Source organism: Hemitrygon akajei, chromosome 8 (genome assembly GCF_048418815.1).
Source record: "Hemitrygon akajei chromosome 8, sHemAka1.3, whole genome shotgun sequence".
Taxonomy (NCBI): domain Eukaryota; kingdom Metazoa; phylum Chordata; class Chondrichthyes; order Myliobatiformes; family Dasyatidae; genus Hemitrygon; species Hemitrygon akajei.
Window position 1 is genome coordinate 157,919,024 of NC_133131.1, and position 72,089 is coordinate 157,991,112.

The following is a 72,089-nucleotide window of genomic DNA, read 5'->3' on the forward strand; positions in this document are numbered from 1 at the left end:
TTGTATAATTTATAATGAGGCTGTGCAATGCCTCTCATCTGACACGATGATTCCGACAGCAATTAAGAGCAAGCTGCTGTGGAGAGGACATGGACTTCTCCCCAGAAATGTGTGGAGAGAGTCAGGGTAGGGTCAAGCTGGAAACATCCACATTCCACCTCTGTCTGTCGTTCCCCTTCTGGCAATGACTACTGCTAAAGATGATCTATTGGATTCACCGAAGTGAGGGAGTAACACGAAGGACGTTAACAGTTGCATCAATCAAGTGGGCTCTTGCTTCTGATCAAGATAGCCAATTTGTACAACATTGTCCTATCTTATTTGCCGAGAGTTCAACTCACTGACATCAAGCACTACCTCTTCCTAGTTTCTTTCACAGTAAGCTGCAAATTGGGATGCAGATTTGTGAACTCCTCTTTCAGTCTTCCTTTTCCCCTCTATTTCACATTTAGAACAAAGAACAGTACAGCGTAGGAATAGGCCCGTTGACCAACAATTTCTTTGCCGATCATACCATACACAAGAGACAGGAATTTACTGCTGGTACACCACTGACAGGCTAATGAAAGGCATCTTTGTTTTATCTCTTATTTTAGAACAGCACAGCACAGTACAATGAAAAGAGAAAATTTTACATCAAAGTACATATATGTCACCATATGCTATCCTGAAATTTATTTTCTTGCAGGCATTCACAGTAGATACAAAGAAATACAATAGAACCAATGAAAGGCGAGAAAGTCTGCAGATGCTGGGAATCACGCACAAAATGCTGGAGGAACTCAGCAGGCCAGGCAGCATCAATGGAAAAGAGCAAAGTCGATGTTTCAGGTCAAGACCCTTTGTCAGGACTGGAAAAAAAGATGAGATGTTCTCATCAGTGGAGCAGTCCACTTACTACTGAGATAACTCAAGCATTTAAGAGAAGAAAGACATGCATGAAATGGTCATTAGAAGTAAATACATTCATAATGAGTGTATGTTACTGAGTAACGGAACTTGCGACTGACATGACAGGATACAGGGAAAATTTCATCAACAGAATAGTCCGAAAGTTCCTAACAACTGACAAATGAGCATGCTTGGCTATGCCTGTACCTCTCATTTTAGCAGCTTGAGCTGAGTAAAAGATTAAAAATAAATAAATTAACAAACAAACAATAAATATTGAGAATATGAGGTGAAGAATCATTGAAAGTGAGCCCATAGGTTATAGGAACAGTTCAATGTTGGGGTAAGTGAATTTGAGTGAAATTATTCTCTCTGGTTCTAGAGTCTGATGGTTGACGGGTAATAACTGTTCCTGAACTGGCTGGTTCCTGAGGTTCCTCACCTCCTTCCTGATGGCAGCAGTGAGAAGAGAGCATGGCCTGGCTGGTGGTGTAGGCCCTTTGGCCCACAATGTTGTGCTGCCTTATAACCCTCTCTAAGATCAATCTATCCTTTCCCTCCTACATAGCCCTCATTTATTTAGTCATCCATGTGCCAATTTAAGAGTTTCTTAAATGTCCCTAATATACCTGCCTCTACCACCATCCTGATAAGACATTCAATGCATCCACCAATCTCTATAAAAAAAACTTACCTCTGATGTCCCCCCCATTCTTTCCTTCATCACCCTAAAATTATTCCCTGATGACCTAGGAGGAAATTATTTTGTCCTTTGAGTGTACGCCAACCCTCAAAGCAATCACATCAATCCCATACTGCACTTTTGCACATTGATTGTTTGTCAGTCTTTGTTATTTATAGTTTTCATAAATTCTATTGCATTTCTTTATTTTCCTGTAGTTATCTGCAAGAATATCAAACTACAGGTTTTAATATATATTTTGATAATAAATCTTCTTCGTATTTTGAACTTTGAATTTCCTAAGCTATTGTGCTTCTGTGTCCATTGACTCATCTCTAATCCCTCTGTCAAGTTAACTGGACTAAGTTATAGACATTTTACCAGCACATCTTTGGAACGTGAGATGAAATAGGAAAACCTGAAAGAATCTCATCATCTACTCCTCTGCTGTCTGACATCAAATGATGGTCTGGTGCATGGTTAGGTTACAACATGAGAATATAAGAAATAGGAGGAGGATTAGACCCCTTGTGCCTATTACACTATTTAGCAAGATGGGTTCCTCCAGTACCTCCATCTTCATCATATTAGATCCAATAATGAGACTTTCCACACAGGGCTACAGTCCTGAACTATGGCTTTCCCTTTACCACAGCAGAGTGAGTGTCTCTACTCCCGCCTCCGCCCAACCCCATCCCTTCTCCTGGAGTGAGGTAGAATATTCCCTGGTCCTTGCCTTCTACCCTCCCTCTATGCATTCCTTAAGACCATTTGATATATATATATAGCTTGGGTGCTTAAGACTTTTGCATAGTACTGAATTTGTCAATGTGGAGCAGTGAGCTAGTCTGTAAATCCAGCAGGAACAAAGCCTATTGGGAATGGCAAGGATAGAATACTACAGGAGGGGTGTGGGATAGGTGGCAGAGGAGGAGTGCCAGGGTGGGGGTGTTGGCGTGGGTGAGTGCACTCACATCCAGCCCTGAGACACCAGGCGAGGTCATTTGATTTGTTGATCATTACAGAATGTCTAATGTCTCTCTAGTGCTTCCCACGCCTCCTCTCTCCCTGCCCCTTTTCCCAACTATGATTCCTCTCTCCCTGCCCCCTTCGCACTCTCAGACCACAATAGAGACCGCATATTAGAATCAGGTTTATTATCGACCACTTACGTCATGAATTCTGCTTTTTGTTACAGCATCAATACAATGCAAAGCTTAAAATTAGTACAGTACTGTGCAAATGTCTTAGTTATACTGTATATATGTGCCTAAGAGTTTTGTACAATACTGTGGGAGCAGGATTAGACCATTTTCCATCAAGTCTCATTCATAGAGAAGTACAGCACAGAAACAGGCCATTCAGCCCATCTAGACCACACCAAAACAATTTCAGCTGCCTACCCATCAGCCTGTACTGGGACCATAGCCCACCAGATCTCCAATATCCATGTACCTTCCAAACTTCTCTTAAACATCAAAATTGAGCTTGCATGCATCACTTGTGCTGGCAGTTCATTCCACACTCTCACAACCCTCTGAGTGAAGAAGTTTCCCCTCATGTTCCTCTTAAACTTCTCACCTTTCACCCTTAACCCATGACCTCTGGTTGTAGTCCCACCCAACCTCAGTTGAAAAAGACTGCCTGCATTTACCTACTCTATACCCTTCATAATTATGTAAATATCTATCAAATCTTGCAATTTTCTATATTCTAAAGAATAAAGTCCTATCCTATTCAATCTTTCCTTTTAACTCAGGTCCTCCAGACCCAGCAACATCTTTGTAAATTTTCTCTGTGCTCTTTCAAACTTGTTTACATCTTTTCTGTAGGTAGGTGACCAGAAAATCACACATTACTCTAAAATTCACCTCACCAATGTCTTATACAATGTCAACATAACATCCCATCTTCTGTACTAAATATATTGATTTATGAAGGCCCACGTGTGAAAAGCTTTCTTTATGAGTCTACCTACCTATGACACCACGTTCAATGAATTATGTATCTGTATTTTCAGATTCCTTTGTTCCACCACACTCCTCAGTGCTCTACTGTTCACTGCGTAAGACTTATCCTGGTTGGTCCTACTGAAGTACAAAATGTCACATTTGTCTGCCATTTCTTCAGCCCATTTTTCCAGCTGATGCAGATCCCTCTGCAAGCCATAATAGCCTTCCTCACTGTCCACTACACCACCAACCCGTGGTATCATCCACAAACTTGCTGATCCACTTAACCACATTATCGGATAGGTCATTGACGAAGGACAAAGGCCACAGCACGATCGCTGTGACACATCACAAGTCACAGGCCTCCTCATCCTGAATGCGGGACCTTGTCAAGTGGCTTACTAATGTCCATGTAGACAATATCCACTCCTTTGCCTTCGTCCACTTTCCTGGTAACTTCCTCGAAAAACTCTTTACTATTGGTTGGACATGACCTACCACACATGAAGCCATGCTGACTATCCCTAATCAGTCCCTGTCTATCCCAAATACTTATATATCCAGCCCCTTAGAATATCTTCCAATAACCTTCCCACAACTGATGTAAGACTCACCAGCCTATAACTTCCTAGTTTCTGTTTAAGTGTTTTTTTTTTAACTGTGGAACAATATTGGCCATCCTCCAATCCTCTGCTACCTCTCCTGTCACTAACGGTGTATTAAGTATCTCCGCCAGCAACTTCAGCACTTGCCTTCCATAGGATCTGAGGGAACACCTTGTCAGGCCCGGGCAAGTTGTGCACGTTGATTTGCCTCAGGGTAGCAAACATCTTCTTCTCTCTAACCTGTAGCAGGTCCATGAAGTCGATGCTGTTCTGCTTCACTCATATAGACTCAGTATCTGTCTCCCGACTAAGTACAGATGCAGAAAATTCATTTAAGATCTCCCCCATTTGTTTTGTCTCCACACATAGATTCCCATTCTGGTCTTGCAGAGAACCGATTTTGTCCCTTGCAATCCTTTTCCTCTTAACATATCCGTAGAATCCCTTAGGATTCTCCTTCACCTTCTATGCTAGAGCAACTTCATGCCTTCTTCTAGGCTACGTCCACACTAGACCGGATAAATTTGTAACCAAAGCTTTTTCTCTTTGTTTTGACCATCTGTCCACACTGAAACGGCATTTTCCTCCCCCGAAAATGGAGCTTTTCTAAAACACCCACCAGAGTGTGTAAATTTGAAAATGCCACTTGGGCAGAGTAGTGTGGATGGGGTAACCGGAGATTTCTAGAAATGCAATCATGACGTGCTGGAACAGATGGCGGCATTTCATTGTTTTCCCGAGCACAACCGCCCACACAACCTAATAATTTCAGAACAGATGGCAACGAGACTGAAGCCAGAAGAGTTTGAAATGTACTCACCAAATACTTTGACCCATAACTTACTGAATAAATAAAGAACTCACTTTGCCCTGTTTTCTGTCCTTGCTTGTATGAAGGTGGTTTACCTATTTATGCAAGTACTTCTCTGACAATAGATGTGTAACAGCCTAATGTAACATTGTATGGAAAAACAAGATAACACTGATGCAGACATGTTTTATACATTTAACAAGGTGCTTCATTAATGCAACAGAGTTAGTTAGTTTTTCAATGTTCATCTTCGGCCGGGTCATACTGTCCATGAACTCCCTGTCGGTTGCCTCCATACGCTCCAGTATTTTTTTTTAGTTTTAAGTCCTCCTACATGAGAACTAACAGCTGTCCATCATTTGGCAATTTCCTTTTAAGTTTTTCTAGTCTGTAACTGCACAAACGTACACTTTCACTGCAAGATTCGACACTGAACATGTCGCTTGTTTCTGTAGATGTGTCCTGCGCATGCCCAGTAGGAGGAGATTCGCCCAAATACCCGTTTTAATGTGGACAGAGGTATTTTCAAAAACGCTTGGTGTGGACACCCATCGTTTTTACGCAAAACCGGTGTTTTCAAAATTATCCGGTCTAGTGTGGACATAGCCTTAGCCTTTCTGATAACTTTCTCTTACATTTCTTGTACTCCATTATCACTTCATTTGTTCCTACCTGCCGATACCTGCTATATACCTCATTTTTTCTCTTAACTAGGGCTTCAATATCTTTTGAAAGCCAAGGCTCCCTATACTTTTTATTCTGATAGTGTGGTGGTTCAGTCCGAAGTCCGTGGTCCAGTCCGCGGACTCCGGACTCCGGGTTTTCCGGCGGTCCCTTGCTGTGGTTGGACTTAACTAGAAACACCTGAGGCTCACATTGGCACTGGGAATATAAGTGGCCCTGGCATTGTGTGTGGTTGGGGGTTGTTGTCAAGACACAGATGGCTGGTGGAAGGCTAGAATGGGCTTTTGCCATCCTTGGGGCTGTGTTGGAGAACCATGGCTTCTGGGAGCCTTGCTGGTAGTAGTTGGAGTGGTCATTGTGGTATGGATTCAGCTGTTTCCTGGGCCAGCTGGGTGGCTGTCAGTGCCACTCTGAGCTAGGTGGGGATCTGGTTGCTTCTGTAGCCAGCCAAGGCTGCTGGCTGTAATGGCTACTTGGAGCTACCCTGGTGCAGAGATGGAACTGTCTGTTGTTCTTTGGTGTTTGTCTCTTCCTGTCCTTGCCTCTGTGGGGTAAATCAGGCTGTTCTGCTGTTGCCCTGTGGGGGGATCTGTCTTGTCCATGCCTCTGTGGGGTAAGTCAGGCTGTTCTGCCTTTTCCCTGTGGGGGAATTTGTCTTGTCTTTGCTTCTGTTGGGTAGGTCAGGCTGTTCTGCTGTTACCTGATGGATGGTCCTGCCCCACCTTGGTGTGGAGTTATAGATGAGTCCTGGCTCCATGTTGATGTAAAGTTCCTAGTCTGCCCCTAGCTCCAGCCACCGGGTTCCCCAAGCTCCAGGACTGCAGCCTCCAGCCAAGCCTTGACCCAAGCCTCAAGACCCCAAGTACCTAGCCAAGCCTTGTCATGTCCTCGCCTGGGTTTGGGGGTCTGAGCCTGAGGCAAGACCCAGGTTCTGGGTCCTTGTCCAGTCTCTGGCTTGGAGTCCACCCCAGGCTCTTTGCTCCCAATCCCTTGTCCTTGTCCTGCTTCCCTTGACTCGACTGCATCCCGTCCTGTCCTTGGGTTCTGTCTAGTCCTGTTTCCGGGACTCCAAAGTCTGTATCCTGCAGTTGGGTCCTGATTCAACACCTGACATGTGACAGACAGGCATGTAAAAGCTGCACATTCTCCAAATTTTATTTTGAAGGCCTCCCACTTGCCAACTACACCTTTGCCAGAAAACAGCCTGTCCCAATCCGTGCTTGCCAGATCATTTCTGGTACCATCAAAATTGGCCTTTCTCCAGTTTAGAATCTCAACCCATGGGCCAGGCCTATTTTTTTTTTTTAGCATACAGTATTTACTTTGAAACTAATGGCATGGTGGTGCTTGGATGCAAAATGTTCCCCTCACAAACTTCTTTCACCTGCCCTGTCTCATTCCCTAATAGCAGATTAAATATCACACACTCTGTCATTGGGAATTCTACGTACTGATGAAGGAAACTTTTCTGAACATATTTGACAAACTCTATCCTATCTATGAGAGGGCACAGTTTTAAGCTGGTACAGAAGAGACGTCAGGGGTAAGTTTTTTTTAATGCAGAGAGTGGTGAGTGCATGGAATGGGCTACCGGCAATGGTGAAGGTGGATACGACAGGGACTTTTAAGAGACTCCTGGGTAGGTACATACAACTTGGAAAAACAGAGGACTATGGGTAACCCTAGGTAATTTCTAAAGTAAATACAAGTTTGACACAGTGTTGTGGGCCAAAGGGCCTGCATTGTGTTCTAGGTTTTCTGTTTCTACCACTTTTACATGGAAACATGCAGTGAAATACGTTATTTGCATTAACAGCCAACGCACAGAAGGATGTTCTCTGGATAGCCCGTGCTTTCTGGTGCCAACATAGTATGCCCACAATTTCCTCCATAGATAATGTCTGACCCATTGAGTTCCTCCAGCATTTTGTGCGTGTTGAAGATCGACTATAAATTGTCCATCTGTTATGTTGAATAGATTTTCTCTCTCTTCGCACAGCCTGGCCTACAGGACGTGTCCTACAGCACTGCATTTTGCAGGTTTGTGAAGCTCCTTTGTCTGTATTCTGTTACGAACCCCGTAACTGGGTCACTTACCCACAAAGATGGAGATGTCCATTGAAGTCTGATGATACTATTTTTAACAGTACTTATTAGTAAAAATACACAAAAATAATATCAATGCAAATATACAGATAATATATGTCGTCAATACTAAATCTAAAAGTGCAGGTATAATAATAATCAATAAGAAATAAGCTCTATCGTTGTCTAGGGGATAATGTATTGTCCGATGGAAATATAAAGTTCACTCAGTTCAGGCAGGCTGCAGCCTTTGGGGACCGCTGGGTTGCAATGGTTGGAGAGAGAGATTTGGAGAAAAAACTTGCTGACTTTCCTTATGATTTCGATCCGTCAGGAGTCTCGTTGTCGTGGCCGTTCACTTGTGGCCTCTCCTTTAGCTAAACCGTTCTTCCGTGATGTGCCCGCCACCCTGGCAAGGGAGGACGCACACGAGCTCTCACCGGCGTTCGCTATAAAACGCTGTCACTGGATTTCTAGCGTTTCTCCTGGTGCATCTAAAGGGGTTGTTCCCCAGACCCTCTTTTATCCTTACTCATGGGGTCTCAGATGTCAATCAGGTTGGGATGATGCAATCCCTCAACCAGACCACTCTGGTTGTCCCCTGAGGGGTTTCAATGAATAGTACAGTACTCAATACACAATTCCGTCTCCAAGAGACAATAGCCATTATCAGTGGTTCCGTTCCGCTGAGGCCAGGACACATTCCAAACCTTGTGGATTCTGGACGTCTCTTTCTCATTTCCTGGGTCTCAGACCCGAAATAATAGCGATCTTGCGATTCTCAAAAAGGAGGGGGTGACTTTGTACCCTTCGGCCCCTCAGAGTTGCTTCACATTCATAACAATTCTCACTCATTAACTGTGCCCGCTAACCTGTCAATCAGACAAACTCAACAACCTGTCCTCACAGCAGCCCTGGCATCAACTTTTCCAGAGATGTTCAGTTTTTTCTATCCATTCCTTCACATCTTCTTTGGAACTTGTTTTTCTGTCTTTCCCTGTGCTGATGAAGGATTCAGGATCTGAAGCACTAACCATTTCTCTTCAATCAGACCTGCTGAATGTTTCAGCATTTTCTGTTTTCATGGCAAAGTTCCAGCATCTGCAATTTCTTTTCACTTACTGAAGGAGCTTGATCATATGTGCTTCACTCTTACTGAGATTACATTGTGTTCTGCAGAAATGGATTGGGCAAGGAATGGTAAGGTATAGTCGACATGGCTTTGTGTCTCGGAGATCCTGTCCGCAGATGGGTATGGCATCGGTGAATTGGGTTCAATTATCTCCACTGCTGACAGGAGTTTGTATGTTCTTCCTGTGACTGTGAGGATTCCTCTAGCTGCTCTGTTTTCATCCAAGGTTCCAGAGGCATACAAATTAGTAGGTTAATTGGTCATATGGGTGTAACTGGGTGACGTGGGCTCGTTCAGCTGGAATGGCCTGTTACTGGGCTGTATCTCTAAGAAGATTTTATTGAGTTATTTGAAGAGGAGACAAAAAGGACTGTGAACATTGTCAACATGGAGTATACCAAGGCTTTTAACATCTTCCAGAAGATGAGATCTCATGGGATCCGGGGTGAACCAACCCATTTCATACAAAATTGCCCCAGTGGAAGGAGTCAGAAGGTGGTTGTGGAGGATTGATTTTCAGGTTGGAGTCCTTTAACAAGTGGTGTGCTGTAGGGATTGGTGCTGAGTCTATTCTTGCTTGACAGAATCAGATTTATTTTGACTTGGGTGATATGAAAGGTGCTGTTTACAGCAGCAGTACAGTACAAAGTGTGGACGTGGAGAGGATGGGAGAGTCTATGACCAGAAGGCACAGCCTCAGTATACAATGATGTTCCTTTAGAACAGTTGAGGAGGAATTTCTTGGGCCAGAGGCTGGTGAATCTGTGGAATTCATTGTTACAGATTGCTTTTGAGGCCAAGACATTGGGTAGATAGATAGATAGATAGATAGATACTTTATTCATCCCCATGGGGAAATTCAACTTTTTTCCAATGTCCCATACACTTGTTGTAGCAAAACTAATTACATACAATACTTAACTCAGTAAAAAATATGATATGCATCTAAATCACTATCTCAAAAAGCATTAATAATAGCTTTTTAAAAGTTCTTAAGTCCTGGCGGTTGAATTGTAAAGCCTAATGGCATTGGGGAGTATTGACCTCTTCATCCTGTCTGAGGAGCATTGCATCGATAGTAACCTGTCGCTGAAACTGCTTCTCTGTCTCTGGATGGTGCTATGTAGAGGATGTTCAGAGTTTTCCATAATTGACCGTAGCCTACTCAGCGCCCTTCGCTCAGCTACCGATGTTAAACTCTCCAGTACTTTGCCCATGACAGAGCCCGCCTTCCTTACCAGCTTATTATGACGTGAGGCGTCCCTCTTCTTAATGCTTCCTCCCCAACACGCCACCACAAAGAAGAGGGCGCTCTCCACAACTGACCTATAGAACATCTTCAGCATCTCACTACAGACATTGAATGACGCCAACCTTCTAAGGAAGTACAGTCGACTCTGTGCCTTCCTGCACAAGGCATCTGTGTTGGCAGTCCAGTCTAGCTTCTCATCTAACTGTACTCCCAGATACTTGTAGGTCTTAACCTGCTCCACACATTCTCCATTAATGATCACTGGCTCCATATGAGGCCTAGATCTCCTAAAGTCCACCACCATCTCCTTGGTCTTGGTATGCTTAAAGTGGAGGCTGAGTGGTACTAAATTGGTAGGGGCATCAAATGTTGCAGGGAGAAGGCAGGAGAATGGGGTTGAGGGATAATAAATCAGCCATGATCGAATGGTGGAGCTAATTCTGCTCTTAAGTTTTCTGGTCTTATGGTGAAGTGTGTAAAATGACTACAAATTACAAAACCAAGTAAACGTGCAAAAATGAGGGATGACGGGGTCCTTGGCAGTTCAGAAATCTGACAGCAGAGGGCTGGACGAGTGCAGCTTCACTTTTCTCATGAAGTGTGACACCATTTAGGATGTGGCAGCCTGCTTGACACACCCCCCATCCACGACCATTCACTCTCTCCACCACCAATGAACAACAGCAGCAAGTTTGTATGATTTATCGGATGCACAGTAGCAACTCCACAAACCCATCGCCAATACCAACTGGGCAGCAAATGCATGGGGTTACCACCACATGAAAGTTGGCACCAAACCACACACCATCCCGACTTGGCCATTTTATTAGGTACCTCCTGTATCTAATAAAGCGATAACTCTGAGAGTACATTCGCAGTCATCTGCTGTTGCAGCCCATCCACTTCAAGGTTCAAGGCTTTATGGATTCAGAGATGCTCTTCTGCACATCCTTGCCTTTAATAAGTGCCGTGTGGAGTGGAATAAAGAAGGCCTCAGTGGCCACTTTATTAGATACCTCCTATACCTAATAAGTTCCCCACTGAGTGCATGTTCATGGTCTTCTGCTGCTGTAGTCCACCCACTTCAAGGTTCAACCTGTTCTTCACACGTAGGTGCTCCTCTGCACACCACTGTTGTAACGTGTAAATTTGAGTTACTGTCACCTTCCTGTCAGCTTGAACCAGTTCGGCCATTCTCCTCTGACCTCTCTCATTGACAAGGCATTTTTGCTTAGAGAACTGCTTCTCACTGGATAGTTTTTGCTTTTCCACAACATTCTCTATAAACTCTAGAGACGGTCGTGTGTAAATATCCCAGAAGATCAAACTACCGTGACTTGGCACCAACGGTTATTCCACCGGTTAAAGTCACCTAGATCACATTCCTTCCCCATTCTGATATTTGGTCTGAACAAGAAATGAACCTCTTGGCATGCTTGAGGTCTGCATGCTTTTATGCATTGATTTGCTGCTACATGATTGGCTGGTTAGATACTTGCATTAACGAGGTGTACCTAATGAAGTGGTCACTGAGTGTATATTGCTGTCCCTTCACCATAGCTGATTCAAAGTCCTGGAACTCCCTCCCAAACAATATTGCACCCAACCTCAAAGACTGCAGTGGCTCTAGGAAGTAGTACCACCACCTTCTCAAGGACAACTAACGATGGACGAGTAAATGCTGGCTCACCCCATGGAGCCCACGTGCCTTGGAGAAATATCATAGAAAAAGATTACACTGCTGTGAAAGATATGCGGATAAGGGAAGCTACGTTTATTGCGTTTGCTTTATTTGCATTAATTATTTAAAGATCTCTTGAGGGTATTTAGTGACTTTTTGATTATTTATGGGTTTATTTCATCTTTGATACTTCTTTTTGACAAATGAATACCAAGCAGTTGGAAGGATTGAATCTTCTTGATAGCTCTGACATAGAGCACAGAGCCTTAGGTCCCACACCCCAAGGTTCAGGAACCGTTATTACTCTTCAACAATCAGGCTCCTGAACCGGTGTGGATAACTTTACTCACCTCAACACTGAACTGATCACTGACCACAACCTTTGGACTTACCTTCAAGGATTCTACAACTCATGTTCTCAGTATTGTTTATTTTCTTACTTATTTATGATTGTTGGTATTTTGTTTTGTATTTGCATAGATTGTCTTCTTTTGCACATTGTTTTGTTCATTTATTGTGTGTATCTTTTTAAATTAATTCCATTGCATCTCTCTGTTGTACTAAAATGCCGACAAGAAAATGAATCTCATTTGGACGTTGATTATAAACTTAGTTTGAACTTTGAATATATTTGGGGATAGGGATTTTTGCCCCTCACAGATTTACGGTGGGGGTGACATTCGTCTGGACCCATCTGACATGGTGGTAGTGCAATGGCTAATTTTTTTAAAGATTGGCTTTATGTGTCATATGTACATCGAAGTGTTGAAACACAATGAAACACTGTCTGAGGATGTACTGGGTCCAGCCTACAACTGTTGCCCACTTGCGACACCAACATAGCATGCCCACAACTTACTAACCCGAACATGAACATCTTTGGAACGTGGGAGGAAAGTAGAGCTCCCAGAGGAAACACGCAGTCACGGAGAAAACCTACAAGCTCCTTTCAGACAGTGGTGGAAGTAGAATCCCAATGACTGTCGCTGTATAGCATTATGCTAACCACTACGCCTCTGCAACATACTAGTAGTTCAGTGGCTTAGACTGAAAATGAAGAGACTTGAGTTCAAGTATCACTAAGGCAGCTACGAAATTTACATTCGCTTAATCTCACTCATGTTACCCCTAAACTTTTGCCCCTTAACTCTTAACTTATGTCCTCTTGTTTGAATCTCCCCTACTCTCAATGGAAAAGGCCTATCCACGTCAACTCGATCTATCCCTCTCATTATTTTAAATACCTATATCAAGTCCCCCCTCAACCTTCTACACTCCAAAGAATAAAGACCTAACTTGTTCAGCCTTTCCATGTAACTTAGGGGCTGAAACCCAGGTAACATTCTAGTAAATCTTCTCTGTACTCTCTCTATTTTGTTGATAGCTTTCCTATAATTTGGTGACCAAAACTGTACATAATATTCCAAATTTGGCCTCACCAATGTCTTGCACAATTTTAACATTACATCCCAACTCCAATACTCAATGCTCTGATTTATAAAGGCCAGCATACCAAAAGCTTTCTTCACCACCCTATCCACAATGGGAAGTATGAGCATTGGGGTGTGTGAGCAACAATTAGAGTGGACGATGGGCAGTATGGACAATGAGCAATTTTTTAATACAAAATATGTTTATTACAAATTCAGTGCTATATATATACAAAACTGTGGCTAATACAATTACTTCACTACAAATAGACAATACACACTAAACCAAAATGTCTCCGCCTTTGTCAATGATGCTAATTACCCCCCGTGGAGCCCAACGGTCCTGGAATGCCTCTGTGGTCGCCGTGGACTGCGCGTGTTCCTTCTCAATATTTACCCGAGCACAAACATGCCCTCTAAACATGGCCAGGCAGTCTACCTGGGCAGATCCTTCTGCCATCTGTTTCCAAGACCCATGGATGGCTGATTTCACCAGCCCCAGGAGCAAATTGACAAGGACATGCTCATCTGTCCATGCCCCCCTGGACAATGAGCAATGGAATAAGTTGACAATGGGGAGTGTGGCAATTTGGAAAGTAGGCAATGGCGTGTATGGGCAAAGGGATGTGTGGGAAATTGGTCGTGTTAGCAATGGGGCATGAAGGGAATGGTGAGAATGGACAATGGGGTGTGTAGCTATGGAGACTTTTGGCAATGGGGAGTGGGGCAATTTGGAAAGTGGACAATGGAGTGCATGGACAATGGGGTAGAAACATAGAAAACCTACAGCACAATACAGGCCCTTCAGCCCACAAAGCTATGCTAAACATGTCCTTACCTTAGAAATTACCTAGAGTTACCCATAGCTCTCTATTTTTCTAAGCTCCATGTATCCATCCAGGAGTCTCTTAAAAGACCCTATCGTATCCACCTCCACCACCACCGGCAGCCCATTGCACACACTCACCACTCTCTGAGTAAAGAACTTACCCCTCACATCTCTGTACCTACTTCCAAGCAGTTTAAAACTATGCCCTCTCATGCTAGCCATTTCAGCCCTGGGAAAAAGCCTCTGACTATCCACATGATCAATGCCTCTCATTATCTTGTACACCTCTATCAGGTCGCCTCTCATCCTCCTTCACTCCAAAGGGAAAAGACCGAGTTCACTCAACCTGTTCTCATGAGGCATGCTCCCCAATCCAGGTAACATCCTTGTAAATCTCCTCTGCAGCCTTTCTATGGTTTCCACATCCTGAACCAGAACTGACAAAGTGGAGTGTGGACAGTGGGGAGTGTGGATATAACCATATAACAATTACAGCACGGAAACAGGCCATCTCGGCCCTTCTAGTCCGTGCTGAATGCTTACTTTGGGGTGTGTGGGCAACGGTATTATGATGCCCCCAACCGCACCACCTTCCAGGATTTAGACACTCAAACTGCCCAAAGTACGGATAGCTGACACTGCCCTTTTAAGGGTTCAGGACGGTCCCGCAAATGGATAAGCATATTTTGAGTGCCATGAATTGAGTCTTTCAGGAACACCTGAACTGTGTTTGATGCTCAATGGTAAGCCTACTCGTGATATCGTCTCGTGTTTGTGACGAGGTAGGGACGAGGGTGCTGGGAGAGGACCCACATGCAGGACACAAACACGTCTTTCTTAGGTACAATAAAATAGCGTTTATTACTCGCTACCCAGAAGATCGGGAAATCGAGGACAAAGAGAAACATGAACCTCGGACTAGGGGACTAGGGACTTGGATCACCACGGGCCTGGGACTTGGACGGGGGAGCATGGACAGCCGCGGACCTTGGACTTGGACAGGGGGGAGCAGGGACAGCCGCGGACCTTGGACTTGGACAGGGGGGAGCAGGGACAGCCGCGGACCTTGGACTTGGATGGGGGGGGGGAACATGGACAGCCGCGGACCTTGTACTTGGACAGGGGGGAACATGGACAGCCGCGGACCTTGGACTTGGACGGGGGAACATGGACAGCCGTGGCCCTTGGACTTGGACGGGGGAGCATGGACAGCCGCGGACCTTGGACTTGGACGGGGGGAACATGGACAGCCGCGGACCTTGGACTTGGACAGGGGGGAGCAGGGACAGCCGCGGACCTTGGACTTGGATGGGGGGGGGGAACATGGACAGCCGCGGACCTTGGACTTGGACAGGGGGGAGCAGGGACAGCCGCGGACCTTGTACTTGGACAGGGGGGAACATGGACAGCCGCGGACCTTGGACTTGGACGGGGGAACATGGACAGCCGTGGCCCTTGGACTTGGACGGGGGAGCATGGACAGCCGCGGACCTTGGACTTGGACAGGGGGGAACAGGGACAGCTGCGGACCTTGGACTTGGACAGGGGGGAACATGGACAGCCGCAGACCTTGGACTTGGACGGGGGAGCATGGACAGTCGCGGACCTTGGACTTGGACAGGGGGATCATGGACAGCCGCAGACCTTGGACTTGGACGGGGGAGCATGGACAGCCGCAGACCTTGGACTTGGACGGGGGAGCATGGACAGCCACAGACCTTGGACTTGGACAGGGGGAGCATGGACAGCCGCGGACCTTGGACTTGGACAGGGGGAGCATGGACAGCCGCAGACCTTGGACTTGGACGGGGGAGCATGGACAGCCGCAGACCTTGGACTTGGACGGGGGAGCATGGACAGCCACAGACCTTGGACTTGGACAGGGGGAGCATGGACAGCCACGGACCTAGGACTTGGACAGGGGGGAACATGGACAGCCACGGACCTTGGACTTGGACGGGGGGGAGCATGGACAGCCGCGGACCTTGGACTTGGACCCTGGAGACTGGGACCACCATGGCCCTTGGACTTGGAGACTGGGACCTTGATTCACCGCCGCCAGACACTTGGATACCATGGATCGCTGCAGCCAGGAACGTGGACACCAAAGCACAGGACAAGGAATCTTGAACCAGGACTCCTCCTTCAGATCAGGCATCGTGCCGGGACTCTTCGAGGGGTCAACACGGACAACGGGCAGGAACGTCGAGTCAGGACTCCGCCTTCAACTCACCCCTGGTAGATTGACCTTCCCCGGACCCACTCTGGTGACGGAAGGTGAATTGCTGGTACTCCGATGCGGGCTGGATCACTCTGGCGATGGAAGGTGAATTGCTGGTACTCCGATGCGGGCTGGATCACTCTGGCGACGGAAGGTGAATTGCTGGTACTCCGATACGGGCTGGATCACTCTGGCGACGGAAGGTGAATTGCTGGTACTCCGATGCGGGCTGGATCGCTCTGGCTTGTCGTAGTGGCAGCAGCGACTTGCAAAGGTTTCTTTTACACTCTCGCCCTAAATGGCTAAAGCCAAGGGCTTATAAGCTGCTGGTTTGGGTCGAGGGTAGATTACCTTGATTGCCAAGCTCAAGGGATGCGTGAAATGGAATTAGAAGGGAACAAATTGTCAATGGTCCGGATCACAACCTAACGAAATTTAAAGGGGAACCAATCCGGACCATGACGGTGTTTATTTTGAGCTCTGATCCAGTGTAATACCATGTATCGAATGTTGCTTAGGATATCCCAGCATTTGGGTACAATACATCTCATCAAGGATTTTCGTCACACAGTGGGGTGTGTGGCTGTGGGGAGAATGCTTGATACCCTCTCCTTGGGTAAATACAGTCCAGAGTAGGAGGAAGCAGCATAGGGTTAATTTAGCAATAATGACCCAGGTGTAATACTGCATAGACAAAAGCCTAAAATCATTTTGGCTTCTTCGTATATTTATGTAAAAAGCCTTTATTGAGTGTCTGTGTTCAACTCTGCCAAGTAATATTTGAATTCCTGTCAGTTATCTCATAATTATAATGCAGTGAAATAATTGAAAAGCAAAAATGATTACCACAGAACCATCAATACTGTCCATCATGGATTCATAATCCAAAGGCCTGTTTTCATATATTTCTTCCCTGTTGTATTATAAGTTCTGCATTTTAACAAAAGCTGAATTTCAAGGTGATGAGTAGTCCTTGCCAGTCAGACGTGATTCAGTTGTAAATCTTCACTAGAAGTTATGCATTTACCTTCATCGTATGTCTTTCAGATTGTGTTTTACATCCAAAGAAATAACTTGAAGATAGTGATAAAGCGGCAACCCGATTTCATATAGGAAGAGCAGGGAGGTCATGCTGCAACTGTACAGGGTACTGGTGAGGCCGCACCTGGAGTACTGTGTGCAGTTCTGTCTCCGTACTTGAGGAAGGATATACTGGCTTTGGAGGCAGTGCAGAGGAGTTTCACCAGATGACTCCAGAGATGAAGGGGTTGTCCTATGAGGAGAGATTGAGTCACCTGGGACTGTACTCTCTGGAGTTCAGAAGAATGAGAGGGGATCTTATAGAAACATATAAAATTTTGAAAGGGATAGATAAGACAGAAGTAGCAAAGTTGTTTCCTTTGGTAGGTGAGATTGGAACTAAGGGATATTGCCTCAAGATTCAGGGGAGAAGATTTAGGATGGAGATGAGGAGAAACTGTTTTTCCCAGAGAGTGGTGAATCTGTGGAATTCTCTGCCCAGGGAGGCAGTTGAGGTTTCTTCTCTAAATATATTTAAGAAACAGTTAGATAGGTTTTAACATAGTAGGGTAATTAAGGGTTATGGGGAAAAGGTAGGAGCTGGAGCTGAGTTTATGGACAGATCAGCCATGATCTTATTTAATGGCGAGGCAGGCTCGATGAGCCAAATGGCCTACTCCTGCTCCTAATTCTTATGTTCTTATGTAAGTGTCCAGGAGTATTAAAAAATTACCAGGAATGTCTGTTGTGGAATATTGGTCAGTACAAGTCAAAATAAAGTACATACAGTACTGTACAAATGTCTGAGCACGTATATGTAGCTAGATTGCCTAAGGTTTGCACAGTACTGTATATGTCTCCAAATACTAACTTGAGATTAATTTCTTGCAGACATTTATGATACAATAGAATTTATGAAAAACTACATAAAGGCTGGCAAGCAACAAATGTGTAAAAGACAAATTATACAAATAAAGAATAGATAATACTAAGAACACGAGTTGTAGAGTTCTTGAAAGTGAGTCTGTAGGTTGTGGGATCAATTCAGAATTTAGACGGGTTCAGGAGCTTGAAGGTTGTAGGGTAATAACTGTTCCTGAACTTGGTGGTGTGGGATCTAAGGCTCAATAATAGTAGTGAGCAGAGAGCATGGCCTGGATGGTGGGTTTTCTTGATGAGTAAATTCTTGATATAGAGTTATAGAGCACAAAAGCAGGCCTCTCAGCCTTACATTTTTGTTCCAGCCTATCCCAATTGCCCATTCTCATCAACTATATAAGCTAATTTCCTATTCCCATCAAGTACCTGCTCCATTGTTGAGCATCTGATTTGTTGCAATCATGTTGTAGCATTTCTAATACTCATTGAAAACGGTGTGAAAATGCCTGCCTCCATCTCACCTCGGCAGTGTGTTATCATTTTGAATCACCCTCTGGGTTGAAAAGAGTCCTTGGTAGCAAATTATATTCACCCAAAGAGCCCCCACCCAAGACATCTTCACTTCTCAAAAACTTGAAAGAATGTCCCACCAGGTTCAAGGACAGCTTCTATCCCATTATTATAAGGTCATGGATTCCTGCCCCCCCCCCACCTCCTAATATGAATAGATGGACCTCGCAATCTAGCTCATTAAGGCCTTGCCCTTATCGTCTGCCTGCACTGCGCTTTCTCTGCAATGACAACACAAAGTCCTGCATTATTATGATTTTCCCATGTATTGCCTCAATGCACTGTTGCAATGAAATGTCTGGCGTGGATAGTATACGAAACAAGTTTGCACTGTACTGTAGAAGTATATCTGTAAACCTGAAGTTTTTATGAATTTATAACTTTGCAAAATGTAATCTGACAAAATGGAACCTGTGTAATCCTAGAGTGCTTTGTTGTTTTGTTGATTTGTTTGGATGGAAGGCTTGCAAGAGGGGGTGTGATTTATAGTAGGATGGCGGGGAGTGTTTTGACAACAGAGAAAGACAGGAAATAGATGTTGAGGGGAGAAGTATCAAAAGACAAATTGGCTATTCAAAGACAAATATGACTTACTTAACACAAGTTCAGATAAGGAAGGAATGCAATTAAGGATGAATTACTGGATGTGTGTGTGTGTGTGTGTGTGTGTGTGTGTGTGTGTGTGTGTGTGTGTGTGTGTGTGTGTGTGTGTGTGTGTGTGTGTGTGTGTGTGTGTGTGTGTGTGTGTGTGTGTGTGTGTGTGTGTGTATAAAAATGATTTGTTTTGAGCTGTAATTTTGAAGCTACTTAACATATAGAAGTAGGCTTTCCCTTGTAAGTAATAAGCACACATATAATTCGATCCACTCTGAGTTGTTGTAGTCTGTTACTGTATACTTTGTGGACCTAGCTGAATGGCACACAACAGGAATATGTGACAGCAATAAATCAATTGTTGGTATATGTATATTTACCAATTCAATCCAAATAAAATGGATGTTTAAAACAGGACAGCACTCTGATATTCATGCTTCAGTTTCTGGAATGGACCTTAAATTCATGGAACATGTGCCCTCAGCTGAAAATAAAAACAGCTTATTTTCTGAACAGACAGCAGCTTCAGAAATCAGTGTTCCAAAGGGTGGAGCCCTCATGCAGGGCACCCGACACATTAGCTTGCAGGTTGAGTCGGTGGTAAGGAAGGCAAATGCAATGTCAGCATTAATTTGGAGAGGACTAGAATATAAAGGTGAGGATGTAATGCTGAGGCTTTATAAGGCGTTGGTCAGACCACACGGAGTATTGTGAGCAATGTTAGGCACCTTATATGAGAAAAAAAATGTGCTGGCATTGGAGATAGTCCAGTGGAAGTTTATGAAATTATTCTGGGAATGAAAAGATAAACTAATAAAGGGCATTTGAGGGCTCTGGGCATTAAACTCCAGCCTTATTACTTAACCCTTTCATTCCCAGAATTATTCTCATAAACCTCCTCTGGATGTTCTCTAATGACAATACATTAGGTGGGGGGGGGGGGATCTCATTAAAACTTATCAAATATTGGAAAGCCTGCTCTGCTCCTATATCTTATGGTCTTATGGTGGCATTGCTCTGTTGGTAAAAAGTGAAATTCAGTTAGTAGAAAGCAGTGACATGGGGTCAGGAGGTGTTGCATCTTTGTTTTCTGTATAAACCTTTCTCATTGTTCCTGAAGTAATAATTCTGTCTTCTTCATCTGGCACACTTCATGTATCTATTCAGTTTGGCTTTGTAAACACCAAGCTTTTGTTTTAGTGTATCTATCAGTTCGACAATATTTTTGTTAGGTTGCTCTTATCTTCTATGGACCTTATATTTCCTTAGTATTTCCTTCACTTTCTTTTTAACTTTTTTGCTTGGGTTATCCACTTTATACTACATTAGGTGACCTATTTCTGCTCTTAAGGTTTTAATGTTGTTTCTTAATCTCTTCTGCCATTTTCATGTTCTCATTTCATTACTCAGTTTTGGGTTTCTATTAATGAGTGCCTCTGTTCTGGAGCCATTGCACTGCACTGCTGTTAATGATGCGCAGCATACTATTGTATGTAGTTCTTCAAATGTTTCAAGTTTTCCTAAGCATTGTGATCATATAATATTATTGAGAGTATTAACAATTTTTGCAAATTTTGATAATGTATTTTGTTTTGGTATGTAAGGCATTTTCATTGGGTCAGTGCTCATGTATTCTGTTAGTGTAATATTGAATGTTAGGATAATTTTGTCTGTAAGCCCAACTTCTTCATCAGCATTCTGCAGAGGTTCTTCATCTGTGTTGGTGTTATTACAATCAGGTTCTTAGTTATTATTATTTGTTTGTGTGTTTTTTTGTATTTGCTGTGAATGACCTTAAGAAGATGAATCTCAGTGTTGTATATGGTGACATACGTGTATTCTGATAATAAACTTACTTTCGAATTTGAACTTTGATGCAGGGTTTTGACCCAAAACGTTGACTGTTCCTTTTTCCCCCACAGGTACTACTTGACCAGTTGAGTTCTTCCAGCAGGTTGCATGTTCCTCCAGATTCCACCGTCTGCAGTCCCTTGTGTCTCCGTTACATTTATCTATATCAGTGCAGTGAAGTTTCATCCAGGCATCGATGTACCGTATCTCTCCGTGGAGATTTCTGAACAATTTCCTGAATCATTATTATGTATTGCTGTTATAGAAGTTTGCTATGCACAAATTGGCAGTTTCATTTCTCACATGACACCACATTTGACATTTCGGAAGCATGCTAATACATTCTGGGAAGTTGTAAAATGGAAGTGAAGAGTGCTATAGAAATGCAATTTTATTTTCTAATACAATTTCACGTTTTGTAATAATGTTTTCGTCCAGCATTTAACTGGCCATTTTGATTGAACTAACTTTGGTGAGGGATCTTTCTTGACACAGGATACAGCTCATTGTGCAGACATTTGCCAGGCCTGCATACTGGCAAATGGCTGTACAATGCATTTGTGAGACATAGAATCATGGAATTATACAGCAGGGAAACAGGCTTCTCGACCCAAAAAATCCATGCTGACCAAGACGCCCACTTTAACTCATCTTATGTGCCCGTGTTTGAATTATACTCCTTCAACCTCCCCTATCCAAACACAAGAAATCCTGCAGGTTCTGCAGGAACTTGTCCTGATGAAGGGTCTCAGCCCAAAAAGCCGACTGTATATTCTCCTCCGGAGATGCTGCCTGACTTGCTGAGTTCCTCCAGCATTTTGTGTGTTAACTTTAAATGCTGTTACAGTACCTACCTCAGCCACTTCCTGCGGCAACGTGCAATAAAATGCAGATATCAATTTAGAAAACACTTAAAATGAGATCCCAGTGAAAACAAATGAACATTTCTGGTAACTGTGCCATGATCATGAGTCAGTGAACAGCTATGACTCAAGATTGGACTTCAGTATGCACATTTAGAGTGACCCACAGAATGGTTGTAATCCGTCAATTCGAGCCATTCATCAACCGCATTTGGCTCATTATTCATCGGGTTATCCATCACCTGTCAGTGAGTTGAACAGGGTCACCATCAAAGCTTGTAATTATAATTAGCATCCGTATTGTAGACTAATGACTCTCCACAGATCCGCATAAATCCCACGCAAATAAAGCATGCACATTATAAAATCTAAATCCATTGTTATACTCCTTATAATCCTGATCAAACAAAATGTAGAAGCAATAAGAATGGACACATGGAAAGCATGTAACTGGTTGTCACAGACAATATTATTCAGCATTACTTGTGTATTATAGGCTTTGCTTCATGATGAGAAAACCAGAGTCCAGTACTTGGAACGGCAGCATAATGGTTAAGGTGTTAAACATAAAGCTCGGATTCTGGATATTGATCCAGAGACATGAGGTCACATCCTCGCAAGTTAGCTGGGGAGTTTAAATTTAATTCATTAAATTAATCCAGACTTTTTTTCATATACCAAGCTTTAGCAACAGTAACCATTACCACACTATTGGATTGTCTAGTGTCTGTTCGTGTCCTCCAAGGAAGGAAATCTGCTATCCTTACCCACTATGTAGCTCTAGACCCACCAACGCGAGGTCAGAGACAATAAATGTTGGAAATGCTGTAACATCCACATCCCGTGACAGGTAGGTAGAGCACATTTAGGGAGCTCATTTGCCTGGGTCACTAAACTGTAAGATTAAGCTGCAAAATAAATTCAGAATAGCTAATTGATAAAGGAAGGTTAAACAATGAGTCATGAAATTGTACACAACCATAAGACCATAAGACATAGGAGCGGAATTAGGCCGTTTGGCCCATCAAGTCTGCTCCACCATTTCACCATGGCTGATCCATTTTCCAGTCAGCCCCAATCTCCTGCCTTCTGCCTGTATGCCCTGACCAATCAACATAGTATAATACAAACATGCCCTTCTGCCCATCACACCTATGCCAACCGTTATGCCTGTCTATACTCGTCCCTCATTCAAGTACCCGAGCACCTGTCCTGGTGTCTCTTAAATCACATTTCTGTCCATGCCTCCACCTACATCTCTGACAAATATCAATCACTCTTTGTGAGAAATATTGCCCCCCTCCCTTTCACTCTAAAGCTAGGCCTCTAGTTTTAGGCACCACTAACCATGGAAACAGATTGTGGCCTTTTCAGACCACATGGAGTATTATGAACAGCTTTGGGCCCCTTTTCTAAGAAAGGATGGGTTAGCATCAGAGAGAGTCCAGAGGAAGTTCACAAGGATAGTCCCAGGAATGACAGGATTGATGTATGAGGAGCATTTCACGCCTCTGGGACTGTACTCTCTGAGGTTTAGAAGATTCAGGGGAGACCTCCTTAAAACCTATCAAGTATTTTAAGGGAAAAGTACAAGCAGGAGAGAGTTGGTGAGCACACGATTGAGGGGTCAAAGAGCAGCAGAGACTACAGAGTAGGAGCAGTGACAGAGGGTCTCACTGAACTCCCATCGAAGGGAAGATTTAAAATTTCTCGGTGTAGACGTATCTCAAAGATACTTACTATTTGCTGCTCCACTGCAAAGCCTCTGAAATATGTTTACCCTGAAGAAGTTCAAACCTTCTCCTCAACGGGAGTTCAGTCAGATCCTCTCTCACTGCTCCCCCTCACCCAGCCTCACTCCAACTCCTCCCCCCAACCCCATTTTAATTCTGACTCCTTCCCCTTTATTTTGAAGCCCTGATGAAGGGTCTCGCTCGGAAACCTTGACTGTTTGCTCTTCTCCATAGATACCACCTGACCCACAGCATTTTGTCACACAAAGATGGGATCAAACTCAATAATGAAGGTTTACCTGCCAGGAAATATTGAGTGATACAGAGTCAAAGCACTAGTTAAGGATCTAAAATTAATAGAATGCTACAAGGATTAGACATATATGAGGAAGAAACTCTGTTTCTATCCACACAATTCTATCTGACTGGCGGGAGCTAAGACGCTGATCAGTCTTGACTTCAGTCAATGGGAATCAGACAACACAGGGTGAAGATGTGTTCTTGTTTGCATATTTCTACGATTATGGGAGAATCTCTGCTGTATAAACCCCACATCCTTCTCTTTGGAGGCAAGTCTAACATACAAATATTACCCCTCATACTATGGCTATGACCAGTAGCTTAAACATGTAGCAACAATGACGGTGCTTCAGAGAGAATAGGCCAAGGATTTGCTCAACAGAATTCCTGGCAACTACCAATGGGAATCAGGTTAACAGTGCTGCATTTTACTGACAAGACACTGTTGAGGGGAGGGGAGTCTTTTTACATAATGACAGCCTCAGAAGAACCCAGTCATGTCAAGCCCTCATGCCACGGGTTTGCCTGCTGCAGCTGTCCCGGGGAGGAGATGCCAGAGGCAGTGCAACGGGCATCTGTCCAGATACTGTCCAAGTTGCATGCCATCTTGGACAATGTCTCCCATCCACTCCATAATGTACTGGTTAGGCACAGGAGTACGTTCGGCCAGAGATTCATTCCACCGAGATGCAACACTGAGCGTCATAGGAAGTTATTCCTGCCTGTGGCCATCAAACTTTACAGCTCCTCCCTAGGAGTGTCAGACACCCTGAGCCAATAGGGGGGGTCCTGGACTTATTTCCACTTGGAATAATTAACTTTTATTATTTAATTATTTATGGTTTTATATTGCTATATTTCTACACTATTCTTGGTTGGTGCGACTGTAACAAAACCCAATTTCCCTCGGGATCAATAAAGTATGTCTGTCTGTCTGTCTATGCTCGATTGGGCACTGTCCCCTATCATCAGTGCTGCCCTCTAGTGTTCACTTCTAGGGAGGTGATGGGGAGGCATCACCCATCACCTGAGAGAGGGAAAATGGGATGGGAATTGGAGGGGGCATTACCAGAAGTTCAAGAAATCATGGTGAAGGGGTAGGGAATGCTTGCCTGCCCATCGTCTCCCTCTGGTGGTCCTCCCCCCTTTTCTTTCTTCTATGGATCTGTTCTCTCCTATCGGACTCCCCCTTCTCCAGCCCTGTATCTCTTTGGACAATCAGCTTCCCTGCTCTTTACTTTATCCTTACCCCTCCCTGTTTCACCTATCACCTTGTGTTTCTCTCTGCCCTCCCCAATCTTTTATACCTACTCCTCATCTTTTTTTCCCCCAGTCCCACCGAAGGGACTTTGCCCGAAACAGCAACTGTACTTCTTTCCATAGATGCTGCCTGACCTGCTGAGATTCCCCAGCATTTTGTGTGTGTGTTGCTTGGATTTCCAGCATCTGCAGATTGTCTCTTGTTTTGTGATTTGACCACTAAATGTTTACCCAGCTGCCATTTCAAAATAACAATTAGATGTACTTTCACCATCTGTGTTGACATCAGATACCTTAGTTTCCAGTCACTGATTAAGAAATAGACTCATATTCACTATTATCTTGAATCTGTATCTTTTGATTATCAATCATTTAAGCAGGTCCTGTTATTTTGTGCAATTGTCTATAATACTAACCAGCATCAAAGGAAATCTATTAAACTCATTTTGATTTGATATTTCTTGAATTTAAATTTGAATTTGAATTTCTGCTTGATACAAGTATCAGACAAACCACAACCTACCATTCAAGGCACTTTGCAAACCACAATGCTCCCTAGATGACCCAAAGCCACTCCTGGTTTACCAATTATAACCATATAACAATTACAGCATGGAAACAGGCCATCTCCGCCCTTCTAGTCCGTGCCAAACGCTTACTCTCACCTAGTCCCACCGAACTGCACTCAGCCCATAACCCTCCATTCCGTTCCTGTCCATATACCTATCCAATTTTTTTTTAATGACAAAATCGAACCTGCCTCACCACTTCTACTGGAAGCTCGTTCCACACAGCTACCACTCTCTGAGTAAAGAAGTTCCCCCTCGTGCTACCCCTAAACTTTTGCCCCTTAACTCTCAACTCATGTCCTCTTGTTTGAACCTCCCCTACTCTCAATGAAAAAAGCCTATCCACGTCAACTCTATCTATCCCCCTCATAATTTTAAATACCTCTATCAACTCCCCCCTCAACCTTCTATGCTCCAAAGAATAAAGACCTAACTTGTTCAACCTTTCTCTGTAACTTAGGTGCTGAAACCCAGGTAACATTCTAGTAAATCTCCTCTGTACTCTCTCTATTTTGTTGACATCTTTCCTATAATTCGGTGACCAGAACTGTACACAATACTCCAAATTTGGCCTCACCAATGCCTTGTACAATTTTAACATTACATCCCAACTCCTATACTTAATGCTCTGATTTATAAAGGCCAGCATACCAAAAGCTTTCTTCACCACCCTATCCACATAAGATTCCACCTTCAGGGAACTATGCACCATTATTCCTAGATCACTCTGTTCTACTGCATTCCTCAATGCCCTACCATTGACCATGTATGTCCTATTTTGATTAGTCCTACCAAAATGTAGCACCTCACACTCATCAGCATTAAACAGCATTGAAAGATACTTGAGATATATGCAGGGTGAACCAAGATGGGGACAAGAGTACCCAGTAATCATAAAGGTCATGCATGTTCTAAGTGCAATCTGTTTAATATTTTCCTGTCAAAAATAGATAAATTTAAACTGCTGCAAAGTTTGAGATATACAATGTCAAAACCCTTATGAAAAAGCAGGATCATCTGAAAATATGGTCATCAGCAGCATCCATTATCAATAACCCTCACCATCCAGATCATGCTCTCTTCTCACTGCTGCCATCGGGAAGAAGGTACAGGAGCCTTAGATCCCACACCACCAAGTTCAAGAACAGCTATTACCTTAAAATCAACAGGCTCCTGAAACGGTGTAGATAACCTTATTCACCTCAACTCTGAACTGATTCAGTTTCACTGACTCACTTTCAAAGACTTTATAACTGATGCACAGTATTATTTATTTAAGAGTGTGTGTGTGTGTGTGTGTAATTTTCTTTAAAGATTTGCACAGTTAGTCTTCTTTTGCACACTGGATTTTGTCAGTCTTTGTTTTTGATTGTTTCTATTGTATTTCTTTGTTCAACTGTGAATACCTGCAAGAAAATGAATCTCAGTTTAGTACATGGTGACCTAAATGTACTTTGATAACTAACATACTTTGAAGTTTGAAGATAGACAATAGACAATAGGTGCAGAAGTAGACCATTCAGCCCTTCGAGCCTGCACCGTCATTCTGAGATCATGGCTGATCATCTACTATCAATACCCGGTTCCTGCCTTGTCCCCATATCCCTTGATTCCCCTATCCATAAGATACATATCTAGCTCCTTCTTGAAAGCATCCAGAGAATTGGCCTCCACTGCCTTCTGAGGCAGTGCATTCCAGACCCCCACAACTCTCTGGGAGAAGAAGTTTTTCCTTAACTCTGTCCTAAATGACCTACCCCTTATTCTCAAACCATGCCCATTTGGACAAACCAAACCATGGACTCTCCCAGCATCTGGAACATATTTCCTGCCTCTATCTTGTCCAATCCCTTAATAATCTTATATGTTGCAATCAGATCCCCTCTCAATCTCCTTAATTCCAGCATGTACAAGCCCAGTCTCTCTAACCTCTCTGCGTAAGACAGTCCGAACATCCCAGGAATTAACCTCGTTATATAACCTCGTTAGATATATGTAGTCTTCTTTTGAAGAGGGCAAGCTAACCCTACAAATGGAGGTGTTGACGACCAAGGTTCCAAGTCAACGACAATGTCAAAGCATCTTAGTAGGCAGAGTCAGCAAATCTGGCGTATTGCTGTTTTACAAAGATTTCCTTAATCTTGCTCTGATTAAGAAAAAGGGGATTGAAGGCAGATCCGTGATCCTTTCTGTACAATTGTAGATTCTGAAAAATGGTAAGGCTAGTTAAAGTCCCAGATGCCCAAATTTATCTAAATACTTTTGAATTTATCTTATTGAGAGGTAAAGCATGATAACAGGCCCTTCCAGCTCAACACACTGCACAGTACACGTGTGTGACAAATTAACCTACTAACCTGGATATCTTTGGATTGCGGGAAGAAAACAGTACATCCAGAAGAAGTCCACAGGGTGAATGTACAAACCCCTTACAGACAGCAGTGGAACTGAACCTGGTCATTGGTGCAATAATAGCGTTACACTAATCTCGACACTACCATGCTGCCTTGCATACTCGACTAATAATCGCAAAGAGGTGCCCACTGAGGTACCCACAAGCAAAAGGAACTCAGCAGGTCTGCGGAGGTAAATGCTCAGTTGACATTTTTTGGTCAAGACCCTTCACCTGGTTCGGATCTGCTACGTTCCTCCAGGATTTTGTTTGTGGGTCTAGATTCCATAATCTGCAGTCTTCTGTTATCTCGTGCTTATCTTTCTTTTCAAAGTCTTTCAAATTGATCTACTGTACATCTAATAAGCAGACTGGAAATAGATGAGGGGATAGAACTATCTGGATATTGAAACATCCAACACATTAATGATGATCTCATTGAGTCCCTTGTGTGCAGTGAGATGCCATAATTCATTTTTTATTGCGGATACTGAGTGATCAATAAAGCTTCTAATGTATAATTGGCATTTAAGAGAAATGTAACCCATCCTTAAAATATCACCTGCATGTCAACTGCACAGTTAACTAAAAAGAGGAAAAGCTGGAAACACGCAGCAGGTCAAATAGCATCTGTAGAAGGAGAAACAGAGGGGGCAGCATGGTAGCATAGAGAGGGTGGCACCTTAGCATAGCAATCACCAGCATCTTGCAAGGAGTTTATGTGTTTTCCCCATGAACCGCTTGTGTTTCCCCTGGGGGTTCTGGTTTCCTCCCTCAATCCAAAGACATGCAAGTTAAGGGTAGTAAGTTGTGGGCATGCTATGTTGGCACTGAAAGTATGGTGCAGGTTCTCTATACCACATCCTTGGACTGTGTAGGTCATGGCACAAACAACACATTTCACTGTATGCTTCAATGTACATGGGACAAAATAAAGCTAATGTTATAATATTATCTTGAGTTAACTCTTCATCATAACACAGATTGAATGAGTGTTACCCAAAACATTGAACAAAGTTGCGGTTTTTAGGAGGAGATTTATTAAATTTAACCATTGACGAGTATGGATACTCCTGATAATACCAGCGTTTATTGTCGTCACTTCTCAGCCTTGAGAGGATAGTGGTAAGCTGCCTTCTTGAATCTTTGCTGTCAATCTAATAAGCATATTCCCAAACCATTCTTGGGTAGGGAGCTCCAGGATCTTGATTTGGCAATGATGAAGGATCAACAATATATTACAAGTCAGGATGGTGCACAACTTTAGTGGGAACTTGGTGATAACAGTATTTCTATGTGCCTGCAAATGGGAAAATTCTTCGCTTGGTGAAAAGCTGCAATATATCATGTAGAGTCAAAGAGTTGTAGAACACTACAGCACAATACAGGCCCTTTGGCCCATCTAATCCATCCTGAACTATTGTAGTTAATATATGCTGTATATAACCATGATAGAGCACTGATGGAGGAAATGAATATATAAAGTAGTGGACAGGAAGCCAATCAACCAAGTTGAATTGCCTTGGGAGGTGTAAAACTTCTTGAGTATTGTTGGAACAACGTTTACCCTGGCAAGTAGAGAACATTCCTTTCCACTTGTATAGATGGCGGGGATTAATGCAGCACGTCACTCACTACAGAACACGAAGGATTTGACAAGCTATGTTCCTAATTGGTAACAACATCCAGATCCATGGTAGTGTTGCTGAACGTCAAAGGGATAAGTTGAAACACCACTTGGAGGCAGTCATCTAATAGCCCTCGCATGATGCAAGAGCCATTTCTCATCCAGCAACTCTAAAACGTCGTTCATGTTGTGCTGCGTGCAGGCGTCGGCTGCTTCGAGTTCTGTAGAACTAAACATTCTGCAATCATCAGCGAACATCCCAATTTCTGATACTTTAGAAGAGAGTTCACAGATGCAGTAATATGACCAAAGAACCCAGATGCAAAGAATTTCAGCAAGGGGTGAAAATTACAGCCTCTACAGACAAAGCCGTTTTCCTTTACGTAAGTGCCTCCGTGTATTGATGAATCCACACAGTGAAGAATTTTTCCCAGATCTCCATTGACTCAGATTTTACCAGCACTACTTGGTGTCAAGGATCATCATAATCAACTTGTTCAGTTTTATCCAAGTGTGTTCAAAACTGCAATGAAGACCACTTATGTCCAGTCCTGGGAGAATCAGTGAGTTTGCTGTAGCGAGAGACAGTGTCTCGGGATGAAAACACGGAATGTATGTTACATTAACTGTTGATTCTTCAATCTAGATTCGTATGGCAGTAGTTAAATGGATTGGATTTATCCTGCTTTCTGCAGACGAGATATACCTGAGCAATTATATATACTATTGGTTAGATGTTGACATTGTAGTTATACAGAAACAGACTCAAAGCACAGCTAATTCAGGATTACAAGATGTCAGCAGCAAGCCTGGCAAACATTCCTGTGTGCATGTCGTTCAATGTACCTTGATATCAGGATAATGAATTAGCAGAAAAGTGGCTTTGCAGTTGCTGGTGCTCTCCACAGGATGGACTATCCACTCAACCTTTCTGGCAAAAGATGGTGCAAAACCTCCATAACTATTATCCAAGAGAAACTTCTTAGAGTCGGTGTTCTTAATATATTAAGAATTCAATATGATAGACTCGTCCGCACAATAGTAGACTGTCATTACTGAAAACCAGTTATAAAGTAGTATTTCCTTATATCTGGTCCAAGTATACATACTATCTGAAAAACGCACTAGGTGTATTACACTAAGAGATGCGCAAGTGAAATGTTTATATATATATCAAGTGGCCGGAATATTTCTTGACATCATGGGATGCAAACGAATTTTACAATAAACGGTCACTTAGCTCTACGAGATATGTTCGGGGTAAGAAGGATGCTACTTCCTGCCTTTAAGGCATCTTCGCTGCTTACCCCATTCCCTGTGCGTTCTAAATGTGTCCTGAATTTGAACACAGAGAGGAGGCAGTGGTTCACCGCTGCCTGGAGAAGAGGTTTCTGAAGGCGTTGTTATAGTTCTTGTTGAAGGCGGTGTATATCAGTGGGTTGAAGAAAGAATTGGAGTATCCGAGCCAGAGGAAAATACTCTTCCAGATCGGGGGGATGTCGCATGAGCAGAGGGGGTTGATGAGTTCTGTGATGAAGAACGGGATCCAACACAGCACAAAGACCCCAATGAGAATGCCGACCATCAGCGCGGCTTTCTTCTCTTTCTGCTCCCGCCAGGTATCGCCATCCGTCTGGAAGGTGACGGTCGCGTGGCGAACAGTGAAGACCATCTCAGGCTGATGAGAGGCTTCCTTCACCTGCAAGAAGACGGCAAGTGTAATTATAAAGTCCCAGGCACCCACTTTATGTGCAGAGTAAGCACGTTGCACAATGCATAGTTTCATCAGTCTTGCTAAAATTACCCGAAGTTTCCATAAAAACTTCTAAGTTGAGCATTGTTTTATTCTCAATTTTACCACTGTGAGAAAGTCTTCAAAAAGTGATGCCTCAGAAAGGCAGTATCACCACCCGGAACATGCCCTCTTCTCATTGCTACCATCAGGGAGGAGGTATAGGAGCCTGAAGAACAGCAGTCAATGTTTTAGGAACAGCTTCTTCCCCTACACCATCAGATTTCTGAACAGCCCATATACCCATGAACACGACCTCACTACTTTGCACTACATATTTATTTTTTGTCTGTTTCTTACTGCAACTTATAGTATGTTTCATGTATTGCACTGAATTGCTACCACAAAACAACAATTTTCATGACCTATGTCAATGATAATAAACCTGATTTTGATTATATTTCTCTCTTCATATATTATTTTTCCATTTGGTCTCCCTTCCTTATGTTCTTCCTCTCTCTATTCCTCTCAAATTTCACTTTATTGTTTTCTCATCTTCAGCGATCTGACAGCTCTCCTGCTCTTCCTCTTGGAGTTTCCTCATGGTATTGTTTTCATTTTATTTCCCTGCCCTTTGTTCTGATTTTGCTAATGTGTTAATGTGAAGTCACCCTCATTCTACTGATCTCACTTTTTCCCTGCCCTGTCCCTCAACTGCCGTCTTCTTATGACCCTTTGTACTATCTCTTTTTTTTTTTACGTAGTTCAGTCTAGTTTTTGTACTGTGTTATGTAACACCATGGTCCTGAAAAATGCTGTCTCATTTTCACTATGCACTGTACCAGCAGTTATGGTCGAAGTGACAATAAAAATGACTTGACTTGGTTCCTTTCTCACGCTTTCTGCTTTCTAAATGTCTCACAATCTATCAGTCAGACATTTAGAGTCATAGAGCATACAGCTCAGAATCAGACCATGAACTCTTCTCGCTACTACCTTCAGGCAGGAGGTACAGAAGCCTTAGGTCCCACACCACCAGGTTCAGGAACCGTTATTAACTAAAACCACCAGCTCCTGAACTGGTGTGGATAACTTCTTTTTCCTCAACACTGAACTGATTCCACAACCTTAAAAATTCACTTCCAAGGATTCGTGTTCTCAGTATTTATTTTATATATTTTCACAATGTATCTTCTTTTGCACATTAGTTGTTTTTTTCTATTTTTATGTATAGTTTTCAGAAATTCTACTGTATTTACTTATTTTCTGTTAATGTCTTCAAGAAAATAAATCTCAGGGTAATATATGGTGACGTTTATGTCTTTGATAATAAATTAATTTTGAGACATTTGACTTTGACAGCAGTTCTGTTCAGACAAATTGCCTAATTTGACAGGATGGGTTCACCTCCAACAACAACAGGGAAGCTTGAAAAGCTTAATATGCCGCCCGAACATTCATTTCCTCCAATAACAGCATACAAAAATGCATTTGGTTACTTGCTCAATTTTTCCCACGGCAGCTCCCACACCTGCAGCCTGATCTGAGACAGGATCTGCTGACATTGGAGAGGGTCCAGGGGAGGCTCACAGAAATAATCCTGAAATGGTGGTGCTCCCTACGCAAGAATGGCTTGGGAATACACTTACTACATTGACAACAAAGTTTGAAGAAGGCAGCTCACCTCTGTCCTCTCAAGGCTGAGAAGTTATTGATCAATTGGCATTATCAGAAATATCTACACCCATCAATTATTAAAATTAATTCTGCTCCTATGCCTTACTGTTTATGGTCTAACCTCTGCCACCAAGAGGGACAAGGGTAGCACTAGGCAGGGGATCACCACAGCCTGCAGGTTTCCTTCCAAGCTGCCCTCTGTGTTTGACTTGGAAGTATATCATCAGTCCTTAGTTGCATGTTCTAATTCCTGGCACTGAATAACCAGCAGTACCATGGGAGGACCATTGCCAGGACTGCAGTGCCTCAAGCCCCTTCTCAAGAGCAATTAGAGATGAGCAATAAATACAAGCCTTGTCGGTGGCATGCACCTTCAATAAAACAAGAAAATATTGGAAAATGTCGCCTTGCTACGTGACATAGGTTCACACCCTGAAACATACATTTTCGACCTGCTGTTACCAAATGATTTTGCTCTCTCTCTCTTTGTCTGTCTGTCAGTCTGTCTCCCTCTCTCTTTCTCTCTCTCTCTCTCTCTGTCTGTCAGTCTGTCTCCCTCTCTCCATTTCCCAGTCTCTGTCTGTCTGTCTCTCCCTCTCTCTCTGTCTGCTTGTCTCTTTCTCTCTCTCTCTCTTTGTCTGTCTGTCAGTCTGTCTCCCTCTCTCTCTCTCTCTCTCTCTCTGTCTGTCAGTCTGTCTCCCTCTCTCTCTCTCCATATCCCAGTCTCTGTCTGTCTGTCTCTCCCTCTCTCTCTGTCTGCTTGTCTCTTTCTCTCTCTCTCTCTCTTTGTCTGTCTGTCAGTCTGTCTCCCTCTCTCTCTCTCTCTCCATATCCCAGTCTCTGTCTGTCTCTCCCTCTATCTCTCTGCTTCTCTCTCTCTCTCTCTCTCTCTCTCTCTCTCTCTCTCTCTCTCTCTCTCTCTCTCTCTCTCTCTCTCTCTCTCTCTCTCTCTCCCTCTCTCCTCTCTCTCTCTCTCTCTCTCTCTCTCTCTCTCTCTCTCTCTCTCTCTCTCTCTCTCTCTCTCTCTCGGTTTTGCTCTGCTCCTCCACCACTCCCTTCCCCTGTGGTCTTTCTCTCCTAATTTTCTATTTCCCTTATCTTATCTGCTGTATTTATCTCTTTCCCTGCTGGGTTTCCCATGTTCAGTTACTTCCCACTTTCCCATCCGCCGCCCCTCATTCACTCTCACACCCCTTCTTTCATTCACATTCACTTTCCCCAGCTCACAGTCTCTCCCGTAGACTCACTTCACCCCACCCTCTCTATTCTCTCACTATCCTCTCGCCACTCATTCACTCCTCTCACTGACTCACAGTTGCTTTTTCTTTATCCCTCTCACTCATTTTATCTTCCTCATTCACTCCACCTTCCTTGCTCTAACTTTCCTTCACTCATTTCCCCTTCCTCGTTTATTTTCTCTCCCTCATTCATTCTTACTTTCTCGTTCTCTCTCCTCACTTCTCCCTGACCCATTTATTCACTCTCCCGTTCCCAATCAATATCACATCCTCACTCCTTTCCTTCACCCTACCCACTCTATCGCTTCACCTTACTCATTTATTCTCCCTATTACACTCTATCCCTCTCTTACTCGCCCTTGCACCCTATCCCTCCGTCACCCTTCTCCTCCCTGCATTATGCACTCTCTCTCCCGCCAACCTCTCCACCTATCTCCCCTTATCCCCCTTCGCAGTACCTTCCCCTTCAACCGTGCCCGCCCGCTTTCCCCGCCCTGCCGCCCGGTCTGCCGGCTCTGTCCGAGATATTGTACCTCCACAACCTCAGGCATCGGGGTGATGGTGTTGGTCCGGCGGGTTCCGATCCGAAATTTGGCAGCTTTGTAAATTTTCCAGTAGACGAACAGGACCACGCTGAGGGGCAGGTAGAACGCCCCGAAGGTGGAGAAGATGGTGTAGGAGGGCTCCTGACTCACTTGGCACTGCTCGTCCTGCTCCGAGTAAGTTTTGCCCCAGCCGAAGAGGGGCGAGAGGGAGATGACGGAGGACAGGACCCATGTCAGGACGATCATGATGTTGGAAATCTTCTTTCTCGTTTTCAGCGTGTACTCCAGGTGCCTAGTGATGGACCAGTAGCGGTCTAGGGCGATGGCCGTCACGTTCCAGATACTGGCCGTGCAACACAGGACATCGAAGGAGATCCAGACCTGACACAGGACCTTGCCCAGCCTCCAGCGCCGCCCGTCCAACTCGTGGACTAGGCTGAGGGGCATGACCAGCGCCGCCACCATCACGTCCGAGATGGCCATGGAGGCGACCAGGTTGTGCGGGACCCGGTGGAACGTCCTCACGCGCAGGATGGTGACCAGGACCAAGACGTTCCAGAGGAAGGTGGCGAGCATCAGCATCGCCAGTAAGGTCAGCACGAGGATGCTGAAGACCGAAGCCGGTTTCGGGGACAGGTCCGCCGGTCCCGCCGTCCAGTTAGCCCACGGCGTGTAGTTGGACGTGACCATGGTGTCCCGGGATCTCGAGAGGTTCGTGTTAAAGTACGGCGGCGCTATCGATAGCTCGAAGCCGTCTGCAGGTGGGACCCAGCGTACTCTCTCCCCATCTGTCGCTGCTCCGTGGCCCCAGACTTTCTCCGGACTTGAGAGAGGAAAGTGCAGATTAAAACCCCTGGCGATCTGCTTCGGATAAGAAGGATGCGAGGTTTAAACTCAGGTGGTCTGGTCTGGACTGGACAACCGCGCTGCATTAAATTTAAACAAAGCGTGCGTTACTTTGGGTTTGGATTCAGCAAACGCCCCGTGCAGAACAGAGGCAATTGACAGGAGGAAAGGGGGGGGGGGTGACATACCTCGCATTTCAGAGGTGCCCTCAACACCTCACAATCCACTCATCCCACCGCCAGCGGACTTTCCAGTGAGGTGCATGAGAGAAAGATCTGATTCCGAGTTGTTTTAAGGAGGAGTAACACTTGCGTCAAACACGGGCAACCAGCTGACCCCAGCGCTCGGTTTATAAAGAGGCGACCCTCCTCAGCCAGGTTCGGGCGATCCGGCGAGATGCTGCTTGTCGCCAGCTCGTTAGGTGGGAATGTGACACCAGCCTCCCTTCAGATCCTGTGTAGAAATGTTGTGTTTTAAGCAGCCAAGCAGGATGGACGGTCCTAACAAGCGTGTGAGGCAGACGCGTTAAATCAGACAATGAAATCATCTGTCTCTGATACACACACACACACACACACACACACACACACACACACACACACACACACACACACACACACACACACACACACACACACACACACACACACACACACACACACACACACACACACACAGTCCCCGCGCCGGCTCTGTGCAAAGGCATAAGTACTCTATCTTTCCCGACCTGTGTTTGGTTATAATCGCGGCGAGGGTGCACTGATAATCTGGAACGCACGGACCAAGACAGTCACATTAAAGGAGCATTTAGATGAGTCTCGAAACGCCCAGGTGTCGTGGGTGAGTGTTGTAAAGTGGGAATATTATGGATAAACATAGAGGCAGCTGAGGGAACTGAGTAGTTAAACTTCGTTAGTGTGGACAGGCCGGCACGGAGGGCCGAAGGTGCTCCGTTACTCATTGACCCTCTTGTGTGTACAACTGTGTAAGTGTTCGCTGTCGAGTCAGAGGCGTTGGTGGACGGGGTTCCGCTCGGCTTTTTCACTGATTTCTGAAGTGGGTACAATACATCTGCTGCCAGAGCGCAGCCTGAATGTGAGCCACTGAGAAGGCGTTCCAGGGGCCGGTCAAATCCCTCCCTGAACGTCACGTTTGAGGAAGCTTCTGCGGGGGACTTGGAGTCGGTAAGTGTCCAGGGTCTGGTCCACAACCGTGCAGGCGCTTCAGTGCAGTGGCACCTTTAACTAAGCAGCGCGCAAACAGCTGCAGGAACTCAGGACTGTCTGGCAGCCTCTATGGAGGGACACGGGCAGTCGACGTTCGGAGCGGAGACCTTCTGTAGTTCCAGCATCTGCAGCCTTCTGTGTCTCCGGCTCTTTAAATGAGGGCGTCAAAGGTTACGGGGCGAAGGCGGGAGAATGGTGTTGAGAGGGATAATAAATCAGCCATGATGGGATGGCAGAGCAGATTCGATGGGCCGAATGCCGTAAGTTTGCGCTCCTAAGTCTTAAGAAAATCGGCAGGTGGTGGGGTGGATGATAACGAGTTGATGTGGGGGCTTGTAGATGACCTGAATGTTCTGTATCCCTGCTATAAGGTTCTTCTCACAGAATAAAATAAACCCAAGGAAACGCAATGGTCAGGTAGCATCCGCGAAGGCAACGAGAGGATGAATGCTGTAACAAGGACTGAGAACGGAGAGAGTGTAAGTGGTCTGGCCTGGCGGGCGCTGGGTGGATGATGGACAAGTGGAGGAGAGAAGAGTGGATACGGTGCAAGGAGGTGATTGGTGGAGACGGCAAAAGGCTGCCGATGACTGAGCCTGACAGGAGAAGTTGGTGATTAATGTAAGCGAGGGAAGGGATGGACAATGGGAGGATGCGAAGGGTAGGGAAGAAGATGGGAGACCCAGTGGGTCGAGTATGTGAGTGGAAGACAGATGGAATCAGGCGGGAAAGATGAAAAAGTAGGCAGCAGGGGGCTGGGGTGGGGGGCAGTTGGAATGAAGAGAGAAGCGAGAGAGCCCGGGTGGACCAGAAGCAAAGCGAAGGGGAAAACTGGAGAAGTCACAGTCATGCCGTTGGGTTGTAGACTACCCAGGAACAACCTTTGGGAACAGGATCAGTGTACCCCTGAGGCGGCGAGCTGAAACCATCTCCATGTGCTCATGGCTCGGGAACAGCGGCTTGGAGGCAGCTCGGAGCCGAAGGCTTTTGACTCGATTGGGTCAAGGAATGCCCGGGAAATTGCAGTGTGCGCGTAACTCACTGGCTAGGAAGCGTTGCATATAAACACACCGGTACTCCAAGGATATAACTACACCATTACTTGTCCTGTGCGAGGCCATGTGCTCTTCCCCTCTCTTTATTATTGGAAGCCTACAGTAGAAAATCTTAAAAGCTTGTCTTGCTCTCCAGTATTCCAGCGTCTTTTGAAAAAGAAATATTGGTTTTTCACGGATACACTTAAATCATTTACAAAATTCGTATCATTTTCCAAATTCAAACATTCCACAGATGCGGGATCTCGACCCGAAACGTCGACCGTCCGTTTTTCTCCACGGACGCTGTTGGACCCGCTGAGTTCCTCCAGTCTGTGGTTCCAGATTCCAGAATCATGAGTCTTTTGTGTCTCTCATTTTTTTTTTGCCCCGGTGTAGGGTACCGGGGCGCCTCCAGCGAGCCCAAGGACACCAGGACGCACATGGAGGGAGGGTGGCAGAGCGGCGACTGGGGCGGACTTTAGGGCGGCTCGACTCGGCTTGCTGGCCTGGGCAAGCCGGTCGGTGGCTCAGCCGCCACCGCATTCGGGGCTCTCGTCCGTCCCACAGCTCAGCGGCGACCGCAGACTGAGCGATTCCACGGGGACACGGAAAACCTTTTGTCAGTCGGACCCTGCCCACTTAGGCTTACGTTTGACTGCTTTCGGCTTGAACCTAAAACGGCAGGGAGGATAGCTTTCAATTAATGACGCGTAGCTGTGTCTGCCAGTGCTGCTTCTTGGCTTTGAGGGAATAAATCCCGCTGAAGGGCAAGTGCTGGGGTTCCACATCGGATTCATGACATTCCAGGTATCCCGGGTAACGCGAGGGTGGTGTAAAACTATCACCAGAATCAAACACTTAACATTTGCTGACAGGAAATCGCCCGTTTTGTTTTACCTTTTAGAAATATCTGTCCCCCTCCTCCGCCAGCCCTGCATGTTGGTATTTTATCCCACCTACGTGTCTCCTCGTCGAGTCTTTTAACAGCGACCTTGCAATAATTAGACGGGTAAAAGGTTTTGCTTGTTCGAAATACGAAGCTTCATCTGGCGAAACAGCGCTACTGGTCAGAATTCTGACGGCGAGTACCTTTTACTTCATTGTCTCGGAGATATTTTATAGTGTGGACACCGAGTTCGGCAACTTTGATTCATAATGACCGCAAAGATTCCATAAGACCGGGAAACGTAGGAGCAGAACTGGACCGTTCGGCCCATCGAGTCTGCCCTGCTATTCGATCATGACTGATTTTTTGTTCCTCTCAACCCATTCTCCTGCCTTCTTCCCGCAACCTTTGACGCACTCCGCTTTAAATATGCCCTATCACTTGGCCTCCACAGCCGTCTGTGGCAATGAATTCCCCAGATTCACCACCCTCTGGCTAACGGAATTGCTCCTCATCTTTCCTCTAAAGGGGCGCCCTTGTATTCTGAGGCTGTGCCCTCTGGTTCCACAACTGGAAAAATCCTCCACATCCACTCTACCTAGGCCTTTCAATATCTGATCGGGTTCAATGAGATCACTCCTCATTCTTCTAACTCCAGCGAGCACAGGCCCAGAACCACCGAACTTTTAACGGCGTTATTGCAAATAATCATTCGAGTAAAAGGTTATGAATATTTGGAAGACAAAGATTCATCTGGCGAAACGGTGTTATCGTACAGAATTCTGACAGCGAATCCCTTTCTCTTCGTTATCTCTAAGAGAATTTACACAGTTGACACCGAGTTAAAAGCTCCTCATACGTTAACCCTTCCATTCCCGGAATCATTCTGGTAAATCTCTGGACCCTCTCTAATCCAGATCTGGAAGGAAGCCAGATGCTCACTACCGCTTTCATCCTTTTAATACCAAGTGCTGGGAATGCTGTGCTGTTTCCATTTAAACCGCCCTTATACCCATTCGTATCACATTATAACTTCTTTTCTAACCCTAAATGTCTCTAATGATACTATTTCCTTCAAAAAAACCTTTTTGTTTTCTTTTTTTGCTGCCTGGCCTAGTAAGTTTGCCCAGTAAATTCTGTTTGTTCTATTTGCCAGAAGCTTTCTTTTGAATTTCCTTCCGTTGTTCGTGGCTACGCGATTTCACTCAGGTAAAAACACTCTGCGGTGGAGGCAGCATCTGCTGTGAATATTTCATGTCAGGGTCTCTTCATCAGAAAGCTGAGCATCTTTCGGATTTATTTCAGATTTCCAGCATTTGCAGTGCTGTTTTCTTAATATTTATTTACTACTATATATGTTTATGGTGTGTGTGTGTGTGTGTGTGTGTGTGTGTGTGTGTGTGTGTGTGTGTGTGTGTGTGTGTGTGTGTGTGTGTGTGTGTGTGTGTGTGTAAAAGCTAAGTCTATACCAAAGGCCCTTTGCTATTGGACCAAGACCTTGTTCTGTGATAGTTACATCGTGATGTTGGTCACCCTTTTAAATCACACACATACACACACACACACACACACACACACACACACACACACACACACACACACACACACACACACACACACACACACACACACACACACACACACACACACACACACACACACACCTCTCTAAGCAGGTCCAGATGGTGGACCAGTTCCTCTTTTACTCAGAGATTGCTTCAGTACATGAAGTTTACCCTTTAAGCTCCACCCTTCACAGAACTTGCCTCTGCACTTTCCCCACTTGCACGTTCTGTGCTTGGTTAAAATCTGTTCCATCTTTGCCCCTTTGCAAAGGTGAAAGAACTAAAATGTTTGCCTAACAGTATTTCCAGCGTTTTCCGTTTAAATCGTCACCACATTATTTTGGGTATTCTTCAATCATTCACACTTCCCAGGGCCTACACAGTCTTTCTATATCTGTCTTTTCTCCTCAGCCAGAGTGATGGCATCACTGTGCAGGTGACAAGTGGGAGGAGTGAGTCTTTGAGGGAAATTTACATCAAGCTGAGCCTGCTTCCTTTCCGGACTTCCCACAAGGGATACGGAGGAGATACTCCGAAGGTCCACAATAGATTCTGGGATGAAATCAGAAATTAGCTTTACTTACCAGGAAAGACTGGAAATGCTGCAGCATTCTATTTGAAGAGTGTTTCAAGGCCTTCCCCCTTCGAGAGCATTTGGTGGGGTGGACAATGAAGAGTTGTTTTAAAAGATTAGCCTTATATGTCACATGTACATCAAAACATACAGTCAAATGCGTCATCTGCATCAAATCAAACCAGCAAGTAGCACCATGCTTCCAGCACTAGCATAGCAAACTCATAACCCACTAATCCTTAACGTATGTCTTCAGAATGCGGGAGGAAACCAGAGAACCTGGAGGAAACCCATGTGGTTCCTGAGAGAGTATATAAACTCCTTACATACAGCGATGGAAACTGAACCCCAATCGTACTGCTGACACAGTAGGAGCATTAGGCTAACTACTGTGCTACTGTGATTCCACTCATTGGGGTGTCCATACTTAGGTGCCAAATGTTTATGACCACTGGAGAGAAAGCTCTTTACCCATAGACAGTTAGGAAAGCAAAATTAGCTACAAATAGAAATTATTGTATAAAAGCTTAAAATGATATATTGATGGTAATGATCTATATATTGATATATATGAAGATACACAGTAAGGCACTGTGGACCTCAGGCTGAATACATTTTCCATGCACCATAAACACTACGTAATTGAGTGAAATTATAGTAACGTCATACAACAAATTCAGGATGACTGAATGCCTGCTTAATATAGATTATTTGTGTAATGTCTATTCTAGTTGATTAAAACAGTGTGAATTCCTGCTATTTTGATTAGCTCAGTTGTGATAAAATGTAATTGGCCTAAAAACTTAACTCTGTTCCTCTTTCCATAGCTTCACAGTATTTTCAGATTCCCTGCTTTGGTAGAGTTTGTTCCAGGAGTTTTGTATTTGATGAGGAATTACCCAAGCATCTGCTCTGCAGCAATCATTTTCAGAACCTAACATGTAATCTTTGATCTAAATAACAAAACAGCTGCAGGTGCTAAAGGTCAGAACTATAAAGGAAATTTTTTGAAATAGTGTTTGATTTATTCTCTTTTTGCAGATGCTGCCTGGCTTATGGTTTTATTTTGGGAAAAAAATCTATGGATTGGGAAACAAGGTTTATGTTTTTGATCAATAACCTTGCACTGATGAAAGATTGTAACTTTACTTTTTCTCTCCACAGATGTACCTGACCAGTTAACGTGGGCAGAATTTTACATTTTTTTACCGTTTACTGGCAGGAGTGGCAGTGGAGGTAAAGACAATAGAGACATTGAAGAGGCTCTTAGATGAACACATAAATGTGCAGAGAATGGAGGGATATGAGCATTGTGCAGGCAAAAGAGATTAGCTTGATTAGTTTAATTCTCTCGCTGCTCTCGAAGGAAGGTCCCTGTATTCGAATGGTCTCCCTTTCCCTCGATGCTGTTGGAGGATGGTGCCAGAGTTTGGATCTTGAGCAAGGTTTAATCAACACAGTTGGTGGATTAGACTCCGTAGTTCATGATATGATCCGTCTCTGGTTTCTGGGTGCTCCATTTGTCGTTGCCACTTTGGGCGATTTTGAATCGGGGTGGCCTGCAGAGAACGAATGCTAAGCTGAACCAGATATGCCTGGACTGTTTCGATTTTATGTTTTATATTGGGTTTTTTTTTAGCTCTTTTTGTTGCCGTTTGTGTGATTATTTTTGTGCATGGGGTGGTTTGATGTTTCTCCTTGGACAGATACCATGTTTTTCTTTGTTTTGAGGCTGTCTGTGGGGAAGAAAAATCTCAGGGTTGTATACTGCATACACACTTTGATAAGTGTACTTTGATTACTTGAGTCTTTGAATTAGTTCAGAACAACATCATTGCCTGCTCCTATTCTGTGTTGCTCTATGTTCTAAACTGCCTAGACATAGAGAGTCACAGGCTGGTGCAGGGAGATGTGATTTACATGCATGCGTGCCTGCTGCTTAATGTAGGATGCAGTGAACCAAATTCCAGTTCCTTTCCTATTGTGTATGACTCTATAAATATAATCACAAAGGAGAAATCTCTTGCAATGTAGCTCACCTTCACTGTCAGTCTACAGATCTGAGGGTAAAGTTTTCCACACAGAGCGACGTTACTCTCAGTTATACATTGGCAGAGGAGGTGGTGGAATCAGATATAATTATCATCTTTCAGAGACATTTAGATGGACACTTTCAGTCATTCATTGATTCTATTATGGTTTTTGGATTTAGTGACTATACCCGCCAGAAAATGACTTTCAGGGTTGTGGAGGGTGACATATATGTATGATGATGATAATAAACAAATAGAGCGAGGGGTTTAGATGGGGTGGTGTTTGTTAGGAGTGTTCAGGAAGTTTTCCTGACACAGTATGTAGATAAGCCTCCAAGAGGAGAGGCTGTACTTGATCTGGTATTGGAAAATGAAGCTAGTCAGGTGTCAGATCTCTCAGTGGGAGAGCATTTTGGAGATAGTGATGACAATTCTATCTCCCTTACCATAGCATTGGAGAGGGATAGGAACAGATAAATTAGGAACGCTTTTAATTGGAGTAAGGGGAAATATGAGGCTATCAGGCAGGAACCTGGAAGCATAAATTGGGAACAGATATTCTCAGGGAAATGTACAGTAGAAATGTGGCAAATGTTCAGGGGATATTTGCGTGGAGTTCTGCACAGGTACGTTCCAATGAGGCAGGGAAAGGACGGTAGGGTTCAGGAACCATGGTGTACAAAGGCTGTTGAAAATCTAGTTAAGAAGAAAAGAAAAGCTTCCAAAAGATTCAAAAAAACTAGGTAATGATAGAGATCTAGAAGATTATAAACCTAGCTGGAAGGAGCTTAAGACTGAAATTACGAGACCCAGAAGGGGCCATGAGAAGGCCTTGGTAGGCAGGATGAAGGAAAACCCCAAGTATGTGAAGAATGAGAGGATAAGATGTGAGAGAATAGGACCAATCAAGTGTGACAGTGGGAAAGTGTGTATGGAACCGGAGGAGATAGCAAAGGTACTTAATGAATACTTTGCTTCTGTATTCACCATGATAAAGGATCTTGGCGATTGTAGGGATGATGTACAGTGTGGCTTTGTCAAAGGCAGGTCATGCCTTACAAGCCTGATTGAATTTTTTGAGAATGTGACTAAACACATTGATGAAGGAAGAGCAGTAGATGTAGTGTATATGGATTTCAGCAAGGCATTTGATAAGGTACCCCATGCTTTGTGGATCCAGAATTGGCTTGCCCACAGAAGGCAAAGAGTGGTTGTAGACGGGTCATATTCTGCATGGAGGTTGGTCACCAGTGGTGTGCCTCAGTAATCTATTCTGGGACCACTGATCTTTGTGATTTTTATAAATCACCTGGATGAGGAAGTGGGTTAGTAAATTTGCTGATGACACAAAGGTTGGGGGTGTTATGGATAGTGTGGAGGTCTGTCAGAGGTTACAGCGGGACATTGATTGGATGCAAAACTGGGCTGAGAAGTGGCAGATGGACTTCAACCCAGATAAGTGTGAAGTGGTTCATTTTGGTAGGTCAAATATGATGGCAGAATATAATATTAATGGTAAGACTCTTGGCAGTGTGGAGGATCAGAAGGATCTTGGGGTCTGAGTCCATAGGACAGTCAAAACTGCTATGCAGGTTGACTCTGTGGTTAACAAAGCGTACAGTGCATTGGCTTTCATCAACCATAGGATTGAGTTTAGGAGCTGAGAGGTAATGTTGCAACTATATGGGACCCTGGTCAGACCCCAGTTGGTGTACTGTGCTCAGTTCTGGTCACCTCACTACAGGAAAGATGTGGAAACCATAGAAAGGGTGTAGAGGAGATTTACAAGGATGGTGCCTGGATTGGGGTGCATGCCTTATGATAATAGGCTGAGTGAACTCGGCCTTTTCACCTTGGAGCAATGGAGGATGAGAGGTGACCTGACAGAGGTGTATAAGATGATGAGAAGCATTGATCATGTGGATAGTCAGAGGCTTTTTTCCCAGGGCTGAAATGGTTAACACGAGAGGGCATAGTTTTAAGGTACTTGGAAGTATATACAGAGGAAATGTTAGAGATAAGTTTTTTACTCAGAGTGCATGGAATGGGCTACTGGCAATGGTGGTGGAGGTGGATACGATAGGATCTTTTATGAGACTCTAGATAGGTACATGGAACTTAGAAGAATAGAGGGCTATGGGTAACCCTGGGTAATTTCTAAAGTAAGTACATGTTTGGCACAGTGTTGTGGGCCAAAGGGCCTGTATTGCGCTGTAGGTTTTCTATGTAAATTTACTTTGAATTTAAATAGGCAAGGAATAGAAGGATGCAGTAAATGGGATTTGTGTAGGTGAGCAAAGCAGTCAGCCTTGAAGTGAAGGGCCACTCTTAGGATTAACGATTCTCTGACTCATTGATTTTATTACAGGTTTTCATCACAGCATCCCTGGCATCTTATATTTTCCTTTTATTCTATCAATTTTCTCCCCCCCCCCCCCCATCTTACTTCCGCAGTCTGAGGTACCCACCTGCTTCAAGCAGGCCTCAATCATACATGGTAACCTGCCTCAATGACTATCACCCAGTAGTACTTACATCTACAGTGATGAAGTGATTTGAGAGGTTGGTGATGAAACATATCAACTCCTGCCTGAGAAGTGACTTGGATCTGCTCCAATTTGCCCGCTGTTACAACAGGTCCACAGCAGATGCCATTTCATTGGCTCTTCAATCAACCTGGAACATTTGGACAGCAAAGGTACATACATCAGGGTGCTCTTTATTGACTACAGCTTGACATTCAATATTATTATCCCTTCAAAGCTAAACAAAGAGTTTCAAGACCTTGGCCTCAATAGCTCCTTGTGCAATTGGATCTCTGATTCCCTCAGCTGCAGAGCCCAGTTAGTTTGGATTGGCAGCAAAATCTCCTCCAGAATGTCCGTTAGCAAAACTGCACCGCTAGGCTGTGTGCATAGACCTCTGCTTTACTCGCTTTCCGCTTGCCCGGCCCCAGTGCCATTTTTAAGTTTACAGATGACATCACTGTCATGGGCTGAATCAAAGAAAGATTTTAAAATCTGTCTGAGTGGTGCCACAACAACCACCTCTCACTCAACGTCAGCAAGACCAAGGAGGTTATTTTTGACTTCAGGAGGCGGAGATTGGAGATCCATGAGCCAGTCCTCATCATGGGATCAAAGGTGGAGAAGGTCATCAACTTTAAATTCAACAGCTTATCATTTCAGGGGACCTGTCCTGGGCCCAGCATGTAAGTACAATTACAGAGAAAGCACAGCATCGTTTCCACTTCCTTAGACGTTTGTGAAAATTCGGCATGACGTCTGAAACTTTGACAAACTTCTATAGATGTGTGGTGGAGAGTATATTGACTGGTTGCATCACAGCCTGGTATGGAAACACCAATGCTCTTGAGCAAAAACAAAACGTACAAAAGGTAGTAGTTCTCGATATTTATTGCTCATCTATTTGTTATATTTTTCTCTTTTGTATTTACACAGTTGGTTTTCTTTTGCACATTGGTTGGTTTTCCATCCTGTTTGGTATGGTCTTTCATTGATTTCATCGTGTTTCTTTGAAGTATTGAGTATGCCTACAAGAAAATGAATTTCAGGGTTGTATATAGCAGCATATATGTACTTTGATAATGAAGTTACTTTGAACTTAAAACCAACTTGATTTTTCTCTCCGGTTCCGACAAGAGGATTTCAACTTCAAACATTAACTCTGCTTCTCTCTCCATAGACGCTGCCTGACCTGCTGAATGAATCCAGAATTTTCTGGGGGTTTTTTTTCTTCTCATGTAAAGGATGGAGTTCTCCTCATGGAGTCATAGAGCCATGAAGAGAAGCAGCATGGAAACAGGCCATTAGGCCCACTGGATCCCTGCAATCAGCGTCCACTTACATCAATCCGGCATTAATCTAATTAGTTTCGCTCTCTCCATAAGTCCTGTTATTCAGAGGCTGAAGCTAACAAGTTCCAGTTGTGATCGTCATTTTTTTCTTGGTGCTCTGCTCTGATTATTCAGCTTATTACTCTGTTGTGGGAAGGAAATCAAGATCGGTAGGTACACTGTTGGGAAAGCTCCTCTACACTGCCTTGACTTACTAAGTGTATTCGGCAAAGGCCACATGATACCTTGATCCACATTGTTTTTGATTTTCTTGATATATTGGTTTGGACAGAGCATTAAAATATAATTTGTTAGATACGGGAATCACTAACTAATAAGCATTTAATTCCCTTTCCTCGCAACAAAGTGAGGGAGGATGGGCAGGTTCAATTCTCTTTCATTTAGAGAGTTTCTTCACGGCCAATGTCATACAGAACTGAAAAAGGCCCTTTGGTCCAACTCGTCCATACTGACCAAGATGCCTGTCAAAGATCGTCCCACTTGCTGCCATTTGATCTATATTCCTTTAAACTTTGCTTATCCTTACACCTGTCCAAATGCTTTTCTTAATGTCATTATTGTACCTGCCTCTGGCAACTAGTTCCATATACAGGCCAAACTCTGAGTGAAAAAGTTGTCTCTCAGTTTCCTCTCTCAAGTTAAATCTATGCCCTCTTATTCGTCATTCCCTAACCTGGGTAAAGAACTGAGTCCATTCACCCTGCCTGTGCCCTAAGTCCTACCCTGCTCAATACTGTGTGGTCAGATACTTTTTGTATTGGACTTTAACACAACTGAGTCAGTTTATAGAAATGTTTGACTGTCCTTGGGTTGGAGAACTGCCTGTGTGTGTGAAGGGGGGGGGGGGGGAGTGCGGTGGGAAGGAGGGAGTACTGTTGTTATTTTGTTGTGTTGTTCTACTGAGCGTGGTGGGCATGCTATACTGGTGCAGGAATGTGTGGTGACATTTTGCCGGCTGGCCCTTCTTGCCGCTGCCTGTGAGGAGTGTGTATGTTCTCTCCGTGGCTGCGTGGGTTTCCTCCTGCTGCTCCAGTTTCCTCCCATAGTCCAAAGACGTACCAGTTGGCAGATTAATTGGTCTTTGTAAATTGTCCCGTGATTAGGCTAAGGTTACATAGGGGGGTTGCTGGGCATTCCGGCTCGAAGGGCGTATTCCACGCTGTACCTCTCTAAATAAAATAAAGCACATCCTTGGGTGCGTTGGTTGTTAGCGCCAATTATGCATTTCACTGTACGTTTTGATACACACGTGATAAATAAATTTGAACCTTCAATCTTAGACGGGGTCTGAAGGTGCATGTAAGCCAGTTAGTTAGGGGCAGCAGGTCTTGCCTCATAAATTGAGTTCATGAATGAGATGAGTTCTTACTACCATCTGGTCACTTTCACTGACAACAGCTTTCCCATTATCAGATTATTATGCCTTTCCATCAGACAGCCCGAAGCAAGTGCTGAAACTTACACGTTTCTCTTAGAGCAGATGTGATTTTACCTTTCTTTAGCAACACAGCTAAACTATTTTGGTGGTTTCACTGGAATGATACACGGTGTGAGAACCTCTCTAAATATAAAGGATTCCCACACATGATGTTCTTCAAATACATGGATTTTGCATTCGACTAGTTATTGGAGTCATTGAATGGTTAAGTTGAGTTTATTGTCATGATCACAAGCAAGGTGAGGGTGCAAGTACAATGATAAACTCTGCTTGCAGATCAGAGATTTAGACAACACACAGAACATCAATTATTCATTTTTTACATAAATGATACAAGACTGTGAGGAAAAGATTTGGCAAAACAAGGCAGTAACGCAAAATACAACCAGAAACAAGTCCATGATTGTGTAAGAGGTGTAATTCATATTGTGCATGTCAGTTCAAGAACCAAAAGGACCTTGAGTCATAGAGCACTACATCACAAAAACAGGCCATTTGGCCCATCTAGTCTATTATGCTCTGAACTATTATTCTACTTAGTTCCATTAACCTGATCCTAGACTACAGTCACCTATACATACCCCTTTCATCCAGATACTTACCCCAATTTCTCAAAACTGCATCCACCATTTCTACTGGCAGCTCATTCCACCCCCTGAGTGAAGAAGTTCTCCTCATGTTAACCTTAAACATGTTATCTTTCACCTTTAACCTATGACTATTTATTTCACCACGCTCCCCTGATTTTAATTGTTAATTTACAATGGACTTACTGGCGGCAGCGGGGATTGAATCCGGGTCTTTGGCACTGTAAAGCGCTGTGCTAACACTACGCCACCATGCCACCTGTAGTTCGAGTCTCACACAGCCTCAGTGGAAAAAGCCTGCTTACTCGTGCCTCATTATACCTCTATCAAATTTCCCCTCATTCTCCAATGCTCCAGGAAATAAAGTCCTAACCTATTCAACCCTTCCCCATAACTCAGTAGCTCAGCTCAGGGCAAATTCCTTGTAAATTCTCTCTGTAGTTTTTCAATCTTACAGCTGTGGGATATTAGCCTTCTGCGCCTCTTCCCCAAAGATAGTCGGGAGAAGAGTACAGGGCCCAGAAAGTGAGGATTCTTTATAATACATGCTGGCATCCAGAATATTTTCACTGGCAGTCCCTACAAAAGACCATGAGAACAGCTGAGAGGATCATAGGAGTCTCCCTACTATACATCGGGGACACTTATCAAGAGTGCTATGTACACAGGGCCCTTATTAAGGATCCATCCAGCATTCTTTTTGACTTTCTACCATCAGGTAAGAGACTCCGATACATTAAAAAACAAGAATGGTCAGGATGGGAACAGTCCCTCAGGCCATTTGGATCCTGAACTCCCTGCCACATGGCATTCAAAGTATCATTGGTTAATCTCTTCTGTACCTTACAATAGTTAACTTATGCACTATGGTTTGTTACTTATGCGTGATTCATCTGTGGATTTTATCCTTACGTTCATAAGTTATCGCGTGTTAGGTGTGCTAAGGTCTCCCCCGCTTTACGAAAGTTCACTTTACACCACTTCGCTTTTATGGAAGGCCTACATTAGTACCTGTTTTCGCTAGCCGAAAGAAATCCAAAGAGGATTTTCGCTTTTACGAAAAAAGGCGAAAAGCGAAAGTAGCATTACAGTGTTTGTTTTGCTGCGAGCTGTTATAGAGGCAGCGCGCACCCCGAGCAGCAGCGCCAAGCTCCTTCCCCGGGAACTGCGCTCAGCATCAAGCCGCCATAGCTTAGAAAAGTGCCAGTGAGCATCTGTGCTTTATCTTGATTTCTTTCGCGCATCCGTGAGCAAGATGTGTCCTAAGTTATCAGAAAAGCCTAAGAGAGCTCGTAAGGGTGTAACGCTTAGTGTAAAACTGAACGTAATTAAGCGTTTTGATCGTGGTGAACAAAATAAAGACATCTGTACATCGTCCCGAAACGACAGACATAACTCTGGGCAAATTTTCTTAGTTCTGGATATAACGACTGATATAACTCTGGAAAATCCTTTTCCAGCAGATTCCTGTCCCTTAGACGCAGTGCCTCATTCCCTTCCACCATTAGCGCCTATCTCTGTGAAGTGAGGTCCGAGAAACGGTGGAAGGGCCCGCTTTAATTTTATGTTTACCCCGAGAAAGACTACCATGACCGTGAAGCCTTGCACGGGCAGGTGTGTGTGCATGCGTGTACGTGCCGATTTTTTTCGGTTTTGGCTAAACCTTCCTGATTCTGGTAAGTGAAACTACACTGTACATACATTATTTCTACTTTATATAGGCTACATATTTATCATATCATTCCTGCTTTTACTATACGTTAGTGTTATTTTAGATTTTATGTACTATTTGGTATGATTTGGTAGGTTATTTTTTGGGTCTGGGAATGCTCAAAAATTTTTCCCATATAAATTAATGGTAATTGCTTCTTCGCTTTACTCTATTTCGGCTTACAAAAGTTTTCATAGGAACGCTCTATTTTAGGATAGTGGGGGAAACCTGTACTGTGCTGTACTCCCCGGTTTGGAGAAACGTTGCTTCCTTTCTAATACATTATATGATTATATACATTACGTACAGTATATAGTTAGGTGACAATAATCTTGACGTGACTTGACCAAAATAGAAACGTCCACAGGGAAGACATACAGAACAGCGCTGGAATTGAACTCTGAATTCCCGCCCTGACCTGTGACAGTGTTGCACTGACCGCTACCCTACCGCGGTGTTTTTAAGGTGAGAGGGGTAAAGTTTAAAGGAGATGCAATGAATGTAGATGCCTGGAATAGGGGTGGAAACAGATTTAATAGTGATTTTTAAGAAGCTGTTGGATATACAGTACACATGGAAATACAAGCATTGAAGAGATATGGACCGTACAGATAGATGAATTTACTTTAATTTGTTACCAAGTTAGGCACAGACATTATGAGCTAATGGCCCTGTTCCTGTGCTGTTCTATGTTCTGTTTTGCTTTTTACCTCCCCACCGATTCCTATTAAATCAGCCTGTTTCTCCTTGGTAAATACAACCTGGCACTTGTGATATGCAGCCTTTTTTAAATTTAGTTATTGCTATGGGAGGTTTCTCACCATGTAGTCAAGAGACAACAGATGTCAAAGTTCAGGAGCATTAAATTGACTGTAGCTTTCAGTTGGGAAAAAAGAGACTAATCTTGGCAGAAGTCTCAAAATAGGTCAGTTGTAAATCCCAAAGACAGATTCAACCCCCATTGCAACAAAGCAACAAAACCGCAGGCGACCAGGGACCTGAACCAAAAATAGCGACGTTTACTTTTGATGAAGTGTTTTCAAGTGAAGTATTAGATCACTGCACGGAAGCTCACTCAGAGCTGACTTGTTGCCGTTCATCAGCAGCAATTACTTCAGCAAAATCTGAATTGTATTTTGTTCACTTGCAATTGCTCGCTGTTTTTGTAGTTGTTGCCAATTAGCAGCCCACCTTTGGTTATTTTTTGACAACTCTGTTGATGTTGCTCGTAAGACTTTTTTTAAAGCATAAGGGGCTCTCAGCATGGTACAGTCTCAGGGAAACTGCCAACGTGTAGGCTTGCTTGTCTCATCTAGTTGGTTCAATGGGGGACGGCCTCATCTGCAGGAGGAGTACCAGCTCACCCACTCGTCTACGTCCAATCCCAGCAAGACGATTCATCTGGTCACGGTGTCTCCACCAATTCTGCGCCCGTTTGCGCATCACCTGACATCAAGGACATATATGCAGAAAGACGCCAGAGAAAGAACAGCAATATCATGAAAGATCCCACCCCTCCTGCTTGTGCATTGTTTGTCCCACTCCACAGGGAAGTGGCCACGCAGCGTCCAGGCCAGGGCCACTAGACTCAGAAACTGCTACTTCCCCCAAGCCATCAAGCTGATCAACATCTCCACCGATTAACCCACCCCACCACCACCATTTACACATCACCCAGTGTCACTCTATGTACACACAATCAGTCTATGTATATAAAAGTTACTTGTACATTGTGTTTCAGAGGATTGCCTTTATATTTAAAATTTATTGTGGGTTTTTATACTGCATCGGATCCAGAGTAACAATTATTTCCATGAAATCATAAGATATTTGATTAGAATTAGGCCATTCAGCCCATCAAATCTGCCACTATTCCATTGTGGCTGATATATTATTCCTCTCAACCTTATCCTTCTACCTTTTCCCTGTGACTATTGACACCTAAATAATACTAATTAAGAACCTATCAAACTCCACATAAATATATGCAATGATTTGGTTTCCACAGCCATCAGTGGCAATGAATTCCACAGATTCATCACTCTCTGGCTAAAGAAATTCCTCCTTGTCTCTGTTCTAAAGGGACGTTTTTCTATTCTGAGTCTGTGCTCTGTGGTCCTAGATTCCTATTAAATCAGCCTGTTTCTCCTTGGTAAATACAACCTGGCACTTGTGATATGCAGCCTTTTTATTATTTAGTTATTGCTATGGGAGGTTTCTCACCATGTAGTCAGGAGACAACAGATGTCAAAGTTCAGGAGTGTTAAATTGACTGTAGCTTTTCAATATTAGACCATAAGACGTAGGAGCAGAATTAGGCCATTCTGCCCATCGTGTCTGTTCCACTATTCTATCATGGCTGATCCTGGATCCCACCCAACCCCATATACCTACCTTCTCACCATATCCTTTGATGCCCTGATCGATCAGGAAATGATCAACTTCCTCCTTAAGTATATCCAGAGACTTGACCTCCACTGCAGTCTGTGGCAGAGCATTCCACAGATTAAATACTCTCTGGCTAAAAAAATTCCTCCTTACCTCTGTTCTAAAAGTCACCCCTCAATTTTGAGGCTGTGCCCACTAGTTCCGGATACCCCCACCATAAAAAAACACCCTCTCCACATCTGCCCTATCTAGTCCTTTCAACATTCGGTAGGTTTCAATGAGATTCCCCCCCTCATTCTTCTAAATTCCAGTGAGAACAGGAACAAAGCTGCCAAGCACTCCTCATTTGTTATCCCTTTTATTCCTGCAAACATTCATGTGAACCTCCTCTGGACTCTCTCCAATGACAACACAGCCTTTCTGAGATATGGGGCTAAAAACTGTTGACAATACTCCAAGTGTGGCCTGACTAGTGTCCTATAAAGGCTCAGCATGGTCTCCTTGCTTTATATTAATTTCCAATTGAAACAAATGCCAATATTGCATTTGCCTTATTTACCACAGACTCAACCTATAAATTAACTTTCTGGGAGTCTTGCACGAGGACTCATACATCCCTCTGCACCTCTGATGTTCGAACCTTCTCCCCATTTATTTAGATAATAGTCCACACTATTGCTCCTTTCACCAAAATGTATTATTGTACATTTCCCAACACTGTATTCCATCTGCCACTTTTTTGCCCATTCTTTCAATTTGCCTAAGTCCTGCTGCAATGGCATTGCTTCCTCAGCACTACCTACCCTCCACCTATCATCCACAACTTTGCCACAGAGCCATTAATTCCATTAACCAAATCATTAACAAACAATATGAAAAGTAGCGGTCCCAATACAAACCCCTGAGGAACACCACTAGTCACTGGCAGCCAACCAAAAAGACTCCCATTATTCCCACTCACTCCCTCCTGCCTGTCAGCCATTCCTCTATCCATGCCAGTATAGTTCCTGTAATGCCACGGGATTTTATCTTGTTAAGCAGCCTCATGTGTGGCATCTTATCAAATGCCTTCTGAAAATTCAATAGGTTTTAATGAGATCCCCTCTCATTCTTCTAAACTCCAGCAAGTACCCGTCCAAATCCATCAAACACTCCTCCAGTTTTCCAACTATCAACATTAGAACAATTTCACTTTTGTATCCTTTATCTGGACCCTTCATGAAATCCCTTCTCAGCACTCTCCAGTCTAAGGACAATATCCCTACCTCCAATCAGTCACAAACTGAAGGGTTTCATCCCTGGATATGTTGTAGTCAATCATCTCAGTACCCTCAGAACTTTAGATGTGATATCCCCAGCCTTCTGTAGGTGTTGATTTTAGTTTCCTAGCTTTTGTATTCTTTGACTAAGAATGATAGAAACTATCTTCTGGAGTTGAGATAGGGAAGACTGAGGATTCTGCAACATGAAGAAAAAGACAAACTACTGGAGAAACTCAGCAGCTTGAGCAGCATTTGTAGAGGAAAAGGGATGATAACAGTTCAGGGTCTGATGCAGGTTCCTGACCCAACATGAAGACCATCTCTAGATGCTGAGTTCTTCCTGCAGTTCATTTTCCTTGCATATTAAACTCCTTGCATGTTTCTTCTGGGTGATGGTTCCTCTCCCTTTCCAAACCTGGAGAAGCTGTTGGTAATTTTTTCTCTCTTTAGGATTCCTGCTAACTGTCTGATGCTCCCCATCCTGCTGTCAGCTCTTACATTCTTTCTTACATCTCTTTGTAAAAATCATGCTCCTTCTGTAATGGAAGTGGGGTAGCGATTAACACAACACTCTACAGCACCGGTTGTAAAATGGGGGTTCAATTCTCACCGCTGCCCACAAGGAGTTTGTATATTCTCCTCATGGCCCTGTGAGTTTTCCTGTGGCTTCTCTGTTCCCCTCCCACGCTTTCCAAAGACGTACAGGTTAGAGTTAGTCTGCTGTTGGTTCCTGAAGCGTGGTGACATTTGCGAGCAGCCCCCAACACGATCCTTGCTGATTTGATTTGATACAAACGACACATTTCACCGTATGTTTCGATGCACACATGGCAAATAAAGCCAGTCTTTTCTTCTCCTCTCCTCAATATTTGCATTTGTCTCTTCCCACGATTGACATGTTCCTCGTCCCACCACCCTATCTTAAAACCACTCCTGTGACAAGTCTCCACTAATATTGTTCTTTCCCCCCGTCCCTTCGCCCCCCTCCCCACCCGACACTGCTCTCTCCAGCCTTGTTCTTCACATCCCTTCCTCCTTCCTGTGCAGCTACCTCACTGCTGCCATCTAGGGGCAAGAAAAAACCCTTGGCTCAAGCATCAGTCCGCAGTTAACTCAATATTACGAAAGAACCACCAAAGGAAGTGACTATCATTACTGTCTGTAATCCAATGTGTACTGAGATTAAACATGAATTAATCATTTGTATCTACATATATCCTTGTCTACAAACATATGCTTTGCACATTAGTATCAGAATCAGGTTGAACTTCACTGGCAGGTGTTGTGAAATTTGTGGCAGCAGTATATTGCAATACATAATTAAATGAAAAGTATAAAATACAATAAGATGTATTTATTAATTTTTTTAATTAAATAAGAAGTGCAGAAAGAGGGGAAAATACTGAGGTAGTGTTCACGGGTTCTCTGTCCACTGTAAATAATCTGGTAGCAGAGGGAAGAAGCAGTTCCTGAAACATTGAGTGTGTGATTTCAGGCTCGTGCACTTCCTTGATGATTGCAGTGGGAAGAGGGCATGTCTTGCGTGATGGGGATCCTTAATGCTGAATGTCGCCTTTTTGAGGAATCACCTTTTGAAGATGTCCTTGATGCCGGGGAGGCTTCTGCCCATGACAGAGTTGGCAACCTGCTGCAACTTTTCCCAGTCCTGTGTTGTGGCCCCTCCATAGCAGCTAGTGATGTAGGCAGTTAGAATGTTCTCCACACTACGTCTGTCACATACCATTTCTCCTCAAACCTCTAATGCATTACAGCCACTGTCGTGCCTTCTTTGTAATAGCAATGATATGTTGATCGATTCTCAGATATGGTGACACTCAGAAAGTTGAAACTGCTCACTCTTTCAATCTCTCACTCTTTCCACTTCTGTTCCTTGATGCCAACTGGTGTGTGTTCCCTCAGTTTACCCTTTCTGAAGTCCACAATCAATTCCTCGGTCTTACTGACATTGAGTGCAAGATTGTTGCTGTGACATCACTCAACCAGCTGATCTATCTCGCTCCTGTACGCCTTCTCGCTTCTGTGCACCTCCTTGTCACCGTCTGAAATCCTGCCAGCAATAATTGTGGCATCAGCAAGCTTATAGATGGCATGTGTGTTGTGCCTAGCCATACAGTCGTGGGTGTAGAGAGTAGATCAGTGGGTTAAGCACATACTGAGGTGTGTAATGTGTTGATTGTCAGTGAGGAGGAGATGTTACTTCTGATCTGCACAGACTGTGGTTTCCCGGTGAGGAAACCAAGGATTGAGTTGCAGACCCAGGTTTGGAACTTGTTGATTAGAATTGATTGTGTTGAATGCTGAGCTGTCGTCAATAAACAGCAGCCTAAGATAGGTATTACTATTGTCCAGGTGATCGAAGGCTGAGTGGAGAGCCAGTGAGATCGCGTCTGCTGTAGACCTATTGTGGCAATAGGCAAATCACATCGAGTCCAGGTTCTTGCTTAGGCAGGGGTTAATTCTAGCCATGACCAACCTCTCAAAGTGTTCCATCACAAGATACACCATCAGGCCCATAAGATTCAATGGGGCAAACAAGAGAATTATCATCATAATAGTTGCTTCCTGACGGTAAACACAACCTTTTTTTAACTGTCAAAGTCAAAAACAGTTTTTAATCTAAGTACATATCTGTTACCATATATTACCTTGAGATTCATTTTCTTGCAGGTATTTAAAGGAAAATAAATACAATAGAATTTATGAAAAACTATACATAAACAAAGACTGTTAAACAACCAATATGCAAAAGAAGATGAACTGTGCAAATAAAAGGAAATAACACTGTAGAGTCCTTGAAGGTGAGTCTGTAGGATGTGGTATCTGTTCAGTGTTGAGATGAGTGAAGTTATTCATGCTGGCTCAGGGGCCAGACAGTGGTAGGACAACATCTGTTCCTAAATCTGGTGGTTTGGGATCTAAGGCTCCTGTGCCTCCTGGTGGTAGAAGCAAGAAGAGAGCATGATCTGGAATGTAAGGGTCCTCAAAGATGTATTCTGCATTCTTATATAACCATATAACAATCACAGCACGGAAACAGGCCATTCCGGCCCTCCTAGTCCGTGCCGAACTCTTAATCTCACCTAGTCCCACCTACCCGCACTCAGCCCATAACCCTCCACTCCTTTCCTGTCCATATACCTATCCAATTTTACCTTAAATGATACAACTGAACTGGCTTCTACTACTTCTACAGGAAGCTCATTCCACACAGCTATCACTCTCTGAGTAAAGAAATCCCCCCTCGTGTTTCCCTTAAACTTTTGCCCCCTAACTCTCAAATCATGTCCTCTCATTTGAATCTCCCCTACTCTCAATGGAAACAGCCTATTCACGTCAACTCTATCTATCCCTCTCAACATTTTAAATACCTCGATCAAATCCCCCCTCAACCTTCTACGCTCCAATGAATAGAGACCTAACTTGTTCAACCTTTCTCTGTAACTTAAGTGCTGAAACCCAGGTAACATCCTAGTAAATCGTCTCTGCACTCTCTCTAATTTATTGATATCTTTCCTATAATTCGGTGACCAGAACTGTACACAATATTCCAAATTCAGCCTTAGTGTTTCATGTATATGTGCTCAAAGTGGGGGAGTACTTTGCCTGTGAAGGATGGGGTTGCATCTATCTTTCTGTTCCTGAACATTTGTGTTTTACTTTGGAAACAATGAAGGAGGCATTTTTTTGTTGGATTGATTGTGAGAAGTTTAAAGGAATTTCATGTTAAAGAAAGTGTACTTTGATAATTCAGACTCCCAAGGACAATGGGTGATAATAATCCTCTTGCATCTCTCTCAGATCTAATCTCCAAATGCTCAGGTGGGAGCGAGTGAACACATCAAAGAGCATGGTTAATTTCTAGTTCAAATATCATTTTAATTGCATTGACTAGTATGACTCCCGATGGAAAATAAAACACGAGTTTTCATTTGGGTATCATCATCGACTTGAAGACAATTACTATTGGCTAAAAATCAAACTCTGCGGTGTCTGAAGCAACAACCAGTCTGTTGCAGGAACACAGCTCAGGATGGATGGAGGGTGCAGCACAACACATTGACAATTCCTTGCCCCCAGAGTGCCTGTACAACCCATTGTGTAACTCCAGCTGATTGTTTTCCAGCTGTGCTGCCTTTGCATATTGAAACAGATGTTGGACATGATTCTGCAATGTTTAAGACCACGGTGGATCTATATACAGTAGCCACTTTATTAGGTACTTCCTGTGCTAAATAATGTGGCAATTAAGTGTATGCTCCTTGCCTTCTGCTGCTGTCACCTATCCACTTCAAGGTGCTCTTCAATGTGCATTGTAACATGGGGTTATTCCAGTTGTTGTCACTTTCCTGTCAGCTTGAACCAGTCTGGTCATTCTCCTCTGACCTCTTTCATTAACAAGGTGTCTTTGCCCACAGAACTGCCACTCACTGGATGTTTTTTTTTCCATCTTTTGTAAATTCTAGAGACTGTTGTGATTGAAAATCCCATGATCAGCAGTTTCTGAGATACTCAGACCACCCCATCTAACACCAACAATCATTCCACGGTCAAAGTGACTTGGATCACCAGTCCCCGCTGAGGGGAAAGGGGGAGCAGCATCGACATCTCGGAGGACCAATCCTAGTCTGAGCACATCAACGAATTAGAATGGAGATAAAGGGCTGATGACAGAGAATAGGTTGCAGCAAATAAGTGGGGAAATGGGAATCAAAATAAATGAGCTACGAGAGGAACTCAGTGGGTCAGGCAGCATCCATAGAAAGAATAATTCTGCTTAATGTATCTTAACTGATTCCACAACCTATAGACTCACTTTCAAGGACACTACAACTCAGGTTCTTGGTATAATTTACTTATTAATTATTACTTATTATGGAAAAATGTTGAATTTCCCCATGGGGATGAATAAAGTATCTATCTATCTATCTATCTATCTATCTAATTTACTTATATTAACAGTTTGTCTTCTTTTGCGCATTGGTTGTTTGTCAGTCTTTGTTTGGGAGTAGTTTTTCCATTGATTCTATTGTGCAGAATTTGCTGTGACTGCCTGAGGAAAATGAATCTGCAGGCGACGTAAATGTGCATTGATAATAAATTTACTTTGTACTTTGAAATGAACCCTTGCCATTCTGAGTCCGGAGTCAATGGGAGGTACAATCGGGAATATATTGTGTTCTGCATATTTCAACAGCTAAATAGCATTACATATCATAAGAAAATATGAAAATGTACATCTCATTAACAGTTATTAATTTCAACTGTGCACTGGGAATGGAGAGCTTTTCTTATATAGATGGTGGAAGACACATACGGATGATTCCACCAGCCATGATAATCGTAATGATCTTAAACGCACTCTCTTCACCGCCGTTGAAATGTGAATGTATACTTGTCTCCTTCTCTGCAAAAGCAAAGTGGTACGGCACAGAAACAGGCCCTGCACCCCACCAGCTCCTCGCTGATACTTTCTTCATCTACACTAATCCCATCTGCCCACATTCCCTTCGATGCCTTGCCGAGTCGTGCCTGTCTCATTGCCTTTTAAATGTGATGATTGTATCCAGATTCCATCGCTACCTCTGGCAGCAAGCTCCAGGTATTAACCCCACGCTCTGTAAAACTCTTTCCCTTAAGGTCCCCTTTAAAATTACTTGAACATACTTGTTGATATCCCTACCATAAGAAAAAAAAGATTATTAATGTCTACATTGGTTTCTCTAGCTTCTGGTTATTTCTCCTCCTTCGCCTCTCACTGTTCCCATTCCCAATTCTGGTTTCCCTTGCATCTATTCTGTTCTCCTCACCTGTCCCTCACCCCCCTTTGGTGCCCCTCCACCTTCCCTCTTGTCGATGGTTCACTGTCGACCCCAATCAGATTCCTTTTTCTTCAGTCCTTTGCCTCTTCCTGCAATCATCTCCCAGCTTCTTACTTCATTCCTCTCCCCTACCTACCCTACCTCCCCCTCTTCTATCATCTGCCAGCTTGCACACCTTCCCCTCCCCACCCCACCTTCTGTCCCCTTCCTTTCCACTACCGATGAAGGGTCCTGGTGCGAAACACCAACTGTTTATTCCTCTCAGTGGATGCTGCCTGAGCAGCTGAGCTCCTCCAGCATTTTGTATGTGTTGCTCTGGATTTCCAGCATCTGCAGAATCCTTTGTGTTTATTAATATCTACCCAGTCTGCACTTTCATCAGGTCCCCGTCACTCCAGGGAAAACAAGCCAATGATGGATGGTCTGGGTGTAAAAACGGAGCCAAAAAAATTGCAAGTGTCCTTTACAGTTATCTAAACTCTGGTGTTTTATCTCGATTATTGACGGAGGATGTAGGGAGCTGTAGGAGCTGAATGAAAGTGCACAATGTGGCTATTGTTAAAAATAGGCTTTGTAGAGAAAATAGAGAAAACACTGGTGATTTCCAAGGGCTGAGGCAGCTCCACCTTACAGTCCCAACAGTAGTTCTTAGATCCAATGCAGGAATATTTGTCATGCATCCAAGGAAGAGCTGTGTGGTGCGGCCTCCATGCTGGTGTCAGTGCTGCCCCCCAGTGTTCACTTGGCAGAAGGCAAGCTGTATTGTGGTTGTCTGCAGATTTATGCAGCATTGATGGACTTAGGGTCTGGACTATTTTTATTTTGCGTGACCGTATTTTCGTGGCATTTCTCATGTGCTTGCTATCCTGTATGTTCCATGTGTGACTGTCGGTACTGTGTTGTTCACCTTGACCCCCGGTGTAAGGCTGCTTCATTTGGCTGTATTCATGTATGGAACGACGATTAAACTGGAATTAAATTGAAGAGCACTTGATGGGTGGCATGGTAGTGTAGTGGTTAATGCAACGCTTTACGGCACCAGCGATCAGGGTTCAATTCCCACCACTGTCTGTAAGGAGTTTGTACTCTATGTTCTCGCTGTGACTGTGACTCTCTGGTTTCCTCCCACATTACAAAGATGTGCGGGTCAGGGTTAGTGAGGTGTGGGCATGCTATGTTGGTGCTGGAAGCTTGGCAACACTTGGAGGCTGGCCCTGGGGCAACCCTCTCTGATCTGATTTGACACAAAGATCGTTCCGCTATATGTGACAAATAAAGCTAACCTTTAAAAATAATTTTTCACCTCCGAGATGTGGCTCTTTGCTCCAGGTTTGGACGGAGCTTAGAGCAGATCTAAAGCTGGTCATCAGTAGGCACCTTATGGACGCATTAGTGCTGTGAGGTAGCACTTCTGTCCGGCCTGCTGATGATTGAGAGTGGACAGGTTGGGCACTAATCAGCCAGGAGGGTTACACCTCCACATTGCTGAATGGATGCCAGTGCTGGGACAACTAAGCAGGTGGCATAGCTAGTTCTGTCATGTAGGTCTTCAGTACAGCAGCTGAACTGTTCTCTGGCCCTACGGACCATGTTGTCTTCAAAGGTCAGGGTGTGTAGTGTGTCTGGTGAGGGGGCTTGTCATGTCCACTCTGGGACAGCTCACTCACCTTTGGTCCCCACCGGACACTCAGCTCTCACCCGTGGCTCCCAGGGCAGCCAACGGCCTCGTACCCCGGTGAGACTGGGACATGCTTGTCCTCGCACGTGAAGTCAGCTCCAGCGGACGAGACGTACAGTGAGATCCAACGGCCGGGAAGCCGGTTCTGCAAATCTCAGTGAAGAACGACGGGCGTGACCGGGCATAGAGGACATAATGGTCATCCAGTGCTGGAGACCCCCGTTTCCGACACCTGTTTGTACAACTGGACCCGGACTTCTGAGGTCGAGGGAGTGGAACCGCGACAGTACAACAGGCTTTTCCACTTGAAAAACTCTCCCACACAGGTTTTCTGTCATTGTCTGACATGATGGACAACCACCATATTCAAAGTTTAAAGTACCAAACTATGTCTATGTCACCACAGACTACCCTGAAATTTATCTTCTTGCAGACATTTGCTGTAAATCAATAAAAAACTACAAAGACCAATTACCAGCCAGTGTGCAAAGGAAGACAAAGAGTGCGAATGTAAAAATAACAATGATGAATGAATGAATGAATAAATAGATAAATAAACACATATACATACATACACACGTAAATAATGCTGAGGCCATCAGCTGCAGAGTCCTTGGAAGTGCCTAAATACAGTATCAGAAACAGGTTTATTATCAGCAGCAGTGTCGAGAAATTAGTTAACAAAGCAGCAGGAGTACAATGCAATACATGATAATATAGAAAAAAAAATAATAAAATAAAATAAATAAGTAAATCAATCACAGTAAGTATATAAATGTATATTAAATAGATTGAAAATAGTGCAAAAACAGAAATAGTGCAAAAAAAGTGGGGTAATGTTCATGGGTTCAATATCCATTTAGGAATCAGATGGCAGAAGGGAAGAAGTTGTTCCTGAGTCGCTGAGTGTGTGTCTTCAGGCTTCTGTACCTCCTCCCTGGTGGTAACTATGAGAAGAGGGCATGTCCTGAGTGATGGAGTTCCTTAGTAATGGATGTCACCTTTCGGAGGCACCGCTCCTTGAAGATGTCTTCAGTACAGTTTGACCGAGGCATGACAGCGCAGACGCGTGGACGTCAGCGAGTTAGACCGGCGGGAAGAGTTTAAAAAGAAGACAGCTATACCTCGCTATACAGCAATGGGTATAGAGCAATGGGCTAAGCACACACCCCTGTTTATGGAATCGTTCAGAGTTGAAGCCTAATGCTCTCAGCGATTTGTCTACAAGGTGGAGGACACAGAACGTAGAACAGTATAGCACAGAAACAGGCCCTTTGGCCCATCATAATGTTTGCATGCTAAAAATGATAATTAAATGCCTAACTTAACTAACCCCTTCTGCCTTCATGATGTCCATATCCCTCCATTCTCTGCACATTTATGTGTCTATCGAAGAGCCCTTAAACCCCCCTGTTGGATTTGCCTCCACCACCACCTGTAGCAGCATATTAAAGGCACTTATCACTCTCTGTATATAAAAAACTTGCCCTACATATCTCCCTTGATCTATTCCCCTCTCATGTGAATTGAATTGGCTGCATACTGGCTCCTAGCTGATCACGGTTGCGAATTCTTCAGCCTGTTGCCAGGATCCAATTGCAGAGGGAGGTACAGAGGCCCTGGATTTGCATCTTATTGATCAGAACTGAGGGTACGATTGTAATCAATAAACAGCAGCCTGACATACAGTAGGTATTGCTATCGTCCAGCTGATCCGGTTTGGGTGGAGAACCAATGAGACTGCATCTGCTGTAGACCTATTGTGGCGATAGACAATTGCAGTGGGTCCAGGTCCTTCAACAGGGAGGGGTTGATTCTGGCCATGACCAGCCTCTCAAAGCATTTCGTCACTGTAGATGTGAGTGCAACTGGGTCGTAGTCATTGAGGCAGCTCACCCTGCTCTTCCTGGGCACTGGTATGATTGTCACCCTTTTGAAGGAGTTGGGAATGTCCGACTGCAGCAATGAGAGACTGAAGGTGTCCTTGAAAACTCCTGCCAGTTGGTTGGCACAGGTTTTCAGTGCTCTACCAGGTACACCATCAGGACCTGACACCACGCTCTTGAAGGATGTTGTGAAGCCGGCCTCCAAGACAGAGGTCAAGGGGTCAGCAGATGCTGCAGGGATTCCCACAGGTATAGTTTTATTCTCTCTTTCAAAGCGTGTATAAAAGGCGTTGAGCTCATCTGGGGAATGGGTCAGGCAGCATCTGTGGAGGGAAATAGACCGTTGATGTTTCAGGTCAAGACCCCTCATCTAAACTGGATTTTGGTCTTGATTCAACATGTTTGATACTGATTTCCTTCCGCAGATGTTGCCTGGCCCGCAGAGTTCCTCCAGTAGCTCTGTTTTTCACTCATTGTTATGCTGTTACTAAATTACACAACAGTACCTCTTCCAGGCTATTGATTCCAGGGTTACAATGACCTTCATCCAATTTGCAGTTGAGACACCTAAGATTGTCTTATCAACATACACAAAGTACTGGAGGAACTTAACAGATCAATCAGCATCTATGGAGAGGAATAAAGAATCGACATTTTGGGCCGCGATTTCCAGCATCTTTGTTTAAGGCTTTATATCTTTAACATTCATAGATGTGATAGGGGCACGCTGGCTTTTATTTCCCGTTGCCGTCCACTCACTGGAAACTGTCACGGAGTCACTTTCTCATCCAGGCAGTTGATGAAGAGGCAGTCACATTCGAATGTGTGCCTTGTAGACGGTGGAAAGACTTTGGGGAGTCACCTCTCACATTTGATAAATTGCAGAGCAGCCAATACGGTCAAAATTGTGTTGGCAACACAGAAAGTCTAATCCCCATCAGTGGAAAAGCTGCTGACAGAAACAAGGAAGCAGCATCGACAGTGAGAGCAGAAGTTATTTGAGTTCTAATGAGATACGCAATGACAAAGAAATGTTAATATTAACATAGTACAGGTGGATATCCAATCTGACAATGGGAGAATTATTTCTAGATCCTCCAGAATGTAAATAAAATACGTGCAAGATTCTAACCTGATGATTACAGATTTTTGTTGCAGGTATAGATATTTAAGATAAAGGAGCCCAATAAATACTAGAACTGGAAATAATATATTGCCACTCTCCCCTTTCTCTGGACTTATTAATATATTTCTATTGCACTCTAGTAATAGGCTGAAGAACAATGTCCTCCAGTTTTGTGTGGCTTAAGAGCTTTTTGTAGACTCAGTAGCTTTCAACATATCGCATTACAAAGGGCTTGATTTATTGATTGTCAATGAATAGGTCTTCATTAATAAGAAGCTGGCTTTGAGCTATCAAGGAGAATGAACCAACCAAGAGAGAGTCTGCAGACGCTGGAAATCAGAGTGACACACACACAAAATGCTGGGGGAGCTCAGCAGGCCAGGCAGCATCTATGGAAAGAAGTGCTGTTGATATTTCGGGCCGAGACCCTTAGGCAGGACTGGGAAAAAAGATGAGGACTCAGAGTAAGCGAGGGGAGGGGAGGAAGAACCACAAGGTAATAGGTGAAACCGGTGGGGGAGAGCTGGGAAGTTGATTGGTGTAAGAGGTACTGGGGCAATCTGATGGGAGAGGACAGAAAGCCGTGGATGTAAGGTAAGGGTGAGGAGCACCAGAAGGAGGTGACAGGCAGGTAAGGAGATAATGTGAGAAAGGGAAAAGGGGTTGGGGAATAGAGGGGAATGGTGAAGGAGGGGAGGGGGGCAATACCAGAAGTTTGAGAAATCGATGTTCATGCCATCAGGTTGGGGGCCACCCAGATGGAATGTAAGTTGTTGAACCTCCAACCTGAGCGTGGCCTCATCACAACAGTAGAGGAGGCCATGGACTGAAATTTCGGGATGGGAATGGGAAGTGGAATTAAAATGGGTGGGCTCTAGGGGATCCTGCTTTTTCTGGTGGACAGAGCGTATGTGATTAGTGAAGCGGTCTCCCAATCTGCGTCGGGTCTCACCAATACACAAGAGGCCACACTGGGAGCACCAGACACAGTATAAGACCCCAGCAGACTCACGGGTGAAGTGTTGCCTCCCTGGAAAGACTATCTGGGGCCCTGAATGGTAGTGAGGGAGGAGGTGTACGGGCAGGTGTAGCACTTGCAAGGATGTGCCAGGAGGAAGATCAGTGGGGAGGGATGAAGGGACAAAGTAGTCGCATAGGGAGCAATCCCTGTGGAAAGCAGAAAGTGGGGAGGGAAAGATGTGCTTGGCGCTGGGATCCTGTTGGAGATGGCGGAACTCACGGAGAATTATGTGCTAGATGTGGAGGCTGGTGGAGTGGTAGGTGAGGACAAGAGGAACCCTATCCCTGGTAGGATGGTGGGAGGATGAGGTGAGAAGAGACGTGGTTGAGAGCAGTGTTGTTGGCGGAGGAAGGGAAGCCCCTTTCTTTAAAGAAGGAGGACATCTTAGTTCTAGAATGAAAAACCTCATTCTGAGAGCAGATGCAACAGAGACGGAGGAATTGAGAGAAGGGGATGGCGTTTTTACAAGTAACAGGGTGGGAAAAGGTACAGTCTAGGTAGCTGTGAGAATCAGCTGGTTTATAATAGACTTTAGTAGATAAGCTCTCTTCAGAGATAGAGGCAGATAGATCAAGAAAGGGGAGGGTGGTGTTGGAAATGGACCAGGTAAATGTGAGGGCTGGGTGGAAGTTAGAGGCAAAGTAGATGAAGTCAATGAGCTCCGCATGGGAACAAATCCCTGTGGAACACCACAGGTCACTGACCTCCATGCAGTACATGAACCATCTACAACAGCCCTTTGCCTTCTGCAAGCCAATTCTGAATCCACAAAGCAAGGTCTCTTTGGATCCCATGCCTCACTTTCTGAATGAACCTTGCATGGGAAACCCTATTAAATGCCTCACTGAAATCTATATACACTACACCCACTGCTCTACCCTCATCGATGTGTTTTGTTACATCCTCAAAGAATTCAATCAGGCTCATAAGGCACAACCTACCCTCAGCAAAGCCATGCTGATGATCGCTAATCAGATTACGTCTCTCCAAATCCTCATAAATCCTACTTCTCAGGATCTTCTCCAATAATTTGCTCACCACTGGTCTATAATTTCCTGGGTTATCTCTACTCCCTTTCTTGAACAAGGGAACAAGTTTTGCAACACTTCAATCCCCCAGTATTTCTCCCATCCCTATTGATGATGCAAAGATCATCACCAAGGGCTCAGCAATCTCCTCCCTCACTTCCCACAGTAGCCTGGGTTATATCTCATCTAGTCCTGGCGACTTATCTGACTTAATACATTTCAAAAGCTCCAGCACATCCTCTTTCTTAATGTCTATACACTCAAGTGTTTCAGTCCACTGTAAATCTTCCTCCAATTGCCAAGGTCCTTTTCCCTGGTGAATGCTGAAGCAAAGTATTCATTAAGTACCTCGGCTACCCCCTCCGACTCCATGCACAAGTTTCCACTGTCACACCTGACTGGTCCTATTCTCACACGGCTCATCCTCTTGCTCACCACATACTTGTAGAATGCCTTTGGATTTTCCTTAATCCTGCTCGCCAAGGCCTTCTCATGGCTCCTTCTATCTCTCCTAATTTCATTCTTAAGCTCTTTCCTGGCACCCTTGTAATGTTCTAGCACTCTAACAGTACCTAGTTTCTTGAACCTTTTGTAAGCTTTTCTTTCCTTCTTAACTAGATTTTCTACATTCTTTGTACACCATGGTTCTTTAACCCTACCATCCTTTCCCTGCCTCAATGGAACGTACCTATGCAGAATGCCATGCAAATCCTCCCTGAACATTTGCCACATTTCTGCTGTGCATTTTCCTGAGAACATCTGCTCCAAATTTATGTTCCCAAGTTTCTACCTAAAAGCACCGAACTTTGCCCTACCCCAATTAAAGGTTTTCCCAAACTGTCTGCTCCTATCCCTCTCCAGTGGTACGGTAAAGGAGACCGAGTTGTGATCTCTATCTCCAAAATGCTCTCCCACTGAGAGATCTGACACCTGACCAGTTTCATTTCCCAATACCAGATCAAGTTCCCAATATCTCCCCTCTAGTTGGCTTATCTACATACTGTGTCAGGAAACCTTTCTGAACACACCTAACTAACTCCAGCCCATCTAAACCCTTTGCTCTAAGGAGATGCCAATCAACATTAGGAAATATAAAATCACCCATCACAGCAACCCTATTATTGTTGCACCATTCCAGAATCTGCCTCCCTATTTGCTCCTCAAACTCTCTGTTACTATTGGGGGGTCTATAAAAAGCACCCCATAGAGTTATTATCCCCTTCCTGTTTCTGACTTCCTCCCACAATAACTCAGTAGACAGTCTCTCCATGACTTCCTCCTTTTCTGCAACCATGATACTATCCCTGATTAGCAATGCCACTCCTCCACCTCTTTTGCCTCCTTCCCTGTCCTTTATGAAGCATGGCACACTCAGCAGCCATTCCTGCCCCTGAGACATCCAAATCTCTGCAATGGCCACACATTGATTCACGCTCTAAGTCCATCTGCCTTGTTTATTATGCTAATTTTAGCAAACTATGATACTTTGCTCTAAAGGGGACATCCCCCTTCTCTCTCCCTCTCTGTCTTTATACTTTTCTATCAATACTGATTATATGATGCTATGCCCTGTAATGCTGCTGCAAGTAAGTTTTAAAAATAGATTAGCTTTATTTGTCACATGTGCATGAAAATATCGAATGGTACAGTTAAATGTGTCATTTTGCATCTGTGACCAATAGAGTCGAAGGATGCCCTGGGGCACTGCACAAGTGTCGCCACACTTCAAGCGCCAATATAGCACGCCCACAACTTACTAATCACTACCCTAAACATATATCTTGGAATGTGGGAGGAAACCAGAACACCTAGAGGAAACAGACATGGTCACACGATCAGAATCACTTTATTGCCAGTCTGTGAAACGTACCAAAATTAATTGTGGTTCAGTGCCAAGCACAAAACACAGAACAACACCATAACTGCCAACGCAATAGCAACCAACAACGCGCAAGAAAGTAGCGCAAACAGCGATGAACAATCAGCAGAACGGTCACATGTGCAAATGTCAATAATCAGGCTTAGATAAATGTGAACGCATGAGCAAACTCAATAATTATCAACAAAACAAGGAGAGCAGGAGAGACCATTGAACGGATGTCATGCAGGGACAGTTAGGGTCTTCCAGCTGCGTGAGTTCAGTTGAGAAGCCGGATACCTGCAGAAAAGCAGCTTTGGGATGGACAGAGAAAACAGACAAACTCCTCACGGAGAGCAGCAGGAATGAAACCCCAACAGTGCCTCTCCGTGTTATGCATATCTGTACTTTATCTTCTTTAAAGGCTTCAATCTTATGCTGACAAGGAGTTTTCTTCACAATTTCCATAATGCACAGCACCACCAAAGAATAAAATAAGATTCTGATTTAAGACATACTACTCTGGGGAACTGCTACACCAACTGCACAATCAACATCCCAGATAAAAGCCAGAGAAAAGTGGGCTTGTAAAAGGAACCCCTCTGGTTCAGGGTTATGAAAATAAATAGTTTTCTCTGTAGTGTCCTCTCTGAAACTAGTTTATATTTTATCAAGTCCTGATTTCTCCCATGGACCCCAGACAAATAGTCGTTACCCACTTAGTTGTGTGGGTCAGTAAGTTAGTGGAGGAATTCACAGGTCGGATTCATCATATTGCCTCTCAACAATTGTACGCCACGTGAAACAAGGGTTGATTTGTAAACACAGGAAATTCTTCAGATGCTGGAAACCCAAAGCAACATACACACAAAATGCTGGAGGAGCTCATCGGGTTAGGCAGCATCTATGGAAATGAATAGAACATAGAAATCTACAGCACATTACAGACCCTTCGGCCCACAATGTTGTGCCGACCATGTAACCTACTCTAGAAACTGCCTAGAATTTCCCTAGCGCGTAGCCCTCTATTTTTCTAAGCTCCATGTACCTATCTAAGAGGCTCTTAAAAGATCCTATTGTATCCGCCTCCACCACCGTCACTGGCAGTGCATTCCACTCACCCACCTCTCTCTGTGTGAAAAACTTACCCCTGACATCCCCTCGGTACCTATTTCCAAGCACCTTAACACTTTTCCCCATCGTGTTAGCCATTTCAGCCCTGGGAAAAAGCCTCTGGCTATCCACACGATCAATGCCCCTCATCATCTTATACACTGTCGATGTTTTGGGCCGAGACCATTCTTCAGGACTGAAATGGAAGGGGGAGGACGCCAGAATAAAAAGGTGGCGGGTAGGGAAAGGAGGGTATTTAAAAGGTGATGTGAAGCTAGGTAGGTAGGAAAGGTAAAGGGCTGGAGAGGAAGGATTTGTGTTTTGAAGGCATTGGAAGGGTTGAAGGTAGGACCACACGGTAAATTGAATTGTTAATTTGTTTTCATTATTGTCACATGTAACAAGGTAAGGTGAAAAACTTTATTTTGTGTGTCATCTATACGGATCATTTCATCGCATCAGTGCATCGAGGCAGTACAAGAACTATAAGAGGTAAAAGAGCTGGTTATGGGCTTCAGGAAGAAGAAACTGGAGGTCAATGAGATAGTCCTCATTTGGGGATCAGAGGTGGTGAGGGTTGGTAACTCCTTAGCATTTTTATATCACAGGATTTGCCTGGCACCAGCACATAATTGCCATCATAAAGAAAGCATGTCAGGTCCTCTACTGTCTTGTTTGTATAAGTTTGGAATGCCATCTGAAATTTTGATGTGCAGTGCAGAATTTCCTGATCTGATGCATCACAGTCTAGTGTGGAAACACCAATGCACACGAACGGAAAAGCCTACACAAAGCGTTGGCACAGCCCAGTCAGTCAGTGGAGAAGCCACTGAGTACATCTACAAGGACCACTGTCACAAAAAACAGAAACGATCATGAAGGACCCTGACTTTCTCACGGCTGCCATCGGGGAGGAGGTATTGGAGATTTAGGACCACACCACCCGGTTCAGAAACAGTCGTTACCCTTCAGCTATCAGGCTGCTGAACCATTGTGGGTAACTCCATTCACCTCGACTCTGAACGGATTCCATATCCTTCAGTATGAACTCACTTTCAAGGACTCTACAACTCGTGTTCTTGGGTTTACACACTTACTGTTTTATTTTTATATTTGCACAATTTGCTTTCTTTTTCACTTTGGTCGTTTGTCCATCTTTGCTTGCGTGGAGTTTTTCATTGACTCTGTTGCACTCCTGTAGTCTACCATGACTGCCTGCAAGAAGATGAAAGCCTGGGTCGTGAACGATGACTGACAGCCACGTTGATAATAAATTTACTTTGAACTTTGAAGGCATTGGAAGGCCTGAAGATGGCACCACATGGTGAATTGGTTTATTGGTGGGTTGTTAAATTGGTTTATTACTGTCACATGCGCTAAGGGAAAAAGAAAAACTTCGTTTTGCCTGCATCCAAATGGATCATTTCATCACATCAGTGCATCGAGGTAGTACAAGGGAAAATTAACAACGGAAAGCAGAACAAAGCACTACTGTTATGGAGACCAACAGCGATGAATAGAAACCTACAGAACATTGCCGGCCCTTTGGCTCACGATGTTGTGCTGACCATGTAACTTACTCCAGAACCTGCCTAGAATGTCCCTGGCACATTGCCCTCTATTTTTCTAAGCTCCATGTACCTATCTAAGAGGCTCTTGAAAGACCCTATTGTATCCACCTCTACCACAGCCGCCGGCAGTGCATTCCACTCACCCACCACTCTCTGTGTGAAAAACTTACCCCTGACATCCCCTCGGTACCTACTTCTAAGCACCTTAAAACTGTGCCCTCTTGTGTTAGCCATTTCAGCTTTGGGGAAAAAAGCCTATGGCTATCTACAATATCAATGCCCCTCATCATCTTATATACCTCTACCAGGTCACCTCTCATCCTCCATTGCTCCAAGGAGAAAAGGCCAATTTCACTCAAACTGTCCTCATAAGGTACACCCTCCAATCCAGGCAACATCCTTGTAAACCTCCTCTGCACTCTCTCTATAGTAT

At 44.1% G+C, this 72,089-nt stretch overlaps 1 protein-coding gene across 9 annotated transcripts; it reads right to left on the bottom strand.

The window, feature by feature from the left end:
- Positions 1-27,174: 27,174 nt before the first annotated feature.
- Positions 27,175-39,670, bottom strand: htr5ab (5-hydroxytryptamine (serotonin) receptor 5A, genome duplicate b). 9 transcript variants are annotated; one of them, XR_012100055.1, is made up of 3 exons: positions 35,094-39,670; positions 29,370-31,612; positions 27,175-27,300 (listed from the first exon to the last, which is right to left on the bottom strand). XR_012100055.1 is itself a non-coding variant. In XM_073054900.1 (3 exons), the coding sequence occupies exons 2-3, from the start codon at positions 35,793-35,795 to the stop codon at positions 31,280-31,282; spliced, it is 1,035 nt and encodes a 344-aa protein (XP_072911001.1). In that variant the 5' UTR covers positions 35,796-36,404; positions 38,280-39,670; the 3' UTR covers positions 28,865-31,279. The 9 variants fall into 9 exon arrangements, 8 of the variants coding, with proteins under 8 accessions (XP_072911004.1, XP_072911001.1, XP_072910998.1 ...); XM_073054900.1 differs by lacking the exon at positions 27,175-27,300 and having other exon boundaries at positions 28,865-31,612; positions 35,094-36,404; positions 38,280-39,670; XM_073054897.1 differs by lacking the exon at positions 27,175-27,300 and having other exon boundaries at positions 28,865-31,612; positions 35,094-36,404; positions 36,679-39,670.
- Positions 39,671-72,089: the final 32,419 nt, after the last annotated feature.

Excerpts from the sequence above, each read along its gene's own strand:
- htr5ab (XM_073054900.1), bottom strand. The coding sequence starts at position 35,795 with ATGGTCACGTCCAACTACACGCCGTGGGCTAACTGGACGGCGGGACCG. Across the intron at positions 31,613-35,093 it reads CGATGCCTGAGGTTGTGGAG|GTGAAGGAAGCCTCTCATCA; the intron begins GTACAATATCTC and ends GTCTTCTTGCAG.